The 60,948-nt window shown below is 39.8% G+C and overlaps 3 protein-coding genes across 6 annotated transcripts; all 3 read left to right on the top strand.

Moving 5' to 3' along the window:
• Window positions 1-3,287: 3,287 nt before the first annotated feature.
• On the top strand, window positions 3,288-30,271 carry PRPS2 (phosphoribosyl pyrophosphate synthetase 2). Of its 4 annotated transcripts, XM_071430533.1 has the most exons (9): window positions 3,410-3,607; window positions 12,959-13,142; window positions 15,739-15,759; window positions 18,408-18,506; window positions 19,551-19,675; window positions 21,495-21,668; window positions 24,469-24,628; window positions 25,456-25,579; window positions 30,169-30,271. In XM_071430533.1, exons 1-8 carry the CDS (start codon window positions 3,486-3,488, stop codon window positions 25,546-25,548), a joined length of 978 nt encoding a protein of 325 aa, XP_071286634.1. In that variant the 5' UTR covers window positions 3,410-3,485; the 3' UTR covers window positions 25,549-25,579; window positions 30,169-30,271. The 4 variants fall into 4 exon arrangements, with proteins under 4 accessions (XP_071286635.1, XP_071286636.1, XP_071286634.1 ...); XM_071430534.1 differs by lacking the exon at window positions 30,169-30,271 and having other exon boundaries at window positions 3,288-3,607; window positions 25,456-28,204; XM_071430535.1 differs by lacking the exons at window positions 15,739-15,759; window positions 30,169-30,271 and having other exon boundaries at window positions 3,290-3,607; window positions 25,456-26,952.
• Window positions 30,175-37,314, top strand: TLR7 (toll like receptor 7). The gene is made up of 2 exons (XM_071430532.1): window positions 30,175-30,268; window positions 33,750-37,314. The coding sequence occupies exons 1-2, from the start codon at window positions 30,266-30,268 to the stop codon at window positions 36,888-36,890; spliced, it is 3,144 nt and encodes a 1,047-aa protein (XP_071286633.1). The 5' UTR covers window positions 30,175-30,265; the 3' UTR covers window positions 36,891-37,314.
• A 7,510-nt stretch (window positions 37,315-44,824) lies between these two features.
• Window positions 44,825-55,681, top strand: LOC139591667 (toll-like receptor 7). The gene is made up of 2 exons (XM_071430530.1): window positions 44,825-44,920; window positions 47,465-55,681. Exons 1-2 carry the CDS (start codon window positions 44,918-44,920, stop codon window positions 50,603-50,605), a joined length of 3,144 nt encoding a protein of 1,047 aa, XP_071286631.1. The 5' UTR covers window positions 44,825-44,917; the 3' UTR covers window positions 50,606-55,681.
• The last annotated feature ends 5,267 nt before the right edge of the window (window positions 55,682-60,948 follow it).

Here is a 60,948-nt window from a genome sequence, read left to right as displayed (position 1 = left end):
TTAGAAATGCTCATGGGAAGCCATAGAGCAAAGCCAGGAAGCATTGGGAATTTGGAAGCTGGGAGGGAGATTACTGGAGATATGTGGAAGTTAGGAACATTGAGGGGAATTTGGAAGCTGTGGGTGGCCATGATCATGAAAAAAATGCTAAGTTATGGAGTGGTAGGAACAACTCTAGGGGTTTTATGACAAAACTTTATGCTTTCTCAGTAGGGTTATTCATTTAACAACTTTTTATGTTTTTATACTTGCAGGATAGAACAAGCTTTGGAAGAACCAGATCAGCATTTGGAAACAATAGAATCACAGGTCTCAAAATGCAGAGATAATAGGTTTAGACAGATGTGACTGTAACGTTGTCAGCTGCTGCTATTCCATATCAAGGCCTTTAATATTTGCTTTTTATTCTTCAAGTCAAAGCCTGTGAAGACAAGTGATTAGAAGCAAATATTAGCTGCTTTTTTTGTTTTTAAGGGAGATTCTGAGAAGATCTTGAAATCATAACAAAAAAGTACACTAACAGTTAAAAATAGCCAGCAACTATTTATTTTAATTCTCAGATTTTTCACAACTAACTGTTTCAAGACCGAAGCCAGGATTTGCTAACATTTGATAACTAAATGATGTAACTGAGGGCAGAAACTGGTCAATGGACTCTTGAAAATTATGACAGTAAAATGAAGGGACTAAATAGCTTGATATTCAGATTGTATTTCCAGAGATCCAACAGGGATTTTGTCAGTTCTTTTAAGTCTGGGGTTTTTTTCCTCCAACAGATTTTCTCCCATAGAGATATTTTGTAATTGGAAGAGAAAAAATCAAACAAACAAAAAACCCTCACCAAACAGAAAGCATTGTGATACAAAAACTACTAAAGCCCTGAACTACTTTGACTTTGTTCAGGGTGTAACATTTTTTAGTATGGGAACTGTAAGGAGAATCCTAAAGCAAGCTGTATGCTAAGATTTGCAAAACTGCTGTGCAAAGAAATCAAGATGGGCAAAAATGTTTCAGTTTTATGTAAATCAGAGAATTTCTGATTTCTGCTTCTGATATTTAGAAGTCTTATTGTTCCTTGTCTCTCACACCTTTGCTGGAAGTGCTTTCTGTTGCAGGAGCTGATTCACATGTGTTTTCTCAGGTCCAGCTGACTTTTAGCTGTTGCAGTCTTTGTCCTGGCTGAACTGACTTTGATACAACTAGTTACCAGAAAACAGCATCTTCTTGTTCTTTGCTGATTATTACAGCCTACACATCAGGCAAGACTGTTCCTAACCACAATGAGATGATAAAAGGAAAAAAGCAGTTGCTGGTTGGGAGTTTTAATTTCTCTTGTTTGGCAGGTACCTCCCTTATGGTTTTCATTTATCAAAAGAGTGTTTTTTTATTTTCTTCAGCAAAGTACAAAGCTTCAAGTAGGGATGGCGCTAACTTTTGAATTCTGGTCTGCTATTTTAGTCTATGACCACCAAGGGAAAGACAATCACACTTAGCATGTCAATCACCATTATTTCTTTTGCATGACATCCTCCATGACTACTTTTAATATGCAGTTTCTATATTGTAGCTACTGGATAAACACTACTTACCTGTTGGGCATAAAATTTTAATGGGCCAAAAAGAAATGTCTGGATATCCTGCTAAGCCAGTGAATAAAGGAATATATAATAATTATGAGGACAAGAGTTTTAACTGAATGCATTAGGGAAAAAAGAACGGATCAAGACAATCACCAATTTCATTGTAAGGTTCAGTACTGGCAAATATATGGGCAGTGGGCAGTCCAAGCTGGTTTTTTGTCTTTTTTCTGGTCCTGCAGACCATTTTAAAAGTTCTGGTGTTACTGAGTGGACAATGAAGTGTGGCTTTCCTTTATTATGTTATTTTGAATTTTAATTGCCCTTTTCTGTCTAGCAATGTTTTTAGTTCTGATAAACCTGAGGTCATATTAACAAATTTCCTTTTTCACATATTTGAAACTTGCAGTCTTATTGTCAGCTGTGATGTCCTGTCACAGAGTCTAAAGATTTTAGACTAATCAGTACTAAAGATCACAACAAAATCAGGACAGTGGGCAAAATTTGCAATTGCAAGAAACTCAATAAAATGTAGCCTACAAAATTAGTCTTTGAAAAAGATGCATGAACTGGAAGAATCACAAATATGACTTTGAGATGCTTTATGAGCCTACGGTGCTGACAGTTAAACACATTTCTTTTTCATTGTGTAAAAAGAAAATACAAAGAGGGCAAGTGGGTGAGTGGGCCAAAACCCGGTCTTTGTATGCTGAGGTATTGGCAATGTATCAAAAACCAGAACAGATTCTAGAATTATGCTGTGGTAAGTCAAAATGCTTATATTTTCCATTCTTGTCCATAAGCAGAATCCCTTATTTATATTCCCTCTACAATTATGTGATACTTAGCAAGAAGTGTCTATAATTTGTGCAAGCATCTGGACCACCAAAGAACGGGAAAGACAGAAACCCAACCCCCAGCTCCACAACCCAAAACATTTATTACCCAGTTGTTGACTAAAACATTTAATTTAGTTTGGGAGGGATTTTTGTTTGGTTGGTTGTTTGGGGTTTTTTTGAGGAAGTTCCTTACTGGACTTCAGGTTCAGTTGAAAAATTTACTAATCAAAAATGGAGTTTATTTAGTCATGAATTATCCTACGGACAGAACATAAATAACCGTGTGTTTCAGACCCTGCTCTTTGAAGAAAATGCGTTAAGACAGGAAAACTGAGGTGGTTCTGAAGTTACCTATCCAATGCAATCTATTTATTTATATACATATAAGTTAAAACAGCTCTACCTGAAAGCTAAGACCTTTTTATCTTAGTCAAGACAGCACTTTGCTTATGAGCATATTTCTAAGCAACAATCGACAAAACCAAGCTAATGGAAAATGTGTAGCGTTTTCACAGAATACACAGGTCACGGGTTATTTAGGGACAGCTCCGCTAAGTAAAACCAGTAAGATCTCTAACCCCACATCAACCTAGCTATAGCTGTATTCGGCTTTTTTTAGGTGCCGGTGTCATCGGAACCACATATCCCGTAGGCAGCCGAGCCCCCGTGAGGATCTTCCTTTCGTGCCTCTCTCCAGGCGCGGGAGCGACGCGCGGGCAGAGCGCTGCCCGCCTGAGGAGCGGCCCGGCCGAACGCTGCTCCAGCGGCGGCTGGGGGGCACGGACCGCACCGGGCTCGCACGGGGAGGAGGAGGAGGAGGAGGAGGAGGAGGAGGAGGCGGTGGCAGCCACCCCCCCGACCGCCACCCCGTGGCCGCGAAGGGCGGCCGGCCACACCTGTGTCCCTCGGCGCCCCCGGCTCGCCCCGCCCCGGTCCCTCCCGCTCCGGGCGGCGGGGCGGGCCCGCACCGCCGCTATTTGACCCCGCACCGCGCTGCCCGCGCTCCTCTGCCGCTCTCGCCGCAGCCCCGACCTCGCCCGCCCGCCCGCCCGCCGCGCTCGCCCCCGCCATGCCGAACATTGTGCTCTTCAGCGGCAGCTCCCACCACGACCTGTCCCAGCGGGTGGCGGACCGGCTCGGGCTGGAGCTGGGCAAGGTGGTCACCAAGAAGTTCAGCAACCAGGAGACCAGGTGCGTGCCCCGGCCCCGGCCCTCGCCGCGCCTCCCGTTCCCACGCCCCGCCGGCGTCACGGGCGCACCCCGGACACACCCCCGCGCCCGGCGGCTGAGGCGGCGGGGCCCGCTCCGCTGTCACCGGGGCTGGCGGCGGGGCCCGCTCCGCTGTCACCCGCCCCGCTGTCACCCCGGGCTGGCGGCGGGTCCTGCCAGGGCGGCTGTGCCGGTGCGGGACCCGTGTACGGACGGCTCGGTGCAGGTGCAGCCGCGGGAGCCCGGCGCGGGCCGTGTGTCCCGCCCGGCGCGGTGCGGGCTGTCCCAGCCGGCACTCGCTCCTGGTTGTGCCCCCTCCCTTCCCCCGCCTGCACAAGCACCGCACCGCGGTGTCCCTGCTCAGGGCTTGTGCCCGGCTCGGGAGCGCTCCCGTCGGGAGCTCCTGGGCCGGAGGAGGGCTGGCACGGCCCTGGCCGGGTGAGGAGCATCCTCCCTCCTGTGCGGTGGGAATGGTGTTTGCACAGGCAGCCCGTCTGCGATGTCAGGCGCATCCTGCCGCTCGCAGATAATTAACTGTGCAGTTGATGAACTTTATCTACCGAGAGATAAAAAAAATCCTATGAACTACGGTATGCTGTGCAGTTTTTTAAGTAGGTCTTCCCTACTTACCTACCTATATCTGCATACAGGCAGATATGAAAACAGGATGCTGGATTAGATTTTTAAAAGCATCTAAGTCAAATTACACTTGCAGAATTTGTTGCAACTGGTCTTTATTTTACATTAGCAGCCAGGTGTGTGTGTGGTGGACCCATTACAGCTCCCGTAGGGCTCCACTCCCTAGTCCAAGACTGATGGTCATGCGTGAGAGTGATACAGGTTGTTGTGATGGCCTTGGCTTACTCCTCAAAGTGCAGTCATTCCAGATTCCCAGCCAGCCAAACACCAAAAGTAACTGGTAACAGTGTAAAAAATCCTGTGTGAAACCATGAGGACAGCTTGCTCACCTGGAGTCTGGGAATGTGTTTGCCAGGGCTTTTTCTATCAATATTGCCTCTCTTTGCTAGTGTGTTATCTTAGCTTTCTGATCCACCTATTTAATTTGCTCAGTTTTAATGAAGAATTTTAAATTGAGGTGACAGTGGTATGTTCACCCCATGAGCTGGTAAGACTGCAACTGCTCCTCTGTATAGGTATGTGAGTCTAGGCTGCCAGCTGATTCTGAAACACAAGTTCCTGATGTAAATAGCTGGCTAGTCTCTGAGGTTCTTGTGTGTTTATTTTCATCTGTTCTTGTTCTGAATCTCCTGAAAAAGCATGTTTTCATTGCTTCCTTTGAAAGATTATCATGTGTTCTAAAATTGCTCTCACAAAGCTTGTCCTTTTCTGTCTACATTTTTGCATTCTCAGTGCAGTTGCTCTTGTTCTAGTTATGCTCACTGGCATTACTATAAACCCTCTTCCATTGGTGTTTATGCAATCTAATGTTTGCACACTCTAACTCTTCTATTCATTCCTGATTAAATGAAAGCTTAAATCTTCTCTCAATTCTTTCCAGCCCCATACTCACTTTATTGCTCTTTGATCTCCTTTCTGCATGATAAAACTTAACTTGTGTATTTGGTTGCATGAATTCCTTGCTAACTTGTCTAATTTTTTTTAATGTTTCTTCTCCAGAGACACTTATCTTAATCTGTGCTTTAAACAGCAAACAGCAGAACTAAATTGATTTAGATTTCATTCAAGGTGGAAACTTATCTCAATTTGCATATTTATTTTATAAGATAAGTTAATTAAATTCTGGGCTTCAGGATACACCTATTTTTCCAGGTATGGAATATTCTCTCTACCATTAAAAAGAAGGCAGGGGTGACTGCAGTATCTCAGTGGTTTGGCTAATCTGGTAGCTCCAGTTCATGTTTTTAGGCAAGTAGTGATGTACACATATGCAGAATGTATTTATTAGAAACATTATTTCTAGTTGTTTCTGTTGCAACATGGCAATGCTGACATTATCTTTTTTTATTTATTTTATTCCCTCAATTAAAATGGCTTAATATTTTAAACCTTTAAGTGTTTGGATTTTATTTGTTTTTCTGTTTTGTTTTACAACTTCTTTTGAGTCTAATCTGAATTTCCTGTTTCCCCTTCAGCAAGTAAAGTTGTGTCCACTACATATTATTTCAAGTAATTTTTTCAATATTCTTAGCAACTTACTTCAGGATGTTGACTTTCCAGTTTTCTAGACTAATGTTCTCAATAAAAAAATCCCCAGTAATAATAGTAAGAGAATTCCTCAACAATGTATTTGAAATTAAACTACAGGTAAAGTTGATACTTATGTAGAGGGGTTCCTTGCTGAGGGATCTGGATTTTCAGTCTTTCTATACTGTTAAACTGTGTGTGTATATAAGGAAAAAATGACTTCTTCCTATATACAGTGACTCCGGCGCAGTACTTTTTAAAATTTTTCTTCCATTTTTAAATTTATAAACAAGTGTATTGGCATGATGAAATACACTTGCAGTATTGCAGAATACTAAAACCTGATAGTTAAAAAGCTCAAAGAACCTTAAACCTTCCAGTGGCACTCCAGCAATCCCCCATGCAAACAGATAAGCCTGGGCCTGAGGGTCAAACTCTTGTTTTGTCAGATCTGTTAAGTTAGCAAGTTGCAGAGAAGATTTACCTTTTGTTCAAAACTCTGTTTTGCTACTTGCTGCATTTTCTTAAATATAAATGGTGCATAAATTGACAACTGTGTGCAGCCCCAGGCTTAAATCTGTGCAAAAGGTCCTAGCTGGAAGCCTTTCACTTGAGAGTTGTAATTAGTCTGGCTAGCAGAATAGAGTGGAGGGAAGAGTTATTAAATATTTTCCATTATATTTCAAGTGAAACAGGCTTTAGGTTTCAGTCCCAGTTCTCAGCAGCTGTAAGTGGGTTTGAGAAACTGTTGCTGAAGTTAGCCAGGGATAAGACCACCACTGACAAGCACTGTGGCTAAACAGCCAGTGCCTGTATGTTTACAGCTCCAGAACATTTAAAATAGGAAAGGCTCCTCATTTTTATCTGTACAGAGACTGGTCTATCTAGCAACAATATCACAGTCATCTTCTGATTTAGGCAATCAATATTCTTTCAGGTTCTGTAGCTGGTAAATGTAAAGCCTTTGCTGAGAAAGTGGGGAAATTGCTGCCAGACTCAATCACTGCCCCATTTTTTTCTTCCTTCCCTTTAAACTGTATGGAAATGTTTTCCTTCAGCTGGCTACTAAAGTCAGGCAGCCCTACCAAATGCAGCACCAGAGCTCCTCACTAAGCTCTGGTTGTGGATGATAACTCTGTTGTGTGTCAGTTAAGTGCCAGCCACAGTGGCATGGAAGGAGCTTCGGTGGCACCACCTTATTTATCTGGCAAAATGATAAGGACTGCAGTGGGGGCTTAGTTTATCTTCTTCAAACCCCACAAACCAACTGTCATCAGCAGTTTTGAGGCTGAAGAAAGAAGAAAGAAGTCCTTAAACAGGGAGGGCTGTTGTAGCCTCAGCATCATGAAACTGTTTGACTGACACGTAGCAGATGCATACAGATATTAAACATTCTGAAGCCTTTTGCAAAATTGTCTTCAAATACACTGAGGTGGCATTTAATTAGAGTTGCTGTACAATTAAACCCCAATGAGGATATTTTTAATATACAATTAATCCCAGTGAGGATATTTTTGGTGAGTCAATTGAAAAAATATTATTAAATGTATTACTTTGTAAATAATTTTATTTTCTTTCAGGGTAGGGTATTCTTCCTTCTCTGAAGACTATTTATTTTAACTCTGCCCTTGATATACTTGTTATTCTCAAAATGGAGAAACTACTCTCAGATGGCATTCTTTTGCACACATTTTTCCTAGTGGAAGATGGTTAGTGCTGCCACCCATTCCTGTGAGATTCCTGGCTTCTTGCTGTCAGATTCACTGGCTGAAGTGAGTCTTGTAGATTTTCTTAATCCAAGAGGAAAGGAATTGAAGTCCTGCCTGGCACATGTGAATTTGAAGGCTTCCTACCCACAGCCTTATTCAACTGCTGAAGTTGGACTGTTTCAGAAATATCAAATTAAAGTGAATCTAATTTAGCTTTTGCAGAAGGAAATATGGAATGACTACAAAGGGACATTGGCTGCTTTATGGGAAAAGCTGTGCTGTTGATATGAGAGCCATTTTTTTGTGAGTAAATGAAACTTGATTTCATGGGCTGAAATGTGATCTTGGAAGTTAGGAAAAAGTAGCTGATGCTTCCCTGGAGAATCCAGGATGGATTTGAGTTTGTATTTCACACAAAGTGGCAAAATGAAATCACTTTGTTCCATGAAGAAAGTAACTGAAAAAAAAAACAAGAGCAAACCCAGAAACTTATGTCCTAGAGATTTACAAATTGTCACCTGGCTTTAAGACTTCCTTCTTAATCCCCCATCAGCATTGTCTCAGATGAGACTTAACTCTACTGCATCTCATGTAACCTGGCTCTTTTGGGCTCAGCTGGTGTGGAGCCATGAGCTGTATCACCCTCCCTATCGAGATGCTTTGGTATTTGCAGATCCCTGCCCATGGAATGAGCAAGCTCAGGTCACAAACTGGTGTTAGAACAGCTGAAGGCAGGAGGGACTAGGGACACATGGGGATGTGAAGTGTTTCTTCATAGTGCCCAGATGCTGAGCAGGTGATTCCCAGCTGGGCTGGTTGTGGCCTGCCTCTCTCAGTGGGGACAGCTGTTTCCCTCTCTCCCAGCTTGCTTACACTGTCATGAGCTAGAGGAGGCTGGAGAAATAGATTTTACCAGCTTGGCTGGAGAAGGTAAAAATTGTTTCTGGACTGCGCACTGTATGTGTTAAAGCAACAACAGTTTTGTTTGTATAGGGAATTGAAGACACAGCAAATATGGCCATTTATTGCACTGTTCATTTCTCTGAATTGGAAAAGGACCCAAATCCTTTAAAGTTTTTGGTTTGAGACTTCCACTTATTTGACCTTGCCATATGCGGTGCACTTTTAACTTTGTGTAGATGCTAAATACTTGAAATTAAAAAACAACCTCCCCCCCAAAAAAAACTCAAACAAAACAAGAAAAAAAAAAAAACAACCACAAACCCACAACACCACCTCCCCCAGCCCACCCCCCCAAGAAAAATAAAACAAAGGCAAGCCAAACAAACCCCCCCCCCAATATGTGTGGATAATGGCTGACAGTCCCAGGTGTCCTGAGGTGCAGAGTTTAGTACTCAGCCTTTGAAGAGTTTTTGTGCATGTTCAGACTTGTTAGACTTCTGTTTCCAAATGTTTGAGGGTAGTTTTGGGCTGCATGTTGTTAAACCCAGAACTTGCTCAAGAAAAGGTGTTTTCCTCTTGCAGTGGCAGGCTGTATGCCAGAGTGGAGGGTAACAAGATATTTCCTATCTTCTGGTGTTTACCACACCAGTGGTCTGCATCAGAGCTGGGCAGCTGTTAATGGAGATGTAGCAGAGGGCTCTCTTGGAACTGTGGAAAAGCCTAGAGCTGAGGGGACACCATGGGTGCCAGGAGATCTGGCATCCCTGTAGCCTTAAAACCAGCTCTGGCATTTTTATTGTTTCTTTCTTGCTTTGGGCTTTGCTGGTATTCAGGTTATGATGTAACATCACATCAGATGAAATATTTGCCCAGTAAGTTGAAACTCTTGGGTTGAAAGACTTTACTCTGGGAAATGTGTTCCCCGAGGTAAGAGGTCAAACGCACCCTGCTGCTCAGTGCTTGCCATTGGCTGGGTTTCAATGAGTTGCAAACTCAGCATGTGGATTTGTTTGATCACTTTTGAGATATTGATGCATTTGCACACTGTATGAGGACTCTGGACCTTCATTTTTGGCCTCTTCTCTGGGTGTTGGAAGGGCCTGAAGTACACATCTACCTTTTTAGCATCTATTTTTTTTTGAGAAATCTTACTTTTTATAAGCATGGCTAGAAACTTAAACTGCTGTAATTATTTTTAAAAATACATAGAGCCCTTTTAAGTGTATAATTTGAACATCTTAGCTATGTATTTACATTATTAACCTTTGTAGTCTGGCCCTACATACTTAATCCCCTGTTTCCCCACAGCTGCTTGGTTTTTGGTTAGAACATACAAATTTGTAATTCCCATCACTAAGTTCAGTTAGGACTGCTCTATAAATCTAGCTCAAAAGGATCTCAATCTGTGATTACTCCTGATTCTGATTTTTGCTTAATGGATGCTTCAGCCATTGAAATATGTTTGTAACCTAAGTGGGTTTTATGCTGTATCCTTAATTCATGGTTGTTATTGTGTTCAAGTTTCTACTTGTTAAATGGAACACTCAAATAAGCCTTTGCAAGTTGAAGGCAGATACCAACACTTAAACTTGGTATTCATCATGTCCTATCTTATGTGTATCTTTCCCAGCTAGAGCCTTGTGCTTCTGGATGCCAAGCATCTGGCTCAGAGTTCATTACTTTTGTTTGCTATTGATTTTGTAAATTTCCCTTTTAAACACAATTGTGTGGTGTCAGGGCTTTTAATGTGCAGGTTCTGTTGACTCTTCTTGAACAGAAATTTATTTAAACTGTTACCAAATAGGTGAATTTGATTAAATTGCATAAAACAAACAGAGCTTGTAATCTTGAGGCAAGAGCTTGTTTTTGTGTCCTTCCTCTGTGTCCTGACTATGTGAAATTGTTTAAATAACCTCATAAACAGTTAGTAAGGTCATGATATAGATGGAGGAATTTAGTAGCAATGTTAGTAAGATAACTGTCACAGAGTTTGACTTCAGTTAGCTTAGTGTTGTCTAATAAATACTTGAAATACAACATTCAAATACCTGATTCTGTAGTTTATAGTCTTTTATTGGTTGCCTGAATTTGAAAAATAAGAAAGGATGGGGCAAAAAAAACCTACAAACCAAAACAAATCCTAATTGCCAATTCCCTGCCCTTCCTCCAGTTAAAAAAAAAAACCAAAAAACAAAACAAAACAAACCCTCCACCCAAACCCCCACCAGTGTGGTTAGTACAGGCTGTATCTGATGGAACACTTGCAACACAATGACTGGTTATCTTTTACTCTCTGGCTTGGGGAAGGTGAAATAGGCAGCTCTGTGTGTATCTGTTGGTTGAGTCCGCACAATGCCTCTCAATCTTTGAGACAGTAGATAATAAGAGATACTGATCTGTTGTACAGCTCTGTCTTGTTGACTGGGAAATGTGACTACTCACATTTCTATGTGACAAGTAAGTATGTCATTCTAGCCTTAAAAACATAGCTACACTTCTTTTTCAAATGCCCGAAGAGAGAAAGAAGTTCCGTGTTTTGTTTTCTAAGTTGTTTACAAGTTGATGTTTATTGGTAGCCCAAGATCATAAGAAAAAAATACAATTAGTGACAATAGAAAAATAACATAGTATTAACCAGACCTATATTTATCTGAGAGTATATTCCTTGACCTTCTGAAAACTGTTATTTTTTTAATGATGTGCATAGAAGTGACAGTTTTTAAAAAGAGTAAAACAACTCCAAGTGTTCTTTCAGTATATAGTGAACACTAAGATCATATACTTTTGTCACTCAGCCAATGTTTTTCCTAGTATGTAATGTTAGACTGTTAAATTAGCTGTTCCTTTTTTTTCTTAAGTAATAAAATAATTTTTCTTTGGGCATATTCCAAAGGTGTGGTACGAGACAAGACTCATTATAAAGCAGGTCTGTGTAACTGCTGAGTCAGGGTGCAATTAGAATTTTTTAAAGCCCTCATGATAACCACAAAGCTATAATAATGATTGCAGCTACATCTGTAAGCTTGTGAGTAGATTCCTCACATGGAGCTGGGTTTGTGTTCAGGAGGGCTCCTACTTAAGCCTGGCTAGTTTTTTCTAATCATGTATCACATTTAGTATCTTGCTGGAAAAATGTTGTGTTGACCAAAACTTGTCCAGCTTCAAAAAGGGAAACAAAGAAAATATTTAAATCAAAACACAATTCTCTGAATGGCCTCATTCCATTGATCAAAAACTTAGAGAGGGAAATACAATTTTTTAGTCACAAAATTGTTGTCTTTGTGGAATAATGAAAGCCTCAGAAAGGTTTCCTGATATATCTGCAGATGATGGTGCCCCTGACCACCTCTGTCCTTCCAGAGACCTGATGTTTGATGATTTGCTTTCTTTTGACCTTAAGGAATCCTGCTTGTAGCATTCTTAGGAAAAAAATGTAATCAGTTAAGGAGAAAAATTAATACAGGATCTTTGGATAGTTTGAGGCTGCAGAGAACTCAAATAGGGCAGCTGAGAGCATGTACTCAACTATCTTGATAGTGATAAATCAAATGTGTGTTTATCATTAAGATGTTTAAAAGCAGTAAATTCCTTTCTGCAGAAAGCTCATGAGTCTTACATAGCACCCTGAGAGCTGATAAACAGAACTTGTTGGACTATGTTTGACTAGAGCAAGCCTCAGCATTGAGGGACCCATTAGAGAAATTATTCTACCCACATCTGAGCCATTTGGATGGTTTCCAATCAGAAACTTCAGCTTATTTGTGTCTTGGGTACAGATACAACCTTTTAAATAAGGGTTCAATATATTCCATAATTTAATAACTGAGACTAACATAGTAGAGCATGGATTTGCACGGTCTGATCACTTAATTATTTAGGAAGTCTGTATGTTTTGTGTACATAGCACATGGATTTAGGGAAAAACAAAGGTTTTTCTGTTATATTTATGTGTAAGTTTTGGAGTAACAGGTGTGAAAAGTTAGTGTGGTTCAGCAGTAGGTATCTTTTGCTTGGATCTAGAATTGAGAAAGGATTACGCATTCAACAGTTTTGTTTTATTTTTCCTGTTTAAGTTCAATTTAATTTTTGAATTCTGTGGTGTGAGCAGTGATTGATCCCAGGATTTGTCTTGAAATCTGTGGAAGAACAAAAAAACTTAGATACTCACATAAGGAACCAATGCACGTAAGCACAGTCAGAGGAAATAGAACTGACACAAAATGAGAGTTGAGCTGTGGCAAGCTGTTGATTAGCACCCTTCTTAGCTTTTCTGTAAGATTTTTGTCTTTTAAAAACACTTTACTTGAACATCATGGTGTAGATTTTATAGCTGTTGGTTGGTGCTGACCTGATGAAGACCATACTGGCTTATATTTAAATTGTCAAGGAGGCTCTTATGGAAATTGCTGTAAAAATCATCCTACTCTAAATGGGAAGTTTACAGAAGACCTGTGGTAGTTTGTTAAAACACAGCTGTTTTGGGTTTTTTAAAATTTTTTTAGTAATGCCTTTCCAGTACTTCAAGTGTTGAAATGATCATCTCCTGCTCTTTCAGTGTAGAGATTGGTGAAAGTGTGAGAGGGGAAGATGTGTATATTATCCAGAGTGGCTGTGGAGAAATAAATGACAACTTAATGGAACTGCTCATCATGATCAATGCTTGCAAGATTGCATCATCCTCCAGAGTGACTGCTGTAATTCCATGTTTTCCATATGCCAGGCAAGATAAGAAAGACAAGGTAGGTAAGAATTGTCATTTTGGAAGGCTTCTATTCACTTTGCTCACTTGAAATTTTTTGGAGATTAACAATTTTCATAAACATTTAAGTGATTTGAAAGATTTGATTTCCCCCCCCTCTTTTCTCTTGGTAAAATATTCAATTAGTTTATCCACAAGGGATGGAGCAATACAATAAATTAGTTTTTTTGCTTGTGCATTGATAATTGGCATGCCTTCAGTTTGCAAATATAGATATATTCTATGTGTGTGGTCTATTGCAGAGGACTTTGCTAGCAAACTGCATTTTATGGGATTGTTTATCCTGCTTTTTCAAAGTTTTTTTTTGTTTTTAAATCCCTATTAATGTGGAGAGAACACCTTTTAAGCATTTTAATTGCATGGAATTAAATACTGAATTCAAAGTGCTGTAACAATTATGTTGGGTAGGTTTTTTCCTAGATGGTTAAACAGAGCAAAATGGAAGGAACTGATAAAATCCACAACACATAACAGAAATTAACCAAAACATTATTTTATGCTGCCAGACAGATTTTAAAAAATTTATATCCGTAATATTTTTTTTGATTTACGAAGACAAGAAATTGTATGGAAACCCTATAAATGCTCTACTGATTTTATTGTCCTTTTCCTGAATTTGTTGTCATAACTGATGAATATATCAGTTCAGCCCGGTTGGTAACACCGTAACAAACCCTCTGTGGGAAGTGAGACTGATTTTAAAAAAGAGAAAACTGGACTTTATCTCTACTAATGTACAAAAAAAGACCCTTTGAGAGGTTATATGAATGGTACTTTTACCTAAGCTCACTTGAAAAGAAGTAATAAGAAATGTGAATTTGGCTTTAAAGATTGGATTGCAATGGTTGTGTTTTTGGAAAATTGTCTCTCTCCTTTACTTCTTATAAATGGACTGCCCCCTCTTTTTCACGTTGGGCATCAAACCATTCTGCAAACCTTCTGTTGATTTTTATATTCTTTTAGATTAAAAACCTAACAGGACTGAAGTAATGGAGAAGCTAAAACTAATAGCAGTTATTACAAAATATGTAATAGTCAGCCTAGATATCTAAGAACAAAAGTAAAAAAATTATTTTCTGGTATATTAGTTCTTTAGGTGCAGGCTCTGTAGTACCATACTACTACAATGAAAGTCTGCTGGCTATACTTCCAAAAATGGAATTCAGGGATTAAAATGTAAGAACCTATTCTATGCCTACATCTCTTGGTGCTTCATTTTTGCTCTGTTTTGTAGTGGATGATGCTTTCCCTTGATCAGAAGGGCTGAAATACTTTATATCAAAAGACCTTGAAAGGGTATCAATGAGCATTTTGATGCTAAGAAGGGAAAGCATCTCACAATGTTTTGATTTCCCACTTCATATTGGGAAGTTCTGCTGTACCATCCTCTAAGTTCTTGGTGTGGGAAAAGTATGAGTATATTCCAAAATTTCCATGCATCTAAATTGTTGTGTCAAGGGTATCCAAATTTCATGTGGCAGACTTCCAGAGACATTTTAACTCCCCAGTGTGGTGGCACAGTGCATGCCATCCAGGAGCATTTTGTATTTCAGAAATGCATTGGAAAGTGATTTTGATTAATAGAGATTTTGAGATTTTTTTTCCAGACTGTTCTCTGTGTGTCACTGAGTTCCACAATTGTAGGCATATATTTTTTGTTGTAGTTGTTTGTGGGGGCTTTTTTCCCCCTCTGTTTTGCAATTGAGAAAATGTTTGCCATCTTTGGAAATTAACCTTGGTAGTTGACCTCTGTGTTGCAAAATAAGCTATAATGCAGCTGTCAACATTGGGCAGCTTATTGACAGGGACATCTTCCCTCCTGCTTGCATCAGATCACTTGGTCTTTGACCCATCATGAGTGCACAAGCTTTGTGTGCTGCCTGAAGTGTCAGTAAAGTGCCAGCCATTTTCTTCCTATGATCACACACAGATTTTCTTCTATGGTGGACGACGTTGCTGTAGTTTGCTTGACTTTGAATTGAAGCAGTATAATCTTCAGTACATGGATGTTGTTTTCTAGTTTGAATTTAAGTTAGTGGCTTTAATTCTTTATGAACTAAATAGACTGAGTCCTTGCTGCTTAAAATAAGCATGTATTTGTCATACCTCTGGTGCAGTTATGATTTCTGAGAACAATGAAAGTGCTCTTCATTTATTCATGTAAGGAAAGGGCCTTGTAGTAAAAATCTTAGTCTGAGCAATTTAATCTACTCTGAAAATTTTAGCACTAAACCGGAACTATCTTTAAATGAGAAACAGATAAAAAAACGCCCAAAAAACAAAGGCTTACTGAGAATGATAAAAAAGTCAGTAAATTAATTTAGATTCAATCAAGTGCTGCCCTAAACTAGAATATTTCTGATGCACAAGCTAGGTAAACTTAAAAATAGCTCAGATGTTTCTGTGCTTTGACTATAACTGCATTTATGCATCCTCTAATTATGCCAACCTTCCAAGCTGTGGGCAGGAAACATTTATGTAGGATGCTGTAGAGATGCCTTTGAGATAAGTTAGAAGTAGTGACAGATGAGTTTGGTGTTCTACAGCTCACGTAACTTTGTTTTTTTGATTTGTAGAAGGGGTCCGTGGAGCGTTGGGTAGGTATAATTTATTTATTTTTTTTTTATCTAACACTACGCATTTCCATTAATATGGCCTTAAAGGGTGAAACTTACTGGGTTACATTATGTATAACTAGGAACATTTTCAGTTTCACTTCTTGATTTCAGTTGTGTTTCACCTAGGCCATGACAGTAATCCTGTGGAATAATTGATACAAGAAAACCCCTAGATTTAGTTTAAAAATTGTTTGGATATTCAAGATAATGGCTGTCAATTTCTGAGGCTTCAAAGCAAATCTCTAATTTTTGAGATTATAAATTTGGGTAATGCATTAGTGAACATTCAGTATCCATACACTTCACAACTGGCTTTCTTGGAAGTGAAAGTTCCAGTTATAAATCTTTGGGCTTTCTTTGATTTCCTTTCTTTTTTTTTTTTTTTTTTTTTCTGTTCAGTGTGCATGTGATGAATATTGAGCAAGACAATGTACTAAGATGCTTAAAGGCAACAGAGCTTTGATCTTAATGGACAACTTTTACTTTCAGCTATGTGTCCTTTGCACAGTTACTCTTGTGGTGTTGTTTATATTAGCTTTGTGGATTCCTCCTGCCACTGGTAATTCAAGTGATTTTTTTAACAATTTCGTTTCTGTAAATAATCTAATGCTGCATTTCACACTAATAATTCTGAAAATAATCTAAAATTACATCAAAGAATTGAGCAATGAATACTGTGAATCTGGGTTTTCACCTCTCTCATCAGAAGGGAACCTTACAAACTATGTTATAAGGAAAATCATGAGTTCTCATTCACCTTTATCATCCAAGTTTCTGAATAATGAGGTCAGGTTGAATGAGGTTCCCATGAAGGGACGTGTCTAGCCTGGAAAGATAGGATAGTACAAGCAGGAGAGCAAACCTCTCATTTCAGATTTACCTCTTGGTCCAGCTTTAAACTAGAGTTTTGGAAAGAGCTGGTGAGAGAACACTGCAACAGAATGAAAAGAGTAGATACTAATTTTTTTTGTTAGATGTTGACAGAGATTTGAGAGTATTTTGAAGTCCAGCTTAAAAATGTCAGGTGCTAAAATGAGCTGAAGTGATGAAGTGATCAGGAATTCAAATGGCATGAACAAAAATCTGCTACTAATAATAGAAATATCCAGAAAGCTTTGGACAACTTACAGAACTGAACTTAAATGAAGAGCAGTGTTGTTCTCAGTAAGTGGAAAATCAACTGTGCTGAAGCAGTAATGATGATGAACTCAGTTCTGAAAGTGATATGCATCTGAATTGCAGAGATCTAGAGAAGTGCTGGCTGTTGCATCTGCTTTCTGTGTGTCTTACCCTGACAAAATGGTGGTGATGTTCTGTGAAACACAACACCCAAAAGGGATAGTTTCCAAAATGAAGAATTTCAGTAATGATGGTGATAAACTTGATCTGGCCATAAAACAAGACTGCAGTATCTCAGTTTCTATTCTGGAAGTGTGTTGTCAATCTGCAGGTTAAAACAGAGAAATGCCCAGTGTCCACCTAAACTAGGAACAGTTTTGATGAAAATATTGGCTTCCTGATAGGACACAGATGGAAAAGCATCCAGGCTAAATTGTCAGTGATTCAGCTCATTGTCACTTATGCCCTTGAGCATCAATGGAAGGAAAGCAGAGGTACTCTGTAATTGTGGGCTGGAAGGAGAGGAAGTTCCTGGGAGGTGAAATGAGGCTGTTTGATAAAGAGATGTAGCAGGAGAGAATACTGTGCCAGCAGAAAGCAGTCTGATATTGAGATGGGAGCTCTGACTTGCAGTTCTGCCTTCATGCTAATGTTATTGCCAGCTATTAGCCTTATTTAAAGATTAGCAAAAGAAAGCAGGAGGTTTTGTTTAGTGCAGAGAAAACGGTCTAGGGAAACACAGGTTTTTACAGAGTTTAAAAAAATGAAAAAGCTTTGGAGTAGCTGAAAAGAAGTTAGGTAACTTCCAGTCAGTTTCCTTTTTTTTTTGCTTGTTTGTTGTTCTGCATCCTTGATGCTTTTAAAAACCTCTTGACATTGGCATTAACTTTGCTAATAAGATTTTTATTCTTCTTTCATTCTTTCTACTTAGGATTTCTTCATCCTCCCCTGTGCCTTTTGGCAGTTCTAGACTCCTAATTGCATCCAGGAATTAAACATAAATAAAAATTTAAAAAAAATCAGGGTAAAAGACCCCTACCAACAAGGATCTGCTACAAGCTTTACTGTGTTATGAAGAAAGGCTTGATACTAATATTGTTTTAAAGCAGTGTTCTCAAAAGTTGGGTCCATTTTGCCTTCCATCTTCAGATTTTGCAAGGTTTCTTAGCACAAGATAGAATTGAGTGTTTCTGTGGAGTAGAGAAGTGAAGTTAGCTGAAACTTTTAAGTAGAAGAATTGGAAAACTACATCCCAAGTTTTATCTCTTTAATACAAAGCATTATTAGGCAGACTGTGCAAGCTGATTTAGATCTTCCTAAATGCTTTACTGAGTTTCAAAACCCTAGTAACAAGATTGACAGGCTGGTTTGACTAAAATTCTGAAGCTTTCCATATCTAGATTCCAAATATTGTAAAGGAAAAAAGCAAGAAAAATAGCTAATCTTCTGATTCCTTGCATCTAGTCAAAATATTTTTTAAATGTAAATGTTTGTGCTTTATTTCTCAGAGCCGTGCACCAATCTCTGCAAAACTTGTTGCCAACATGCTGTCAGTGGCAGGGGCTGACCACATCATCACCATGGACTTGCATGCTTCTCAGATCCAGGTTGGTTCTTACCTGCTGTCCTAGAAGCTCTACTGAATTAATGTGACAAGCTGATAGTAATTCTCTGTGGCTTTGGTCATTATTTTGAAAGGCTATGTACAGAACTGTGAGGGTTCAGAGAAAGTCTTGCTACCTGTGTCTAATGAAACTCCATTTTAGAAAGAGACCAGTCTCAATTTTATGGGGTGATTTTGCACTTACTTCAAATAGTTGTGCATTGGAGCTTTGGTAGAATTTGCCAAGTCTAATGTAAGAGCTTCCAGAATATAAAATATACTGGCTTGGGGCAAATTCTCTTAATCTTAGCCCTGTGAGAGATTACAGTCTTGCCCTAGGTAGAGTTTTGTTGTTACAGCCAAGGGTGTAATATTTTCTTAAAAGAAGTGGAGATGGAGCCTGGCAACCCTTATCTGGCTTACTGATGAATCCAACAAATCACAAAACCTTTGCCTCAGACACAGAGCAGACATAATTTGTCATTCTCATGTGTACCTTGTTTTAAGAGAACTTCTTTTTTACAGAAAACACCAAATCTTTCCATTCTGGCGCTCCATTTAAATCAGAATTTCTTATTATGCTAGATGGCTGTCACATAAATAAAGAGGTCTAAACCAGATTTCTTGTTTTTACAACCTGTACCTAGATTCCATTTTGGTTTGAGTCCTCCCCATGTTGAAATACTGCTGTTACTGTCAGGCAGTTGAAATTTAGGGGAGTTGAGTATTATTCACTGGATGTTTCGAGAGCTTTTCACTAGCATGAATTTACTTGAGTGCCTGAAGGTGATCATCTTTCCTGATTTTTATATCAATTGAGAACACCTGTTTCCTTTTTCACTCCTCTTGGGTGATATTTTTCAAGACCTTAATGTTTATTTGACTTCAGCAGGATTTTACCGTAGTATCAAAAGCAGAATTGGATCAGTGTAAAATACTAATGAAGTTCTGCCATTCATGATAGGCAAAGGCTTGATTCTTTCCCTTTATCTTCGTTCCAGGTGAGATACAAACACATATTCATTAAACTCTTTCTCTTTTGGACTAGGGTTTCTTTGACATTCCAGTAGATAACCTGTATGCAGAACCTGCAGTCCTGCAGTGGATTAAAGAGAACATTCCCGAGTGGAGAAACTGTATCATAGTCTCACCTGATGCAGGTGGTGCAAAAAGGTACTATACAAGCCTAAACCAATTAGTTTAGCATATAGTTAGTGATTAATGATCTTGTTTGTCTAGTCTTCTATATTCCTCTATGAATTATGCAAGATAAAGGGTACATCACTGATGAATCCAACTGCATTGTAGAAACAGAACAACTACTTCTTCCAATGCTGTTCATGCTTGAAAGCATTCGGGAGCTTTCTATACTCTAAAGAAGATATTTTTCTCTCTCCCTGGATATGGCCTCATTACCTGAATCCCTCCACCAGAGGGAAGAGATTTTCCCTGCTGCTTGCTTCTTTAGCCAAGTTGCTGCACCTCTTCCTGCTTCGCTCTGGAATTGCCTAAGCTTCCCTTCTCTGTCAAGGCATATGGCCTATTCCCACTCTACCTGCTGGCATTTAGGTAAGAGCTTGCTTGACTCATTTCTTTTTTCTTTACATTATTGCATTCCAGACGTAAACCTGCTGACCCCCAGTTTTGCACTATAAATACTAGAAAAAGGGAATGAAAGTTTGAGTGGCAAAGGGTAAAAATAGAAAACTTAGTTCATTGGAGGCTTTCTTCATTCACAGCATGTGTTACTCATTTAGCAGACTCTGTTTTATTTGGTATTGATTGAGCATAAACCAATGCTAAAGCTCAGAACCAGGCTGGCTGGTGAGGTCATAAAGCATGCTATTGAGGCAAAATGCTTATTCTCAGGTTTTATTGCTCATGCTGCTGCTGCAGAGGGAACAAAGACAAATGAAGTAAGACTCCTGTAAGCCCATAGCAATTTAAATGTCTCAAATTTAGTATGGGGAAAAGTGTGAAAAACTGTCATAATTTGATTTTAATTGAAGTCCTTGAGTCTTCAATTAAGTTGTGAGCATTCATCTTGTAATGATTTGGAACTCCTAGTTGGTTTTTGTTTTTTAGATTAATCAAATTAAGGATGTGAAGAACATAGAAAGAATTCTAAAAGATCACTTAGTTAAATTTCTTTGTTCCTATCAGGATACAGTTATTTTTGCATTTGGTTTTATGTTGGTTTTGTTTTTAATGCAAAATACAATCTTTGCTTAGAATTCAAGTCAAAAGACAGCACTTTTCCCCCTACCAAATATTTTTGCATTATCAAATTAATGATAGAAGTTTATTTTTCGAAGTTCACTCTCACTGTATTTAGTATAGATAGTAAAAAAAAAAACTGGAAAAAGGCAATCAGAAGTCTGTAACAAGTGAAGTTCATTATTAGATGTTTGTTTGGCCACCAGAGGTCACCCTGAAGAGTTTTAAAAGATCTTTGTCAAGCAGATGTATGCTAAGGAAATTATTAATGAAGTAAGCTACTTGATTACTAGTCAAGTACTGTGAAAAGAATTATTAATCACTATTAACTTGTTTGGGTTTTTTCCCCTTTGGCTTGGTTTGAAACACTGCAATGGTATTTTCCAGTTAGAGTGTTAAAGTGCACATTCCCGTAGGCTTAGAATTTACTTCCCCCTACTTTAAATTACCTAGTGTGACTGGTATTGCAGCAGCTTAATAAAAGCTTGTGAATAGCTGAAATGTTTTCAAAGCCAGGCACTGGCTTTGATATCAGAAAACCAGAGTCAACTCAATTAAAAAACCGATTTTTGGGGTATAGCTTAAGACACTCTGGTTCATAATTAGCAATGAATTAAGATTGCTTCTACCTGTCTCATTCCTTGCAAAAGTTTTTGCTGTGGTAATTTGAAAGCCAGGAGACAAAAACTGTGTTTTGTGACAAAAACATTTGTGTGACTGTTTTTTTTTTTTTAAATGATTTTCTAAACGTGGTATATTTCTTCCTGTAACTTAGGGTTACTTCAATTGCTGACAGACTGAATGTGGAATTTGCTCTCATTCATAAGGAAAGAAAGAAGGCAAATGAAGTGGACAGAATGGTCTTGGTTGGTGATGTGAAAGACAGAGTGGCAATCCTTGTTGATGATATGGCTGACACATGTGGCACAATATGTCATGCAGCAGACAAGTAAGTGTTATTATGACCTGTCTCACTGCAGTGTTCTCACTCACGGCACAGCTGATGGATACAGTTGTCCTCAAAGCCTATAACCCAACCTGACCTCTCTAGTATGAAGTCATTCTGACCCTTGAATTGATAGGGTCACAGTTCTGTGGTTCAGCAGTGTCCTTCTTTAGAACATGAAATTGAGAAAATATTTACGGAAATATATGATCTGTACCTAGGAAAAGCACAGAATAAATAAAATTTTATAACTTGAGAAGGGCTTGGGCCTTTCAAGTGCACTTTACAGTTCCAAGGCAGGAGCCAACAGCTCAAAAATCATTCCCTCCTTCAACCTCATCGTGGAGCCTTTCCACTCTTCTTAAGCAATCTTTAACAAAGCTTTACTGGATTTTACACTGCAAAGTATTTTCACCATAGTGTCCAATGCAAATGTAATATTACTTTTCACTGTACATCTGTACAAGCATAAAACTACTTTCATATGGGGAGGTGAGCATAAGTTTTCCTGTCTTCTGTCTGAAAGTTGGTTGAAGAGTTCTCATTTCCCTCTTGACTTGAGTAACTTGAGTTTGTTCAGTCTTTCCAGAAGGTTTGTAAACTTCTGCTCAATTGTGACACCCTCTGGATTCCTTCCAGCTGTTCTGCTTCTTGAAGAGGAGCTTGTGAATGTAGACTCACTATCCTAACTAAGGCTCTAGCAGTGGTACTAAGGCTCTAGCTGAGTAGAAAGGATTATTTATGATTTTCCAGGTGCCCTTATGCTGGTACTTTTCAGGTTAGCAGTAAGGCTGGCTTGTGTTAATCTGGTTCTCAAGCAGCACCCCAGGTCCTTTTCCACCAGACAGCTTTTCAGCCTCTCTTCCCTGAGCCTGTTGCACTTCATGGTGTTGTTGTGAGCAAAGTGCAGACCTAGGACTTGGCCTTATTGAACCTCATACAAATGGCCTCAGCCCATTGATCCAGCTTGCCCAGATCCCTCTGCAGAGCCTTCCTGCCCTCAGGCAGATCAATGCTCCCACCCAACTTGGTGCTACCCGCAAACCTTACTGAGGGTGTCCCCACTCTGCTTGTGCAGACCCCTGATGATGTCAAATGGGTTTGGCCCTAGGGGAACCCCACAAGTGACTGGCTGCCAGCTGGAAATAATTCACTACCACTTTCTGGCCCAGCCATCCAACCAGTTTTTTACCCAGTGAAAAGTATACCTGTCCAAGCTACAAGATACAGATCTCCACAGGGGAATGCTGTGGGAAATGGTATGAAAGCAAAAAGTGAGTTAGACATTGTTCTTGGTGGTTTGAAGTAAAGTTAATCTCACAAGTTTACAGTCTTTAGTTGCAGACTTGCTATTTGTACCTACATGAAGGATGTCAAAAACTCACATATAGTCTTGTGTGTCTTTAATTTTTCATGGAAATTTGATGAAATTTTGCAGAGATGTTGTGTAGTTGTTTGCTATCTGCATTCTAATCTGCATCATACCTCAAAGTATTCTTTTAGGCTGTGCCCTTTGCAGATCAAAATCACAAATTGCCTAGCCAACATCTTTTTAATACTCTTGTGCATAGAAGAAGTTAATTCCTGTCAAAAACCTTTATTTCTTTCCTGTTTTGAAAGAAGTACTCCTTTTCCTACAGTACATTTCTAGAGACAAAATTCTAAAACTGTCAATCACCTTCAATGTATCTGCAATGTTCACTAAGAAAGATGCTTTTGCTTCAGTGATTCTGCCTTGTGTTGTGTTCTTGGCATGAACTAGTGCTTTTCATTAATGTCAAATCCAGGTGGGATGTATTTTGTGTATAATAAGACCCATGCACCAAAATACTCCCTAAACTCCTTTTGCCTCAGCAACCTAGATGCATATCAAGCAGATGAACTAAGGAACATATTTTCAGATACAACAAATCAACTTGCTTAAGTACAAACTCAAGTACACACACTTGGTACACACTCACCCTGTTGTAATGGATATACCTTCTAGGCTGCAGGTACTAAATGTAGTGCTGAAAATGACCAGAAAATTTGAATTCTGTTAAATCATTCAAAATGAGAAGATGTTTCTGTGGTTTTGGCTTTTTTTTTTTCCTCTCTTATGCTTCCTCCTGTGCCTTTGTGATGATCTGATAAAATTCCTCAGGGCCTCTGTTTCTAAGGCTAGAGAAGCAGTAGGACATAGATGAGCATCTGGAGGCATTGAGGCCATTAGAAACTAAATTAGGATATTTTAAGTCATTCACAAGGTGTTCTAGTTCTTTGATTTATACGTTTTTCCTCCTCATGTATCACTTCACTGAGTGCTTGGATCAGCAGCATGTCTTCCCACAACCTTGCAGTAAGCTACGGTTTTAATCATTAACATTTCTTCTTCCTCGGAAACTCCTTCCAAGCAGAACTGTTTGAATTGCAAATGAAAATAAAGGTGGACAATAATGGAGGCACAATGGAGTTGTGAATACTGCCATCCAACCTATTTAATTTTTTGCCTGGTTAACATAGAAAGCTTGTACTGGATTTCATTTTTATGTTGTGCTGGTATGGTCAAAAGTGCAGCATTGTAGATTAGTAACACTGCTGCAAATAAGAACTTTTAAATTAAATTTATAATTTTTGTTGGGGATTTTTCTGAGACAATTCAAACTTCTTCGGGTTATATTATACAAATATCAGAATTATTTTTTAGATATTTTATATATAGGACTTCGTAAGTGAAATGCATTTTAGAGATTTGTATCTGGCTTCATCTATAACCATATATGTACACATGCATCACAGCATGCTATTGTTGTGTGTTCTACAGGTTAATGTCTGCTGGAGCTACCAAAGTTTATGCCATTCTGACTCATGGCATCTTTTCTGGTCCTGCCCTCTCTCGGATTAATAATGCATCGTTTGAGGCTGTTGTGGTAACCAACACAATCCCCCAAGAGGAGAAAATGAAACATTGCCCAAAAATACAGGTACAGTGGTGTTATGTCATTTCTTTAGACACAGTATTTGTATTTTACTGCTCACTGGTGCTAGAATTTGTGCCTTGAGAAACATTTTGCCAAAACATGCTAAAGAACTGTTTTAAGGGAATTCAGATAATATAATAGGGCACTTCAAAATATTTGGTATTTGCCACACCTTGAGTATGCTTGATTGTTGAAAGAGTGACAAATGTAAAATTGAATGGGTTTTTCTTCTTTTTTTTTAATCAATATTATTCATACAATATTTGCATGTAGGACTTTAGTCATTCTGTTGAGGAGGCCACAGAAATCTTAGGTGACGTTATTTTTCCTTGAAAAATACAAATGGAATTGTTCTAAAAAGTCACGTGTCCCTTTTGGAGGTTTTCCTTAGTATAGAGTGGAGCAAAGCATAAAGGATTGAGGTTTTAAATGCATTACTGGATTTTTTAAAGGCTTAACATTTGGTATTTATTGAAACAGGGCAAGCACTTCAAAAGGTGTACTTCCTTTAAATTGTATTTATGTCAAGCAGACACTGCCATCTGATGGCAAGAATAGTGGGGCTTTTTGACAACATGCCCTTTGTCAGAAGTACTCAACAATATGAGTGTTCAGTGATCATAGTCAAGTCATTCTTACTCAATTTTTGAGTTCTTATTTGGTATTATTGCAGTTATTATGTATATATTCAATACCTAAGCTTTAATGTTTTATTACTTTCTAGAAATAAGCTACAAAGGTAGATGGACTGTTTGTTTATATGGCTCTAAATTGCATAGTTTATTGCTCTTGGCATGCCATCAAATTTTTCTTCTCAATTTTTCTTTCAGTTTATTGACATTTCCATGATCCTGGCAGAGGCAATTCGAAGAACACACAATGGTGAATCAGTGTCTTACCTGTTCAGTCACGTCCCCTTGTAACTGCAGGGGATTCCACTGCATCTTTGCAAAGGTCTCTTAAGCTAGCACTGTTTTTAACTATGCACATCAACCATGAGAAATTACAATCTTTGTACAATTCGAGAGCTTGTATGTTTAATTATCATATTTGTCTTGTAATTACCATTTGTTCTTTGTAAATGGGCAATAAATCTCCATCTTGCAGAAAACTTAAGAATTCTCTTGAGAGTCTGGAAGTCTTGTGTGTTGTGCAAGTTCTTCTATGTGCCTGTTCTCACATTTGGCTAACTGCTGTGTCAGATCCATTTTTCTATACAGAACTACAAACTGTTCACAGAACTTAACAGGATGTCCATGTGTAAGATCATTCTCTGTGTTAAGCTAAATGCTACAGACCTTTCTTGTATCTATTAATCTGTTGGACAAACAGCTGGGGTTTTTTGTTTATGTTTAAGTACCATGAAAAGTATTTTGTAAGCCCTAATATGTAAAGGTCATGTTAATTTTGAGGAACTGTTAACATATAAATAGTATGACCTGTTTGATACACTTAATGTTCACCTTTTTCCCCACAAGATATTTGGGGCTGCTGTTTTCTTTTGTAAAGCTCTCATCACATTAAATTGTTTGCTTAACATCTATTCTGTAAAGTTGCTGTCTTGTAAGATTGATGTTTCAGTATTATTAATATCACTTGTCTAAACAATGACCAAGCTTTGATCATGAGCAGTTTGGTATAAATTTCATTTTTTCCTCTGTCATTTTAGACATTCCCTGATTGTGATGATAGGAATAATTTTATACAAGCTTTCCTGTTAATATTATAAAGATTTATTGCGCCAAGTCCAAACAGAAAATTAAATGCACTTAGACTGGTCTGTACCATGGTTGAAAAGTATCTGAAAATACAGGGGTTTTCAGCTTCCACAGTCAATGGATCTTCTCCAAATTCCTGTTACAAAATACCACAATACTTCACTGTGCAGTGAGTGAACTAGGCTACAGTAACAAATCATGAATGCTTTAACATTAGAGAATGAAAATCATTATGAAAACAATTTTTCCTGTTGTATTATGGGACAGCTTATGGTTAAAGATGGGTAATGCAGTCAGTAATGGATTAGGCAGGGGGTCGGGACTCAAAGTTGTAATTTTGTAATTAGGTCTTTGAGTCCTATTATGAACTGTTCTCAGTCTTTCTGTTAGAAGAGTAATTTGTATTAAGATACTATCCCTGTACCTAGATCACAGGAACTCAAGTTACCACAAAATTTTACAAAAATTACCACATTGCATTGCAGAAGTTGAAGGATTTAGCTTATATTTGTACATAAACTTTATATTGACTTGTTCCACTGCCCTAGTGCAAGTACACATTTTTGGCTCTCTTGGTAGGAGTATCTGATGTTTGCAGCTTTGCTGGAAGCTCTTGTCATAGACTCCAGGGGTTTTAAATGTCAAATGCTCTGAGTCTGGTGCTGAGATATGGGACTGTGGGGAGTGAAACCTCAATGTCTTTCTTGTACTGAAGGGCCCAAAACTGAACAGAGATAAAGATTCTCCTTAGCCCTTCTTTGGTTGTTAATGCTAACAACCAAATGTTGTATTGGTTGTTATTATAGGAATACTTTATTCTCTTTTTCTGCAGCAGCCAGATTAATTTCTTTTTGGTCTTTAGACCTTGTCATTTTCTCCATGGTCACCAAGCTCTGAGTGCTTTCTCTGCTCCTGTTGTAGGCCAGTCTCCTCCAATGCCAGTCTTCTGTTTATTGTTTTGGTTCATTTTATTGCCTGCAAATACATTTTTGCAAGGGCTGTCAGCAAGGAGCTTACATCAAATACACAGATCATACATACAGAAGCTTTCAGGCATCTGCAAGTGATTTTGTTATCATTTCCCCAATTTTGCTATCCATTTCTCTTTTTGGTTCTTTTTGCACATCTGTCTATATCAGTTAGAAGAGTCAACTTATGTATTTCAAAAAATGAGCAAGATAACTGTTTTTCTTGAATAATTTCATGGGTGAATTATGCAATGTTAGACTGAATGTTGTATTAACTATGAATAGGTGAGGTTGTATCCTCATTCTTGAAAAAAGGGTCAGCACTTTAGAAAGAAGGCATTGCTGCAGGACCTTAGGACTGCCAATAAACTACCCAGATTTAAGATGAACACAGTGGAATCCTAATTTTGATAAATAAGTTAAAGCAATTTGCTGTAAGTTTTCTTTTAGAAGACAAAGGGGGGGAAAAGGAAACGTGAATTCACCAATCTTACACAAACCAACTGATGACAAAACTCATAGATGAAGGACTAAAGCAATTACAGGTTCCTGCTTTTTTTTAAATTATATTCTTCACTCAGCTGCAGCAATATACATTTGCTCTTACCAATGGGTCCTCCCCTAACATGTGATGTAGCAGGAAGTACTTTTTTGGTTTTAGGTTACTTTGTGTTTCAGAGGAGACAAGAGATTATATGCAACTTCTGAAGGAAACTGAATTTTTAAAATCAGTAAACCAGTAACTCCTTGTGCCTCCAAAAACCAAACTATATTCTGGAGTTCTGAACTGCAGTGCATTTACTTTCACCACTTTTGAAGGAAAATATTGCTGTATTTTGCTTTCCACATTTCATAGGTTTAAGGAAAAAAAGAAAAAGCCGCAAAAGCACGCTCTGTGTTTCTATTAATGTTTAGCTAAACCTGCAGTTTCACTCTGTAGAGAATTGAAACTCCTGTGCTCTTAGATGGGTAACACCAAGTTTCTAATATAAAGAAGAATCAGCCTTATGTCAAAATAAAATGCTGAGTGTCTGCCTAGATATTAAAATATCTGAAGTTTGTGGGTTTAGACTGCAAGGAAGGTCTCCAAAGACCCTGTGCACCCGCAAATAATTACTGGTTTGGGTGATTGGACATGGATTACAAAACCCACTTGCAACCAAAACACTCATGTTCTGGTGTCATGAGTAGGGATGTTGCTGTCATAGCAGGGTCATGGCTGGGTATTTGAAGAAATCAACACAGTCCAGCTTGTGTCAAATCATTCTCTTCTTTCATAATTAGTTAAGCACATTATCTTTGCTGTAGGGTCAATAATATGAGTGGAAGCTAACTTTCCTTTGTTGTCACATCCACAGTGAAATATTCAGAGCAGAATAGCTAGTGTAGAGTGTTTGCTAGTGTAGAGTGAAGGTTTTCCTCCTACCAGAAATTTCTTTAATGGCTTTTCAACACACAGCAGGATTTTAGTAAGATTTTTGCATTAGTTATGGTAGCACCCAATGAAAACCTCGGTGCTTTTTGAAAAGCAAAATCCAGTTATCAGTAAAGAAGAATTATTCTGCATTGCATTACTTCTAGGATTCAGGCACAAAGGTGAGAAATATAGTCCTGAATTAATATATTTGGGAATTAATAAGCCCTTTTCTAGGCCTTGATTGAAATGGCAACAATGCTGTACAACTTCCCTGTTTATGTCTAAATGACTCAGACACGAAACACAGGAAATTTGAAAGAATGATTACAAATTCTTTCCCTGTTTATTCTTCAGGTTCCTATCACCTGAAATGAATTTCTCGGCTCCACTATAGTCAGAGAAATTATAAATTGCAATTTCAAATGTAACGAAAAATATGTGGAGAAGAAAGGCATGAAAAAACCCCACAAACTCCACCTAATAAACATGTTCTGGTGAGCATGGAGGCTTGTAAGTATGGAGGCACAGGGAGTTACTGTCTGAAAGAAGCCATGTTCTGTGAAATGCTGGATTGTCATCAGCATAAGTCTATTTAAGGTTTGGCCCTCCTACACTCTCCCACACAGTTTTGACCTTGTTGTATGCCATTTCCTGTGCCCTTGCCACTATCTATTTTATCCTCATTGGGTTTGTTTCCCTTCCCCAAAGTCCCATTCACTTAATAGACATTTCTTCCATAGAGTATTCAACTTAGAGCCGTCCCTCTTCTTGAAGCTGTTCTCATCAGAAGTGAATGTCAAATAATAATGACTAAACTTCCAAAACTGAACTATTGTTAACATCAGTAACCAACTTCTGTCTCTCTTTTCATGCAGCTTACACCAAAAAGAGGGGGAGGGGGAAAGGAGGAACTTGAGCTTCTTCAAATCTTAGTTTAGTCTGAAGTGACAGACTTATGCTTATGTAACACATTTTTGTCCTTGCTGATTGATCTTAAACTTTGTGGCCAAATATTTCACAATTGTCCTTTGAAATTCCCCATAGCTTGGGTGTTAACCTTTTTTTTTTGAGTAGTTTTTATAGTTTTTTATGGTGTGGAACTGTATCTAGGTAAAACACAGTTTGAAATTAAAACTGTTCAAAAGTAGCATAGAAGAGAGCATATTGAAGCATATGAGAATAAAAGCACGTGGATGTATGAGTAATGTAAGAATTTTTTTAAAGCAGAAAAAAGAGTACTCAGTTATTTCTGTGGGGGTGGAGCAGTAGATGAGATGCTGTTGTTTAAAGTACAAATGTTAGAGGAAGTAGGTTGCAGCAGTTCTTTCACATTCAATTATTTCTCAAGCTGCAATTGAGGTGAAAAATAGTGATGGAGTAGTGATTTCTGCTGTTATCTTGAGTGAGTTATGTCATGTTACATTCTCTTCTGCACCTCAGCTGAACCACTGGAAACCACTTGGATGCTGTTTTCTTCTGCTCTGTTATTATAGTCTCTTCCAGCATCAAATCTGCCAGACCTGGAAGCACACAGAAAATGGTATGTTAATCTTTCATTTTAAAATTGCTCTTAGGTATCTTTGACTAGAACTGTTGTCGATTTTCAAGAGCATATTCTGCTTTTCTGTTTTCTAAATGGTACAGTTTACTGTTACAGTTATAAATTGCAGTGCATCATGACCAGAAAGGAAATTATTCATTTGCATTAAAACTTATTGTACATCAGTGCTACAGAACGAGCAATGAATGTCTTTTCAAAATGCTCTAAGTTCTTATGTGTTTATTTTTCTCTTCCCTTTCCTCCTGTCATAACCTAAAATGCATGTGGCACCTCTACAGAAAAACTTCTTTCAGAAACATATAGCTGTACTGTTGCTGAATATTTGAAGAACACCCTAAATCATTTAGAGTTTATGCACATGCCAGTTAAGATCAGTAGATTAGTCCTTTTCAAACTTCTTATAAAGCCAAGCATAGATCACAGAGAAAAGAGCAGCTCCCAAACTCTAGCTGTACATTTAAGCAAGCCTCTCGTTGCAAACACATTGCACAGGACAGCATTGCTTTTTGCTCTTATTAGAAGTCTTTTTGTTTGTTCTGGTACTATAATGGATGTGAGGTTTTACACATGTGAATATCCAGATACAGCACCAGAATGTAACTCTTTACAGTTCAAATAGTTAATGCATTATAAAGATTATCAGGAAAGGGAAGAATATACAAAGAAATGAAGCACAAAGATTGTAGTAGCTAGGCTGGCTCTGCAACAACACTTACGTTCCTAAAAATACTGAAATATGTGAGAGTTTAAAACCTGAGCATTGTAAAAGACTCAAGAGTCTTTTCTTAAGAAACATATTAAAAAAAAACATTCATGAAGACTTTCAAACCCCAGATTCACTGCCCCTAATTTCAGGCACCTAAATGGGCAGCATTGATCTCTGCTTGGTGTGTACTCAGGCAGATCTCCCTCGATCTTCAAACCCAGCAGTTCCTGCAGAGAGGCCTCTCTCTCTCTCCCACTCAAATTTCAGTGCTGCTGTGTTCCATGGGCACTTGCCTTGGGTGACCAGACTAACTCTGGGCTCCATCGGTCTGCTAATGCAGGAAATGGAGGCAGGCAGCTCCTGGGACATTACAGGCCATGGTAGCATAGGCGTTTTTTGGTATTCCATTAGTGTCCTAACATCCTTTACGTGTATAATATGCTGTGTCCCCTGGGAAATAATTAAGGAAGGCAATTTTTTTTCAATAATATATCCAGATTTTTCTTTGGCAGTGTCTCTTGTCACTCTAAGAAAGACCTTCAGTTTTCCATATAATTTAATAGCAATGGCAGAGTCCTTCCTTCTCCTTTCCACATCCCTGACCACATTACTGGAGAAAAAAGGATTCTACTGAAAAGGGGTGGTGAGAGGAAATTAATGCCTTTTATCTTTTCCAAATTCACTCCCCACTTACTCTGATTATTCTCATTTATCATTTTTATCCAAGTACTTTTCTACATCAGGAGATCAAAAAACTTAATCCTGCTCTAAAGCGGATTGGCTAGACTGTACTGAACTCTCTTACCCAGTGATCTCTGTTTGGGTGAGTTTCCTAAGTGAATTCCAATAAGCCAAATTATGGCTAATTTGATACCTAGCAAATGAAAACACAAGAGTCAGAGATGGTAAAATATGAATACACAGGCATGGCCTGGTTAGTCCGAATGAGCCTTCCTTGAATAATTATATGAATGACTGCCATGGCTACCAGCCATGGTATTTAGCTACTTTGTCTTTTCCCAGAGGATCTATGGAAAAGAAGAAAGCACTACAGCACTTCCAGGGAATGGGCAAAGAAACTGTGGTAGCACTGCAACACCATGTCACTGTATCAGGTTACACTGAAGTCAAGGTCTGCAGTGGACTTTTACATTTTTCCTTCTGTACTGGGGCTCTGTAATTCCAAAGATGACTGAAGGAATTACCAAAGTGATGCCATTTGGATGTTGAGTCAAAGTAGCAGAAGTGCAGAGCTGTGTGAGACCTGATCTGGCTTCTCTCACATTTGCTGCCCTGCAAGTCACCAGAGCACTCTTCCAGATACACAGATGCAGAGGTAGATCAGTGTAGTTCTCTAAGGTAACACAGAAACACAAATTTGTACAGGCGACACAGTGCTCAAAGTAAACAGGGTGAGCAAGAGGAAGCCTCACTTCACCTCCAAGCCCATGTCACCTGCAAGGCACAGCTTTGGCAACACTCAACAGGGTTCACACAGACTGCTAGGCAGGTCTCTGTATGCTCTTGTGTCCTAGCTAAAGAGATAAAAACATTTCCATGTATCTTGAACATTTTACCAAATCATCCAATTTTCACCGGCTTAACTTGGGTTATGACATTTAATCAATATTACGCCACACACAACCAATCCTCATTGTTTAAATCCTCTATGTGCCATGCAAGCCTCCACCGCTGAGTTTTCAAGGGAGAAATGAGGCTGTTGATTTTTGTGGGGTGACTTGTCTTTAAAACTCTTGACCAGCACCAGACACAAGCAGTTAAGGTGCTAGGCAAGGCAGCAAGATGGTCAGGGCCCCTGTGCCTGTGCCGCACAAGCCAAGCTGGCAGCCTGCCAGCCAGGGTTTCCTTGACACTGACTGCTGCTGAGGAAGTAACTAGTAGGTTGTGAAATATTAAAAACTTTTTCCATAATACACACAAATCTATGAAGTCAGCAAAGACTCGACAGACAGAGAAGCTTTTTAACATGCCTGAGAAGCTTCTTAACATGCCTGTGGGATTTTAGCTCTGGTTATGCAGTCTGATTATTAGGCTTTTACCGAATATGCCCAATTTTAAACTTGCATTTTTATGGCCCCACCTCAAATTGATACTTTTTTTTTTCATACTTCTTCCCTTCTTGGGCAGTGAAAATGCAAACTGGTATGAAACTTTATTGAATTAGACATTGACTGGCTTAGGTCAACTCTACATCCGTTTTGACACTTACTAGAGGAAGAGAACTTATGATAATGTTAAATTTGAATTAGGAAATCAGCCACCCATTAGTGAAGTTTTGAAAGTTTACACAAGCTTTTAAGTGAATATAAATTTTACCCAACTTGCATACGATTTGAAAAAATAGCTGTGTTCATCCATGCTATTATGCAAAGGCAATCTGCAGGATGTTTAATGCCTCTTATTTTCCCTTTAAAAAGAATGTTCATAGAGACAGAGAATTTATTCACCCCTTTTCACTTTTTCAGGAGATATTTTATTAATAATTCCTTTTTTAGAGAGTGGTATTTATTTTAATACTAGAATTCTTGGACATAATAAAAAAAGCATTTGAGGGGAAAAAAGAACATATGTCTTCCAAAACCTCTAATCCTACTTGCACATCTGCACATAATCCTATTCCTCATCAGTGTGAGACAAGAACCAGAATTTAGATGTATAGTTGGCCTCACCCAGTGTATAGATGAAATATTCCCATTGCATTAAACTAACACCTCCATTTTTCCTTGGTTTTAGGTACCTTGTGCAAAGATGTCAAATGCATGGCCGTTTATCTTGCTCTTCATATTCCCAATGCTGCTGTCAGGGGCTTGGTTTCCCAAAACTTTACCCTGTGATGTTAAATCTTCAGAAGATACTGTGACAGTGGACTGCACCGACCGGCGCATTACAGAAGTCCCCAGAGGGATCCCTGGGAACGCTACCAACCTTACCCTGAGTATTAACCATATTCCCCACATCTACCCAACATCCTTTGATCGTCTTGAAAACCTCCAGGAGATTGACTTCAGATGCAACTGTGTGCCTGTCAAAATGGGGCCCAAAGATAATGTGTGCACCAGCCCACTGAAAATTGAGAATGGCAGTTTTGCTGCCCTGACAAGACTGAAGTCATTATATTTGGATGCAAACCAGCTGGCAGAAATACCCCGAGGTCTTCCTGCTACTTTAACCTTGCTGAGCCTGGAAGCAAACCATATCTTTTCTATCCAAAAAGCCAGCTTCTCAGAGCTAGCAAATATAGAGGTATTGTATCTTGGACAGAACTGTTACTACCGCAATCCATGCAATGTTTCATTTGAAATTGAGGAAACAGCCTTCCTGGCACTGAAAAAGTTAACAATTCTATCCCTGAAGTCCAATAACTTAACACAAGTCCCACCCAATTTGTCATCTACTCTAAAGGAATTGTATATTTACAACAACATGATTCAAGAGATTCAAGAACAGGATTTAAGTGGCCTTCCCAACCTAGAAATTCTTGACCTAAGTGGCAATTGCCCACGTTGCTATAATGCCCCATATCCTTGCATTCCCTGTCCCAGGAACTCAATTCAGATCCATCCAAAGGCTTTTGACTCCTTGGAAAATTTAAGGATTTTGCGGCTTCACAGTAACTCTCTTCAGAGCATACCCAGCAGCTGGTTTAAAAGCATCAAGAATCTCAAAGAACTTGACCTCTCCCAAAATTTCCTCATGAAGGAGATTGGAGATGCTCAGTTCTTGACATTTCTCCCTAGCCTTGTGCAGCTTGATCTGTCCTTTAACTTTGAGCTGAAGGTGTATTCTCCCTACTTGAATCTTTCGAAGACATTTTCCTCCCTCTCTAACCTGGAAACCCTGAGGCTCAAGGGTTATGTCTTTAAAGAACTGAGGGCACGAGATCTACATCCACTGCTCAGTCTTAGGAATCTAACGATGTTGGATCTCGGGACTAATTTTATTAAAGTTGCAGACATGACAGTGTTTAAAGAATTCCCAGCTCTTAAGTTCATTGACCTCTCAGTGAATAAAATTTCTCCTTCTTCAGGGGAAAGCAACTTCTATGGATTTTGCTCCAATCCTGGCATTTCACTTGAGCAATCCAACAGGCAAGTACAACAAGAGATGCATTATTTCAGGTATGATGTGTACGGGAGAAGTTGCCGTTCCAAAGCCATAGAGGCTTCTTCCTACCAGTCTTTAGTTAAGGAAGATTGCCTTAACTATGGAAAAACTCTGGATTTAAGCAGAAACAATGTATTTTTTGTTAACCCCTCAGACTTCCAGGGACTTAGCTCCCTCAAATGTCTCAACTTGTCAGGTAATGCAATAAGTCAAACTTTAAACGGAAGTGAATTCTCTTCCTTGTCTGAATTGAAATATCTGGATTTTTCTAACAACAGGGTCGATTTGCTATACCAAACTGCTTTCAAAGAACTCAAACTTTTAGAAATTCTAGATCTGAGCAATAACAAATATTATTTTCTGGCAGAAGGTGTTACTCATGTGCTTAGTTTTATGAAAAACCTAGTCCATTTGAGGAAGCTGATGATGAATGAGAATGACATTTCTACCACGATTGATACAGGAATGGAAAGTCAATCTCTTCGAATTTTAGAATTCAGAGGCAATCGTTTAGATGCTTTATGGGTGGATGGCAATTCTAGATACTTGTCCTTCTTCAAGAATCTGACCAGCCTGGAAGAATTGGATATTTCCTTCAACTCACTCAGTTTTTTGCCTCATAGTGTTTTTGAAGAAATGCCTCCCAGTCTCAAGATCCTTAACTTAACAAATAATCGACTGAAGAGTTTTATCTGGGGAAACCTCCCCTCTCTGAAGAACCTAGTAACTCTGGACCTGAGCAATAACCTTCTGACTAATGTTCCCCGAGAACTGTCCAATTGCTCTTCATCTCTCCAAGAACTGATGCTCCGAAACAATCGCATTCAGCGATTAACTAAATATTTTCTCAGAGATGCTTTTAAATTGAGGTATTTGGACCTCAGCTCAAACAAGATTCAAGTAATTAGGAGATCTAGCTTTCCTGAAAATGTCATTAACAACCTGAAGATGCTGCTTTTGCACGGCAATCCTTTCAAGTGTAACTGTGAGGCTGTGTGGTTTGTCTGGTGGATCAATCGGACGCAGGTGACCATTCCTCTTCTGGCCACTGACGTCACCTGTGCTGGCCCAGGGGCACATAAGGGAAGGAGCGTGGTTTTCTTGGATCTGTACACATGTGAGCTGGACACATCATATCTGATCCTTTATGCTCTGACAGCTTCAGCCATCCTTGCCTTAATGGTGATCCCAGTGATGAGCCATCTGTACTTCTGGGATGTGTGGTACAGCTACCATTACTGCACTGCCAGGCTGAAGGGCTATCGGCGCTTGTCTTCTCCAGCTGCTTGCTACGACGCCTTTATTGCCTATGACAGTGAAGACCCAGCTGTGAATGAGTGGGTGCTGCAAGAGCTGGTAGAAAGGCTGGAAAACCAAAAAGCCAGGCAGTTCAATTTATGCCTGGAAGGAAGGGACTGGCTCCCAGGACAGCCAGTCTTTGACAACCTTTCCCAGAGCATTCAGCTGAGCAAAAAGACCATTTTTGTGCTGACCAACAGGTACATTAAAAGTGGCCGCTTCAAGACAACATTTTATATGGCTCATCAGCGGCTTCTGGATGAAAAAATGGATGTCATTATCTTGATATTTCTTGAGAAGGTTTTGCAGAAGTCCCGCTATGTCCGTCTGAGGAAGAGGCTGTGCAAAAGTTCAGTCCTGGAATGGCCAACTAATCCTCAGTCTCAGCCCTACTTCTGGCAGTGCCTGAAAAATGCCATAGCTATGAGCAATTCTCTGGCTTACAACAAGCTTCTCCAAGAAACTGTTTAGCTCTACTCTTTCCCTTAAATGTTATTATGATACACATGCACCTTGTTTGGCACTTTTTAGTGTGCAGCAAGAAATTATGCACTACCCCCTGGAAGTCATTTTTCTTTAAAATCACCACTTCCAGCTTTTAGTTCACTATAGGCCTCCAGCATCTCCTGTGTTTGGGACAAGTGTGGCTTAGACCCTTGGTCAACATGCTAAATACGCAGAGTGATGGAGTGGTTGGACCATGCCTAAAGTTGCTGCTGTTCAGACACTGTTGGAATAAATGGGATTTTAATAAAAAGGTATAGTTTATCTATTTTTTGTATTTATGAAAATCAAGAAAAGAAATCACTGGCACATTTGTGTCCAGAAATAGCTTTTAAAAAGCTCATTCTTTGAACTTAGAAGTTGGGAAAATAAAAGATTTCTTATCTTTTCATCTTAGGCTTACAGCTTCTGAGTCTACCACTTCTGTCTGAGTGGGGAAACTGGGGAAAGAAAATTCTGTTGAGACTGATGTCAGGGGCTTGGGTCTGGTACAGGAACTCTCCCATTGTTGCTCAGTTAAAAAGATCACAAATCTGAAGAGACTTGGAAGTATGTGTGTGGACTGAAATTGAGAGGTATGAGTTCAGAAGATCTTGTAGGCTGTATAAGATAAAGGGATTCCTTGTGCATGGGTACAAGAAGAAGGAGAGGCCAGTAGATGGGCAGAGGGAAAGGCGCAAGGCAGATGGAGAAATTCAGTTAAACCAAAGAGACAAAGAACTAGATATATTCCAGATCCCATCTGACCCAAACCATTCTATGATTCTGTAATCTCAGCTGTCTCTGGCAGTTCCTTGCCTAGGTCTTCTGTCTTGTCCTTTCTTTAAATAGTTCCTTTTTGATTTAGTTTAGTAGGCATGCAGACAGACAAGAACACAAAAACAAACAAGAAAACTAATGCTCATATAATATTACAGACAATAAGGATTTTTTTCCCCTCCAAATTATCATAGTGGTGTTATTGATTTACAACAGAAGCAAGAGAAAGATCAGGGCCTGTTTAGAAGAGTGGATGTTTGGATTTTATTTTAACATTGGAAGGAGCATCTGGGGAACTAAAGGCTTGTCAGCCTGACATCGGTGCCAGTGAAGATCATGGAGCTGATCGTCTTGAATGCCATCACGCAAGAAGTACAGGAAAACCAGGGCATGAGGTCCATCTGGCATGGGTTTATGAAAGGCAGGTCTTCCTTGACCAACCTGTTCTCCTTCTGTGACAAAATGACCTGCTTAGGATGAGGGAAAGGCTGTGGACGTTGTCTATCTAGAGTTCAGTAAATCCTTTTACACAATTCTCCATAGCATTGTTTGGCCAGGAGAAAAGGCAGCTCAGGGAGACCTTATCACTCTCTACCACCACCTGAAAGGAGGCTACTCAGTGAGAGTCAGTCTTTTCTCTCATGTAGAAAGTGACAGGATGAAAGGAAATGGACTGGAGTTGCATCAGAGGAGGTTTACATTAGATATTAGGAAAAATAACATCATGGAAAAGGTTGTCAAGCAATGGAACAGACTGCCCAGGGAAGTGGTGAAGTCACCATCCTCACAATTGTTTAAAAAACACATGGATATGGCACTTGATATGTTTTAATATTGAACATGGCCATGGTGCTAGGTTGATGATTAGACTTGATAATCTTACAGTCTTTCCAACCTTAATTATTTTATGATGCTGTGATTTCTTATGGTTGTGTTTGTAAACCAATGATTTGAAGTTCAACTACTTTGTGTTCCTTGTGACTGAGACAGTCACCAATCACCACATTGTCCATGAATCCCTCTCTGCTTCCAAACAACAAATCTAGGTGGGCACGTTCCCTAGTTGGCTCCTTACTATCTCCACCAAGAAATCATCTTCAACCTGCTTCAAGACTGCTTGTGTCCATTGTATAGTGTTTTTAATTCAGGTCTAGGAAGTTAAGGTCACCTATAAGGACAAGGATAGCTGACCTAAAGATATTTTCTTAATTCTTTTTGGAGTAATTCCTTAGTGTCATGGTTCCAGATGGGTGGTTGATAGCATACTCCCACAACAATACACATCTTCATCGTTCCCAGAGACTCTCAACACATCATCACCAACCCCTCCCTAAGATAAAGAGCCATTCCCTGACTTCCCTGCACTGCCTGTCCTTCCTGACGAGCCTATAACTATGTTTTAACACAATAACACAATGAATCAACAGTATTGCTTTATTTGGTAAAGAAATTTCTCAAAAGCAAGATCATTTAACTCACATTACTTTGCAGTTAATCTGTTAATAATCCCGAAGTCTGGGGCCACATAATTATACCAAAGTTTACACCTGAGCACTACACTAAAGGCATTTAATGCCCTGTATCAGTTCAGTTGCTTTGTATATCAGATCTTTGTTTCAAATAAAGTGCTGAATTTTTTGCCTTCCCTGTGCACAAGTATTGTAAATAAAGCTTCAAAATTACTTGTGCCCAGAGGTTGCTTGAGCTTCTGTTCTTTTGAGACTCTTCTTATGCAGATTGTGGCCTGCACAAGTCAAATAGAGAAACATTAAAACAAGTCAAATAGAACATTGACTGTCATACAAACCTTGTTCATAAATCATGCTGCAGCTGTCTTGAACATAAGGATGAACTGTTAATCACACCAGACTGCTAAACATCTTCATAATAGATTACCCTTCTCTTGTTTTTTATGGTCTGACAGTAGGGACACAATGTTTAAATTTCCTTGGGAATCTGAGTTGCATTTCATGAGCAGTGGAAATTTGTATTTCTCAGATTGTTGGAAGCAAACCCACTCAACTATATTTGATGAGATGGAGGAAAGAGCAGAACTAAGCAGAATTGCAGAACTAATCTTACTGTATGTGTGCCCAAAATGCTTCTGAGGAGTTACAGGTGACTTCCAACAGCTCTGTGAGAACTGCCTCCGTTTTGATGGAATTTAAAGCCATGAGAACAGAAAATGTTGAGGGGTTTGGTGTTTAATTCTCTATGCTCCCTGGTCCATGCCTGGATTCTGGTCTGAAGATCTGTCAATTCAGCCTGGTGGGAAACGTTCCTCTCTCTGCGGCATTCTTTTGAGATAACTGAAAATATACTCCATTGCATAGCCAAAATTGGAGGATTTAGCTCATTTAGTCTGTAAGCCTTACTTTTAATCATTCCACTGCCCTGGTGCAAGTACACATTTTTGGCTTTCTTGGTAAGAGTATTTGATGTTTGCAGCTTTGCTGGAAGCTCTTGTCATAGACTCCAGGGGTTTTAAATGTCAAACACTCAGAGGCTGTTTCTGAGGCAGTGACTATGGGGAGTGAAACCTGGGCGTGTTTCACTGTACAAGTCTCTCTCTCAGTCATTTGTCAGGTGTCTGCTGTCAGTGCTGGTGCTCTGTGGTCTCTGAGTGGCAGCTGAGCGTGTCTGGCAGCCAAGGCCCACCTATCCACATCCAGGCTAGGGGGAGGATCGGGAGGGCAGCTTCAGAGCAGCTCTTTGTTGCAGATAAAGCTCCTGGGCAGAGATAAAGCCAGGCTAATAAGTTAAGGGAAAAAGAAAAAGGCAAATGATGCAAAAGTGATCACTCACTACCTCCTGGCAGCAGACCAGTGCCCAGCTAGGCTCTGAGTGATGCCTGCTTTAGCTAAATCCACATCATGCCACCCCTCCCCAGTTTTATTGCTGCCCATAGAACCTTAATAGCATGAGTTATGCCTTTAGTCAGCTGAGCTCCGTAATTGTGGCTGTGCCCCCTCCCAGACTCTGGCTCACCCACAGCCTGCTCACCAGTGTGAGGAGTGGAGAAGGCCTTGAGGCTCTGCAAATTCCCCACATGCTGGTGTGTAACCCACACTGCTTTGGTCACCAATCTGTACCAGGGTACCACAGGGCTGCTATGGAGAAAACAGGCCCCATCTCAGCCAGACCCAGTATGGTTGTTGTGACAAATGAGATGTGATTGTGGATACTCATGGCTGTCTTTTACAGGCCTTTGTTGAGCTATACTTGTAAGAAAATGTAAAAGAAGGCAAAGAATAAAAGAAATTGTACAGAATAGGCAAATCATAGAGACTTGCTGAATTCCCTGCTCAGATTAGGTGTTGTGCCCCCATGCATGTGCATACACATAGATATCTGCTCTTATTAGCAAGATTCATAGTGGATGGCTTTCATCCAACACTACAGGAAGAGCTAGTCTTTGGCAAAATTATGATGGTGCTGTATTTTAGTTACAATTAAAGAATTTTTGATAAGATGTTGTGATTATATAGCACATCAATTATTATTATTAAAATGCCACAGGATTTCTACAAAACAACTTTTGTAAGTTGTCAGTAGTGTAATACAGAATTTATTTTATTGACTTGAACCCTGTGCAGAGCAAGTCAAATCTTAGTCCATCCTTTGCTCTATCAATATAGCAATTATAATTAGACTCTCAAAACATATAAAAGAATAAGTAACTCCCTCCCATCCTCAGAGGGTCCAAACAATGGTGGAGGCATCCCTGCTGCTGGAGGTTGATGGGTTTCACTGTCTGTCCAGCAGCAGCTCTGGGTCAGGTCCCCCCCTTATGCCTCATACCTGGTTGGATCTCTAGACTGTGGGCTTCTGCACTTCACCTCCCTCTTCCATGGGGGCCTGGTGGCCAGGGGCCTGGGACCCTCCAGGACAGTAAGGAGGGGAGCAGTCACCTGATGCCCAGGAACCTTGAGGATGGGAGGGAGAAAAAAAAATGGTTTGTCCACGTTTTCTTCTGGGTTCACAGAACCTTCAGGGCCTGAGAATGAGGTGAAGGGTAATGAAGATGTGATTCACTCAGTGACAGGTGATGGCTGCTTGCCTCATGAACTGGCATTAACTAAATCCATGAGCAGGGGCTGAAGCAGGGTGTACTGGTGGCAGTGGCACACATCAACACTTCACTTCTAAAGTGACTTTTCAGGGAAGGCAAGAGTGAGGCATATGCCACTGCCACTCAGCTCTGAGGAGACCCCTGGTCCCAACAAGGCTTGCAGGGGTAGGGTTCAGAGAACAGTGGTGTGAAAGCAAAGGGAAATCTGCCTCCAGGACAGGCTCCAGAGCAAGCAGGAAGGAAGGTCACAAGGCTGGGAGGGGAATCCTGCACCACGGTAAATGGCATGGCTCTGGACTTGGTTAAACAAGTAAAATGTTTGTGCTATGGTGTATCTGCAACTATATGGATAACACGCAATATATACATGATACAAAATACATTCCTATTGCATATAGTTATTTTTCATTTATAAATATACATACATAGAGGGAGACAAGAAATCAATCCATTTCAAGTGCAGTTCATGACATTAAAATCAAAATAATCTCTATTGAATAGTATCCCTCACAGATAGAAATGGTTGTTAAAAAGGCAGTATTAAGGTCTAAAATAAATGAAAAAATTATGTCCTACGGTCTTTAAAACTCCATAAATTGGCATGCATGCATGTCTAATATGAGCTGTGTTACAGTAGCTTGCCTGCCATAATCTTAAGCCTTTCTTTCATATGGAGCTGCTCTCCTGCTATGTGATTTGTTTGGGTCCAGCAGCGTCTGAGTTCCACGTTGTCCTGCAGGGGCTGCTCCAGTGCTCCCTCAGTGCTCTTGCCTGAAGATGACTTCATAAACCATGGCAGGATTACCTACATGAAATATGAAAAAAGGCTAGCAATGCCATCAGTAAGAAGCAGGATTTGAGGATATCCCACTTACAGGTGCCAAACTTCTTCTGAACCTGCCAGTTTTATGATTTGCCACCACTTTCTCCATTGCCATGCACCATCACTTCTAGCAGTACTGCCTTGGCACTTCTCCTCATCATCCCTCAGAGAAAAGAAGAAATGATGTCTGTGGCTACTCTTGTCTTACCTGCCCTTGAGGAAGGGGCAAGTAGAAGGGACACAGTTGCAGTGCTGACCCTGGAGACCTTGGAAAATAGCTCCATCTTATTTCAGCTATTCCAGGATGCCTTCTGTCTCCCTTGAAGGTAACTCAGTTTCAAAAACGAGTGCTGGGCGCCTTTCTTCGAGCAAACAATTTTAACCTGTTGTAAACCAAACAGTCACTCCTGGTACTGAGGTAGCCTAGGGCAGCCTGAGCTTTCAGAAAAGGCAGTGTCTGTTTCTGTGGTATTAGTGGCTCCCTCAGCCATATCTCAGCAACCTGAGCTTGGGTAGGCTCTTAATGCAGATCTGGCAGCGTGTCCTCCCTCATCAGCCTTCCCTGAGTGCTTCCTCTGCCCTTGTTGTAGGACAATCTCCTCACGTGCTGTCTTCTATTTATTTTTTGGTTATTTTTAGTGCTTGCAAACTACATTTTTGCAACGCCTATCTGCAACTTCAGTTTGAAAATTCAACTTATGTACTTCAAAAACTGAGCAAGATAACTGGCTTTCTTGAACAATTTTGTGGGCAAATTATGCCATGTAATGCTGCACTGTATTAATCATGAATAGATGGAGTTGTAGCCTTATTCTTGAAATCAGGGTCAGCACTTTGGAGAAAAGACATTGCAGCAAGACCTTAAGACTCTGAGTAAACTTATTAAGATTTAAAATAAACACAGTGGAATCTTGATTTTGACAATTGACATAAAGCAACCTCCTGTAGACAAAGGGAAAAAAAAAGGATATATGAGTTCACCAAACTGATTACAAGCCAACTGTCAACCAAATGTATAGATGTTCGATTAAGACAATTAAGGACTCCTGCTTTATTTTAAATTATTTTCCTCACTCACAACACTACTCTTCCCAGTAGATCCTCCCCTAACATGAGATGTAGTAGGAAGCACTTTTCTGCTTTCAGTTTCTTCGTGTTTCAGAGGAGGCAAGAGATTTTGTGCAACTTCTGAGGGAAACTGAACTTTTAAAATCAGTAAACCGGTAACTCCCTGTGCCTCTAAAACTCAAGTTATATTTCTGAAAACTCCCCTCCATTTACCCTGCCTCAGTCTCTGAAGTGAATTATTGCTGTATTTTGCTTCCCACATTTCATAGGTAAAAACTAAATAAAGATAAGGAGGGCATTTTACTAGCACTCAGCTAAAGTTGCAGTTTCATTTTACATAGAATTGAAACTCCTTGAGCTCTTAGTTGGTTGACAACAAGTTCCTAATATTAAAACAAACAAAAAAAAGATCAACCTGAGAGCAAAAGAAACTGCTAAGTGTTGGTACAGCTATTAAAATTTCCACAGTTTGTAGTCATAGATTGTGAGGGAGCACCTGTCAAAAATTATAAGGTTGGGTGACTGGATGTTATGTTTTAGAAAACCTTCATGCAAGCAAAGGGGACACTAAGCACCTCCTATCCCAGCGACAGTATCATGGATGTGGCTGGTTACCTGAAAAAATCATTCACAATCCAACATGTGCACACACTTCCACAGAGTTTTCACTTCTTTGTGTTCAGTTACCTATGTCCTTATCCTTTTTGTCTTGGTTTTGGTTCCCTTCCCCAAGTTCCTTTCACTTAACAGACATTTCTTCCAGACCTCTACATAAAGTATTCCGCTTAAGAGATTTGTCTGCTTGTATTAGTGCACAAGTGATCCTTAGAAAGATCTGAATCCTTGAAGCTAGTAACTGCAGAAATAAATCCCAAATAACAATTATAAAAATTACTAAAATTCCATGTCAATTAACAATTTTTGTCTCCCTTCATGCAGCTTACATTTAAAAAAGGAAAAAAAAAGGAACTTGAGCTTCTGCAAACTTTGTTGATCACATGAGTATTACCCTTTCCTGATGCCTTTGTCTCTCCTAGCTGATTAATCTCATACTCTCTCATTAAGGATTTTGAAGTTGTGTTCCTTTGGTATTCAGACGAAGAGAAAGAAGATGCAGTGTAGATTACTGTTGTCTTGAGTGAGTTATGTCAAGTCACATTCTCCCCTACACCACAGATGAACCACTGGAAACCACTTTGATGCTGCTCTCTTCTGCTCCAGTTTATGGTTTCTTCCAGAATCTAATCTGTCAGACCTAGAAGCGCAAAGAATATGGTATGTTAAACTTTTATTTTAAATTTACTCATAGACAATTTTGACTGGAATTGTTGTGGAAGATTTTCAAGAAAATATTCTGCTTCTCTGTTTTCCAAATGGTTCAGTTTACTGTTATGGTTAGAAGCTGCAGAGAATTATGAAAGGAAAGGATTTATCTGTACTCCTGTACTTCAGAATGAGCATAATATATTTTCTACTTGCTGTAACTTCTGAGGTGTTCCTTTAGCTTTTCCCCCATGAACAAATACATGGAACCCCAGCAGAAAACCTTCCTTCAGAAACACATAGCTGTACTGTTGCTGAATATTTGAAGAACACCCTAAATCATTAAGATTTTATGCACATGCAAATTAAGATCAGTAGATTAGTCCTTTTCAAACTTCTTATAAAGCCAAGCATAGATCACAGAGAAAAGAACAGCTCCCAAACTCTAGCTGTACTATTAAGCAAGCCTCTCATTGCAAACACATTGCACAAGACAGCATTGCTTTTTGCTCTTATTTAGAAGTCTTTTTTGTTTGTTCTGGTACTATAATGGACGCAAGGTTTTACACATGTGAATATCCAGATTCAGCAGCAGACTGTAACTCTATACAGTTCAAATAGTTAATGCATTAAAAAGATTATCAGGAAAGGGAAGACCATACAAAGAAGTGAAGCACAAAAAGCTAGGCTGGCTCTGCAACCACACTTAGGTCCCTAAAAAACTGAACTACATGAGAAACTTACAAGTATATTCATGAGAACTTTCAAACCCCAGATTCTTTGCACCTATTTACAGGCACCTAAATGTGCAGCATTACTCTCTGGTGTGTAGTAAGCCAGAGCTCTCTCAGTCTTCAGAGCCAAGCAGCAGCTGGAGAGGGATCTCTCAGTCTCTCTCTTCCTTCTCCCCTTCCTCTCTTGAATGTCAGTGCAGCCTAGGTTAATGACAATAAAGTAAGCAACTCGGGTAAGCACCAAAAATTAAGGGTCTGAGTGCAATGGCTGCATACAAGTTCATGTAGAAAGTCTTGTTCATGTTTTGTGTCTTCAATCTAGACTGCAATCATACCTTGCCCATGTCATGCTCTAATGCGTGGACCGTGTTTATTTTGGATTATCACATCTTTAAAGGTTGAATCTAATTAGCTTTTCCTCCTGTTGCATTAAGTATGCAGCAATTTGGCATAAAATAACTTCCCTTGCTTTCCAGCTGGTCCACAGAAATCAGAGGGGCTGGGTGTGTTTGGGCTTAATTTCTGATTTGAGCCAATTAAATACTACTAATCTGGTCAGGTTCCCAGATGCAACAATAGTCTGATTTACACTACAAGTCTCATCTCATTCCTGAACAGATTCACCAGTTGGGAGTATTACTGATTATTCACTACAAGTCTGGTTTAGTTCAATAAGAACTTCCATGAACACAGATTCACCAACAATGCAATTTATTGGATAATTAATAAATACACTAGACTTGCAACATAAAAATGTACAGTGCTATGTAAGTGCTCCCAGTGCAAATCTTACCAAAGAAGCCTCCCTAGTTTTGTGAAGAGAGAGAAATAACTCCATTGACTGGTATGTAAAATGGCTGTATTCTCATCGTCTGCCAATGAAGATTTCAAATGCCAGTTTATACTTTTGGGAGAAGTGGAAGCGAGACTGTGGTCAAATATTCTGTTACTGCTGTCTTTAATTGGGACAGAGAGAAGCCCCTTCTATGTAAATGAGGGATACCAAGAGCAACAAAGCGATTACAAAGACTTTAGGTCTTGCACAAGGAAAGTACAGAATTGTGAAACTTTAGCATCACTTCCTCTTCTACCTGGCTGACTGAGGGTAAAAGGGTTACTTGTTTCTGCCTGATAATGTATCACACTTCAGCAGACCATAATGCCCAGAGTAAGCCCTTAGCCACAGATCCCATGGAAATCCCCTTACCACATATGTAACAGCATATCTCATGGCTGTAGGCCTCATTCCTACATCTTCCTTGTTTTAAAGGTGGACTTTGATGTGCAGTGGCTGCTAGTACTGCCCTCTCTGACTGCAGGTTCTGTGTCCATGGCTGGTGACAGCCAGCATTTCATGGTCTACTGTGGTGTGCATTATCAGATGCACAGTAAAGGGTACCCACGTGATGGAGCAAAATGTCTGGCAGCGCAAGGAGCCTCTATGGTTTCCCTATCAGCTCTCTGCTATGCTCCATGGGCAATTACCTTGGCCAATGCTCTTGGCCCTGGGGTACATTGCTCCACCATAAAAGATGAAGACAGGCAATTGCTTGGATATCAGGGGCCATTTGGCTAGGCTAGACACTCTTTCATTAGTCTCATAACGTTCTTCACATGCATAAAATGCTGTGTCCACTGGGAAAAAGAAAAGAAAGGAAACACCAGTGTATGTCTCCTGAAACTTCTAATCCTACTTGCACATTTATTCCTCATCAGTGTGAGACAAGAACCAGAATTTAGATGTATAGTTAGTCTGACCCAGAGTATAGATGAAATATTCCCATTGCATTAAACTAATATCTCCATTTTTCCTTGGTTTTAGGTACCATGTGCAAAGATGTCAAATGCTTGGCCGTTTATCTTGCTCTTCATATTCCCAATGCTGCTGTCAGGGGTTTGGTTTCCCAAAACTTTACCCTGTGATGTTAAATCTTCAGAAGATACTGTGACAGTGGACTGCACCGACCGGCGCATTACAGAAGTCCCCAGAGGGATCCCTGGGAATGCTACCAACCTTACCCTGAGTATTAACCATATTCCCCACATCTACCCAACATCCTTTGATCGTCTTGAAAACCTCCAGGAGATTGACTTCAGATGCAACTGTGTGCCTGTCAAACTGGGGCCCAAAAATAATGTGTGCACCAGCCCACTGAAAATTGAGAATGGCAGTTTTGCTGCCCTGACAAGACTGAAGTCATTGTATTTGGATGCAAACCAGCTGGCAGAAATACCCCGAGGTCTTCCTGCTACTTTAACCTTGCTGAGCCTGGAAGCAAACCATATCTTTTCTATCCAAAAAGCCAGCTTCTCAGAGCTAGCAAACATCGAGGTATTGTATCTTGGACAGAACTGTTACTACCGCAATCCATGCAATGTTTCATTTGAAATTGAGGAAACAGCCTTCCTGGCACTGAAAAAGTTAACAATTCTATCCCTGAAGTCCAATAACTTAACACAAGTCCCACCCAATTTGTCATCTACTCTAAAGGAATTGTATATTTACAACAACATGATTCAAGAGATTCAAGAACAGGATTTAAGTGGCCTTCCCAACCTAGAAATTCTTGACCTAAGTGGCAATTGCCCACGTTGCTATAATGCCCCATATCCTTGCATTCCCTGTCCCAGGAACTCAATTCAGATCCATCCAAAGGCTTTTGACTCCTTGGAAAATTTAAGGATTTTGCGGCTTCACAGTAACTCTCTTCAGAGCATACCCAGCAGCTGGTTTAAAAGCATCAAGAATCTCAAAGAACTTGACCTCTCCCAAAATTTCCTCATGAAGGAGATTGGAGATGCTCAGTTCTTGACATTTCTCCCTAGCCTTGTGCAGCTTGATCTGTCCTTTAACTTTGAGCTGAAGGTGTATTCTCCCTACTTGAATCTTTCGAAGACATTTTCCTCCCTCTCTAACCTGGAAACCCTGAGGCTCAAGGGTTATGTCTTTAAAGAACTGAGGGCACGAGATCTACATCCACTGCTCAGTCTTAGGAATCTAACGATGTTGGATCTCGGGACTAATTTTATTAAAGTTGCAGACATGACAGTGTTTAAAGAATTCCCAGCTCTTAAGTTCATTGACCTCTCAGTGAATAAAATTTCTCCTTCTTCAGGGGAAAGCAACTTCTATGGATTTTGCTCCAATCCTGGCATTTCACTTGAGCAATCCAACAGGCAAGTACAACAAGAGATGCATTATTTCAGGTATGATGAGTATGAGCGAAGTTGCCGTTCCAAAGACATAGAGGCTTCTTCCTACCAGTCTTTAGTTAAGGAAGATTGCCTTAACTATGGAAAAACTCTGGATTTAAGCAGAAACAATGTATTTTTTGTTAACCCCTCAGACTTCCAGGGACTTAGCTCCCTCAAATGTCTCAACTTGTCAGATAATGCAATAAGTCAAACTTTAAACGGAAGTGAATTCTCTTCCTTGTCTGAATTGAAATATCTGGATTTTTCTAACAACAGGGTTGATTTGCTATACCAAACTGCTTTCAAAGAACTCAAACTTTTAGAAATTCTGGATCTGAGCAATAACCAGCATTATTTTATGACAGAAGGTGTTACTCAGCTGCTTAGTTTTATTAAAAATCTAGCCCATTTGAGGAAGCTGATGATGAATGAGAATGACATTTCTACCACGATTGATACAGGAATGGAAAGTCAATCTCTTCGAATTTTAGAATTCAGAGGCAATCGTTTAGATGCTTTATGGGTGGATGGCAATTCTAGATACTTGTCCTTCTTCAAGAATCTGACCAGCCTGGAAGAATTGGATATTTCCTTCAACTCACTCAGTTTTTTGCCTCATAGTGTTTTTGGAGAAATGCCTCCCAGTCTCAAGATCCTTAACTTAACAAATAATCGACTGAAGAGTTTTATCTGGGGAAACCTCCCCTCTCTGAAGAACCTGGTAACTCTGGACCTGAGCAATAACCTTCTGACTAATGTTCCCCGAGAACTGTCCAATTGCTCTTCATCTCTCCAAGAACTGATGCTCCGAAACAATCGCATTCAAATGCTAACCAAACATTTTCTCAGAGGTGCTTTTAAATTGAGGTATTTGGACCTCAGCTCAAACAAGATTGAAATAATTAGGAGATCTAGCTTTCCTGAAAATGTCATTAACAACCTGAAGATGCTGCTTTTGCACGGCAATCCTTTCAAGTGTAACTGTGAGGCTGTGTGGTTTGTCTGGTGGATCAATCAGACGCAGGTGACCATTCCTCTTCTGGCCACTGACGTCACCTGTGCTGGCCCAGGGGCCCATAAGGGAAGGAGCGTGGTTTTCTTGGATCTGTACACCTGTGAGCTGAACACATCATATCTGATCCTTTATGCTCTGACAGCTTCAGCCATCCTTGCCTTAATGGTGATCCCAGTGATGAGCCATCTGTACTTCTGGGATGTGTGGTACAGCTACCATTACTGCACTGCCAGGCTGAAGGGCTATCGGCGCCTGTCTTCTCCAGCTGCTTGCTACGACGCCTTTATTGCCTATGACAGTGAAGACCCAGCTGTGAATGAGTGGGTGCTGCAAGAGCTGGTAGAAAGGCTGGAAAACCAAAAAGCCAGGCAGTTCAATTTATGCCTGGAAGGAAGGGACTGGCTCCCAGGACAGCCAGTCTTTGACAACCTTTCCCAGAGCATTCAGCTGAGCAAAAAGACCATTTTTGTGCTGACCAACAGGTACATTAAAAGTGGCCGCTTCAAGACAACATTTTATATGGCTCATCAGCGGCTTCTGGATGAAAAAATGGATGTCATTATCTTGATATTTCTTGAGAAGGTTTTGCAGAAGTCCCGCTATGTCCGTCTGAGGAAGAGGCTGTGCAAAAGTTCAGTCCTGGAATGGCCAACTAATCCTCAGTCTCAGCCCTTCTTCTGGCAGTGCCTGAAAAATGCCATAGCTATGAGCAATTCTTTGGCTTACAACAAGCTTCTCCAAGAAACTGTTTAGCTCTACTCTCCCTTAAATATTGTTATGATGCACATGATCAAATGATCCTTAAAAAAAGATCCTGAACTTCATTTGTGGAAACTGTCAAAGCCTAGAAATTATACCTCTTTGATGTTATACTCCATGATGTACATGTACTCCATGACGCACATTACTTTAAAATCCAGTAATTCCAAATTGAATAGAAAATGTTGCCAGAACTGATATTTAGTTGACATTCACCTTGCTTTTAACTGATCTCTTCACGGGAAAGGAAGGTGCTAAAATGGGAAGGTGTGTGATATCAGGTTCTGGAGGGCTTGCAGGCTGCTTTGTGAAAGCAAGGAGGGGGAGCAGGATAGCAGAGAGGCAGAGGAATAGGCAGAAGGGAGGTGGAAAGACAAAGACAGGAATTGAAAAGAAAAAAAAGAGAAAGTGGAAAAGCTGATAAGAAAGGAGGAACATGCAGCTATACTAGAGCATACTAGAAGTTCAAACCCATTTACTGATAATTTCCAAATAGATTTCTCACTTTGCCTTTCATCTCCCTCCTGGGCTTTTAACTGAGCTGGCTCCTCCCTGAAGACTTTAGGGCTCCTCTCTAATATTGTACTATATCAGTTTGAGGACCTTTTCCACCCAAGCCCGGAGTGTATCTTTGGTGTTAGCTGCTCTAGCCAGGGCTGAAGCCTGAGGAATACCATCTGTCCCCAGAAGAAAATTTAGACAGAATTCGGAGTGAAAAGCATGTAAGATCAGGTCACACAAGGAAAGCATTCTTCCCGCTGTTTCTTTAGCTGTGCTGTGGTTCCCCAGAGAAGCCTTATGCCCTCCTTCATCTCCTTGTTCCCCAGGCAGATCCCTCTCCCACAGCAGCTGATGGGAGACTAAACACTTGAGATAGGAATGGGTCTGACTTCAGGGACATCCTGAAGAAGTGAAGAAAAATAAACATCTGTGTCTGTTCCCCACTCTGTTTCACAGTACAGACTCATTGAACACATGAGAGTATTTCATGAAACCTTTTGTAAAGGCAGCCTAAACCTCTGAGCAAGACAGAGGCAGGTTCTCTGCTTGATGTGATGATGTCTGTTTTGGGAGAAGTAGCATATTTCACCTTGCTGAGTGCTTCTGTCTGCATTAGTCTGGGCAGCTTCTCCCCTGTTGATCAAAGACCTTTTTCTTTTCTGGCAAATAGTCGTGGTGGCATCTCTGGCTGGTGTTGTCATTGTTAACTGCTTTAAATTTGTTTATTTCAGATGCCACTTGCATTTCCACACCTAAGTGTTCTGGCCGGTCCTTTCTTTCGGCACAAGACAGAAAAAACAAAGAAACACAATAGATTTATAAAAAAGATTTATATAATAATATAACAGATAAGAAAGGTTTTTCTTTCTCAATTTTTCACAACATTTTTATTGATTGAATACAGAAGTAGGAAAAAGATGAGGGCCTCATTAAAAACTGGGAGTTTTAGAGTTATATTTTAATAATGTGTATTTCTGGTGTTTTTGTTTGTAAGCCTAAACAATCTCTATGTCTAAATATAAAATGAACTGTAATGTGACTCTCTCCATAAGGTAATACTTGAAACAGGAACTTCCATCCCACAGTTACTCCCTCTGCCTCCCCACAAAATACCTATTTGCAGCAGATCCTCTTTCTCAGCCTCACTGACAAGGGCAGGAATGCCAGGTCACTTAGCCTTTCTGAGGTTTAGAGGAGAGGCATTTTTCCTCTTCCATTGAGAAGCATGCACAGGATGGGTATGAGATGAGTAGCAATGAGTATAAATTGATGCAGGTCCTAAAGGAGGTGACTAGGAAAATTCTCCTCCTTGATTTGTTGCTTGCTAACAAGAAGGCCTCATGAATGAATTGGTGATTGAGGGACAATTTGGACCATGAAGCATCTGAATTTAAAATACCTAGTGACAGGAGGAAAATGGCCAGCAAAAGTCTGAATGTGGGAAGAGTAGACTTCAGACCACTCAGGGAAGTAGTTTGTAAGGCCCCTTGAGAAAATGGTTTTGAAGATGCTGGGATCTACCACTGTGGTCAAAATTTAAACACCACCTTCTCAGAGAACAGGAGCATGTAATTCCAAAATCCTGGCAGTCAAACTGGTGAGGCAGAAGACTGGCTTGGCTGACCAGGGATCTTTCTCTGGAGCTAAGGCAGATAAAAGAAAGTGTATGGCCAGTGAAAGCAAGGCTGGGTTACTTGGGAGGATGTTGTGGTTTTACCCCAACTAACAACTAAGCACTACACAATCACTCACTCACTTCTTCTCACCCTGGTGGGATGGGGAAGATGAATCAGAAAAGAAATGTAGCACTTGCTGCTTGAGATAAGGACAGTTTAGTAGTTGAAATGAAGTGAAATATAATATTGCAGCAACAAAAATAGTAAGAAAAAAGGAAGAGAGAGAGACAGAGGGGGAGAAAGAAAACCCATGAATGACAAGTGATGCACAATTAATAGCTCACCACCTGCTAACTGATGCACAACCCATCTCCAAACCTCAATCAGATCCCTTTCTGTGTTACTCCACCAGTTTATATACTAGGCATGAAATTCTATGGCACAAGCCATCCCTTTGGCCAGTTCAGGTCAGCTGTCACAGCTGTGCCCCCTCACTTGGGCACTTCTCTCTGGCAGAGCTTGGAACTTGCTTGCCTGGTTGGTATAGCTGTGTCCAAATTACAAACTACTGAAGAGTTCTGAGGTTTCTGTACATCAGGGTGTTGTGATGATATAGCTTGTTATTTGGTGTGAGGTCAGTTAGGAGGAAGAACTATGGATTTTTGGCCAATTTAAAAGTCGACTTCTACAGCTGCATTAACAAGTCTATGTGTCATTCTCCCTTCAGAGGTGAGATTGTAACGAGATTTTATGAATATCTCATCCTAATGCAGCAGTTTAAGAGGGATGCAAGATGCAATTATTTTAATTGCAACCCAAAAGTAGGATTTTTCTCCATTAACTCTATAGGTGTTCGCATTGAGAACACTTTCAGTAAGGCAAGGTGGCTGCTGCTCCAGGCTTACCCGTGCAGCAAGTTGGTCTTGAATAACCATGTCACATGGACATCAAAGTATCTGATGTACTATAAACACCCACTGTGATGACCAAAGAATGTTCTGCATCAATTGCTACTTCCTTACATAAATTGTAACATGGCTAGATTTGGTATTTTGGTATGTGGTCTGGAAGAACCACACACGGAACAGAAGGAGCAGAAAGAGGATAAAGGAAGAAGAATATTGGTGAATTAATTGAATTTTTACCATTCTTTTGGAATTGGCAGAAAAAAATGTGCTATTTACATAATTGTTATTAGTGGGACACAAAAATGGGAATCATTGAAAGTTGGTAAGAAGCATCTATACTTACAGTACAGATTTATATGACTGTAAAATCCTCTCTGATCTCTTTGATCTCCCTGTTTTTAAGAACTGACATATGAGGAACTTGTAGATGCCTCCTCTGTGAGAAAAGTTTATATTCGAAGGAACTTCAGAAATCAAAGCAAGTCTGATTTCAACATAGCTTGTTTAGTCTCTTATTCTGCAATAAAAGGAGTGCTATGTAGCAAACACAATATTCCATAAAGGAACTTTATAACAGCATCTTTAAAAACACACTGTGTAGTAGATCACACTGGGGGGTCAATAGGCCATCTAGAACTGTGAACTTAATTTTTGTCTTCTGACTAACCCTGACTTTTCATTTCCTCAATCTTGTTCTGAAAGTATCAGCCTGCAGAAATTAACCCTATTGTTCATTTGAAAAAAAAAACAGCCACAGGCCAAATTTCTCCATTTACTACGAAGATATTCAGATGATTTTGGTTATAATTACTCTCAGTTGCCTCTGGATGAACTCCACTGAAGGTCTATGGAAGTTATTCTCATATTTTGGGAAGACAGATTTTGTGTCCAAATACAAAAGACACATTAATCTATTATTATCTCTAGAAGTATAAGTGATAAAAATAAAGCACAGAGAAGTCAAATAGTTTCTACTAAATCCATATGCTGCTGCTGAAATTAAAAAGGTAATCTGGATATCCAACTTCTAAAAGGAATTTGTGTGCATTCCTTAGTTAATGAGCACTTAGAAGTAATTATACATGGGATTATTTAATTAGAAAAATAGCCAAAATGGAGAATCAAATGTGTATCTGGTGAGAAATTTTTAATTTGAGTGTGTGAAGTATGAGACAGCCCTACTAAGTTCTGAAAACTAAGGTGGTTAGGGTGGTTTTCTTTGGTGGGACAGTATCTTTGTTCAAGACATTTAGTCCTCAACTAAAGAAGTGTACCAGAATAGCCACAGATCAAAATGCATGGCCTTATCTCTCTTTGTTTTCTTTCCTTTATTTTTTCTGCATATTCTAAGGGCAACATTTTGAGCAAAACCATCTCTAGGTAACTTGATCTTTTTTTAAAGAGAAACTCCCATAAAATCAAAACCATCTTTGCAGATGAAAATTCAGAAACATATGAGGAAATAGAGTTTCAGTCTTTTTCTATCAATGACATTATTGAAAGAGTGATAGTAGATTTACATAATTCTGGAAAAGCTGGCAAGCTGTAAAATGGAAGGTTTCCACTTTCAGTTTCTAAATATTTTTCTGAATATTTTCTTTCATTTTACAAGCTAAGTTCTAGTCACACTGTCTTAGCTATGTGGTTTATCTATGTCATATTCCCCACAGTAATATCTGCAACTCTGGTATCATATATCTTATCAGTATTTTATTAAGATTCCACAAGAGTGAGAAGGTCTTAAAGTATATGTTACCTAAAAACACACATGCCCAGTCTTTTATTTTCCAACAGACAGAGTTGTTTTCAACTAAAGAGCAAAGCTGTAAATAAGCCCTTTGTGCATATGCCTTCTTTTCATGACATAATGTTTTATGGTTTTGCTTAGCTAACTGAAGAAATAATTGGAATCCAATTTCCAACTGATCCCCCACAGTAACAAATTATTTTCAGTGTAGGAGAACACAGGAAAATTTCCTGAAACATAGAGGAAAAGTTTTAGCTTATATTCTTATTGGCTGGTTTCCAAATGATTATTTGCCATAATTTACCCACAATATTTGAGGTCCACAAGTCCAGGTGGAAGGATTATATTCATACAAGACTATGCTCCTAAACACTGCAGCTGAATCCTGCATTCTGTACATAATAAAATTTCTTAACCTAATTACCTTGGTCTAGGATTTACTTTTAGTTCTAGTATTAACTTAGGAAAAACACTCACTAATCCATGTTCTTGTTTGTCTATCCTTCTGTTCATGATGCAAAAGAAAGAACTTCCAAAGAAACAATTTTATTGATCATTGCTCCTTTGGAAAAAGAAATGTCAAAGTCCTTCCATACTTCCCTGTAGCCTCTCACCTTGCATGTTCCTGTCAGAAGTTCCACATCATCTCTGTGACAGAGTGTGTTTTAGTGTCCTAAATCCCACCTCAGGCAACACTGGCATCAGCTCATCAAAATCCCAGAGCTTGACTATTTGTCTTTGAAAATCAACCAGAAATTTGGGCTGCTGCAAGAAGCAGAAGTGATGTATAGCCTGCACCTAAAGCCACAAAAGGTTTTCACCAGTGTGTCAAAGAGGTGATGAAAAAGGGAGCAAAAGCTAGTGGCTTTAGCTTCCATCTCTCTAATATCAAGAAACCATATTTTCTGTTGTTTTACCCTGGATGTCTTTTTCAATTCCGCCCAAGACCCATTCTAGCACCTGGCATGAGAAAAGAAGCCCCTTGTGTGGGTGACCATCTTGGGTTTTGGTTTTGATGTGCACCTCAGCTGGATCTGAAAAGAGAGAGGGAAGAGTGAAGATGGATTGTAGGTTGGCATGTTGACTCAGCCCAGTGATCTCTGGGAGAGGGACAGACTGAACTTTGAAGGATAACTCAAAGTTTTGTAAAGGTTGGCAACTAGCTCCAAAGAAAGAGGAACCTAAGAGCACAAAAGAAACATAATTTCTCAAAGACATATTCTATTGCTAGGAACAAAAAAATACTAATTGACAATTCCAGTCTGGCTCTGTTCTTAAAAATTTTCTTGTATTAGTAATTTTACACACAATGAGTAATTACTAATGTAAAATGAAAAAATATTTAATTCTCTTGGATAGGCCAAGAGAATATTTTTCTTCTTTCCAAAAGAAAAATAAAAGCTCTCATTTTCTACTGTCTCATGGAAAGGCACTTCAAACTAGTGTGGGTGATAACAGGACTGGAGGACCAGCAAGGGAGAGGAGCAGATGCTCCAATTGCCCACTCCGTGGGAAGCTGACCTGCAAGCCAAAATTGAGAAAGAGAAGCTCAGCGTGTCAAACCCCAAATCCTGCCACAAGCACTCCCTCTTAACTGGGAGGAGCCAGGCCCAGGGAGTTCCAGTTCCTTCCTTCAGTGTGATCCTGCACTGAGGGCTGGGTGCTAGAAAAGGGTAGTGTCAATGCCTCCACCTTATCCAGCTCTCCAGTTTAGGCTGTCCTTTCATGAGACAACCTGATGCAGACTCACAAATCCTCTCTAATATTGTTTCCTTGGGAAAAATAAAGCTCACAACTTTGGCCTCCAGGCTCAATCATGTTCTCATACCTATCTACACATTTTTTTTCTGATTCTGCTAAAGGGCAGAGGACTTTAAAGGCAAACTTGGCATAACACAGCCTAAGCCTTGTTTGCAATCCTCCTAACTAATCCTCTTGGTCTGGCGGTAGAGTTGACATTTCACTAAGTGTAAGCTTGAGAAGGATGACCAGAGACAGTGATTGAAGGAGAAGGGAAATTCTCCAGACCCAAAGACCACTTAAATGAAAGTTAAACTAATCAGGATAGCACACAAAGAGAACTTAACACCTCATTGCCTTGTGAATTTTTTAGGGTTTTTTCCCTCTAATTTCTGAGTCTTCCTCTATGTATCCTTAACTGATCTTTTGTGATTTGTTATATACTGAATATTGTTCAGGGGAAAAATAGTCTAAAATTGTATTAACTCCTGTTCATAAATTCCTGATAACTAAAATAATTTATAGTTTCTGTCTCATTCTCTCCCTCTCCCTCTATGCCTTGTCTCTCCATGGCAATATGTTGTCATGCAGAGCACAGTAGCTGTTGCACTGTAGTTATAAAATGCAACTGTTTTTCAGAATATGAAAATTTCTTGTAGTGTAAATGAATGGAAAATGCATGTTGGCTAAATGAAACATTACAAATTGGAGCATGAGATTAAGGGATTGGATGCACCCTTGGCAAATTTTCAGATGTCAGCAGCCTGAGTGGTGCAGTTGGTGCTCCTGAAGAACAGGATTCATCCAGAAGACCTGGGCAGGCTCAAGAAATGGGCCTGTGGGAATATGATGTTTAGTAAGATGTTTAGTAAGATCAAATGTAAGGTGCTGCATCGGGTCAGGGCAACCCTCAGTTACCAACACAGGCTGGGGGATAAACAGATGGAGAGCAGCCCTGCCAAGAAGGACTTGGAGGTGCTGGTGGATGAGAGCCTTGATGTGACCTGGCCATGCAGACTTGTGTTGCCACATGTCATAGTACAAGCTGGCTTGTGCTCGGCAAGCTGACCAGCCCCTGGGCTGACTGACAGGGGCTTTGCCCAATCACATCTCTCCCACGGCTGCAGACACTTCAGTGGCCAGAACCTGAAGGGGTGTAGATATTAAACCAATGAAAATATCCACACCGGGCTTTTCAAATGCCCTTTATAAGGAAGGGCTTGAGAACAAACTCTCTCTGTTGCCACATGAACACTGGGGTGAGTGGTCTCTTTGTCTCCAACCCACTACCCCCCAAACTGATGTTACAGACTTTCAGCCCAGAAAACCAAACACATCCTGTGCTGTAGCCAAAGCAGGGTGGCCAGCAGGGTGAGGGAGGGGATTCTGCCCCTCTGCTCCACTCTGGTGAGAGCCCACCCACAGCACTGCATCCAGCTCTGGGATCCCCAGCCCAGGAAGGACCTGCTAGAGCAAGTCCAGAGGAGGCCACCAAGATGATCAGAGGGATGGAACATCTCTCCTTTGAGGAAACGCTGAAAGAACTGGGATTTTTCAGCCCGGAGAAGAGAAGGCTTTGGGGTGACCTAATTGTGACCTTTGAGGATCTGAAGGGAGCCTACAAGAAAGACGAAGAGGAACCTTTCATAAGGGTGTGTAGTGACAGGACAAGGGAGAGTGTCTTCAAACTGAAGGTGGGTTTAGATTAGATAATAGGAACCCTCACCCTTTCTGTGAGGGTGGTGAGACACTGGAACAGGTTACCCAGAGAAGTTGTGGATGCCCCATCCCTGGAAGTGTTCAAGGCCAGATTGGATGAGGCCCTGAGAAACTTGGTCTAGTGGACGGTGTCTGTGCCCATGGCAGGGGGTTGGAGCTATTTTATCTATAAGGTTCCTTCCAACTCAAGCCATTCTATTCCATGATTGGAAGATTGGAATCTGAGTTTGATGTATTAAGTTCTTGAGGAAGACTATTGTTGAGACAGTTAATTCTTCCTGAATCCTCACATTCCTGTCTGCTCATCACCACATACCTGTTATGACCATCACGTGGTCATAAGAATTTTACTTCTTATTTTTCATAACACATTTTATTGTTCTCCTTCCTTATTTCACTTTTACCTTGTATTTTCTGAGGGAACTTCTTCTGCAGAGCAAACAAGCTGACTTAACATTGATCTCAAATGTCAATATTCTCATTAGTCATTATGTTTTGTTCTCATTTTAGATGACAAAATAACTCATGCTAGCTATCCAGTATGAGATATTTTGTATGCATATGCATTAAATAAAAGCACATCTAGGAAACACTTCATGTCAGTCTGCAGTGATGCTGATGACACACACCTGTATTGCACATTTCTTCATCTAACTCCAGTAAAACCACTGCATTAGCTGCCAGCATTTCTTCCTCATTTCTACAAGTAAAAAGTTATCTCCTTCAGCACAAATTCATATTTAATTTTTTTTTCTTAATTATGTAAGTGGTTTGAGTAATTTTTAATTTGCATGGTTATGTGTCACAGTGTTGTGTAGGAATACCTATGCTAGAGAATTGCATTATGTTTCAGGTTTGTTGCTGCATGTGATCCAGCTGTTAGTGTAAATCAATTTTGAATTGTCAATGCAGAGAAATCAATAACATTTTCATAATTTAAACTTCTCCTTCAAGCCAATTTTTAACCTGCTGGAGAGGATTTGAATGTTTTTAACAGCTAATGCAAACACTTTCTACATGTTCTATTCATGTGAAGTTGTTTGCCCTGAAGTAAAATGACCAGAGTGCAATCTAATTTCACCTTGGTCACTTTAATAAAGAATATGAGCACACTGCTTGATCTGTACTACAAGATTAGTATGTGAAAAGTAGAATCAACAAACTTTGACTTCAAGTCAGGCCATGGGAGGATGAAAGAAAGACTGATCCTAAAAGCATGACTTTTGTAGAGGATTTTAGCAGTTTTGAGAAATTTGAGATTTTGATACTGGACTGAAATTGGCACATTTAATGCAAAGAATGTCACCAGGAGATGTCTTCAGCCCATGTATAGATTAAATGTAATTTTCTCAAATTTGAAAAAGCTGAAGGAATTACATTTAATGGCAATGATTAATGGAGACAGTATCTAGAGGCCTTCCACCTACTTTACCTGATTAGGTCTCATGCCTATCAGCATCTTTTCCAGTACAACACCTTCTCATTCTTGAAGGAAACTGTTGGGGGTTAGAACTGGGACTTTAGTGAACCCTATGGAAAATATCTTTTTGCAGAACTTGGGCTGCCCTGCTCTCACCAGCCTGACCATGTTGTTACTGTCTCCCAGTAACCCTGCCTGGGTGTGAGCCTCCCTGCCTGTGTCTCTCCAGCACCTTGATCTAAGTGCCTCAATTGCACTTCTCCACTTGAACTTTGCTCTGGAAAATCTTGTGTTCAAATACATCCTTAAAAAAGAAGACTTTAATTCTGACTCCACAAAATACCTGCTGTATGCTTTCAAAAACTGGCAGAGCTGTGAGTGAATCCCTTCTGTGTCTGATTTCCTCAGGCAGGTCATAGCCTCTGGAGAGGTTGTAGAGAGTTCATCTGCTGTGGGAGAAGAGGATTTATTTTTCAATTACCAGAGGCAAATCCACTCATGGTATTGAAACCATTCTCAAGAGTTACAATCCCTAAAATCATTGTATACAGAGGAAGTAATCATTCTGTTATAACATAGGTCAAAGAGCAAACCAAAGAACGTACAAACTTCTATTTACTCTTAGGAGTGAATGCTAGGTGTTCTTGATAAAGGTGCAAGCTTTAGAAACGCTGACATGTCTGTTT

Source organism: Agelaius tricolor, unplaced genomic scaffold (assembly GCF_023055355.1).
Source record: "Agelaius tricolor isolate 1412-34295 unplaced genomic scaffold, bAgeTri1.0.p SCAF_7, whole genome shotgun sequence".
In the NCBI taxonomy this organism is placed as follows: domain Eukaryota; kingdom Metazoa; phylum Chordata; class Aves; order Passeriformes; family Icteridae; genus Agelaius; species Agelaius tricolor.
Note: the sequence above shows the minus strand (reverse complement) of the source record. Positions and strands in the feature narration are given on the sequence as shown.

What these genes read in the sequence shown, in the direction of transcription:
- PRPS2 (XM_071430533.1), top strand. Translation starts at nt 3,486, where the DNA reads ATGCCGAACATTGTGCTCTTCAGCGGCAGCTCCCACCACGACCTGTCC. An exon ending in TTCAGCAACCAGGAGACCAG is followed by an intron (nt 3,608 to 12,958) that starts GTGCGTGCCCCG and finishes CTGCTCTTTCAG; the next exon opens with TGTAGAGATTGGTGAAAGTG. An exon ending in TGCATGCTTCTCAGATCCAG is followed by an intron (nt 18,507 to 19,550) that starts GTTGGTTCTTAC and finishes CTTTTGGACTAG; the next exon opens with GGTTTCTTTGACATTCCAGT.